This window comes from Corvus kubaryi, unplaced genomic scaffold (genome assembly GCF_017639235.1).
Source record: "Corvus kubaryi isolate FWS band 111438036 unplaced genomic scaffold, C.kubaryi_AGA036_p1.0 72, whole genome shotgun sequence".
Classification (NCBI taxonomy): Eukaryota; Metazoa; Chordata; class Aves; order Passeriformes; family Corvidae; genus Corvus; species Corvus kubaryi.
The window spans coordinates 6,069,197-6,127,120 of NW_024582060.1; the positions used below are offsets into that span (position 1 = coordinate 6,069,197).

Here is a 57,924-nt window from a genome sequence, read left to right on the forward strand (position 1 = left end):
TTTTCCCAGGTTTTTTCTCCACAGCGAGAGATTTTATTATTTAGCATTATTTTCCTTTTCCTGTGTGTTTGGTAAATAAATAGTTTTATCTCCTTCACTTTCCTTCGAGGAAAATTTATTTTTTCCCAAACCTGGTGGGGGAGGGGTGGTTGTGCCTTCTCTCAGAGGATATATTTCTAAATGTGGCCAAACCAGAACAGGGTGTTGTGGGTGTAGGCAACAAACTCCTCAGCGTGCAAGGGAATACCAACAAGGCAGGAAGACATTGGGTCCTTCACCCCGCCCATGTCCAAGCATATCCCTGTCTGGTTGAGGGCTTTGGCCAGCAATACCCACACGTTGTTTTGTGGCTGCGGTATGATCCATGCCTCGCCTCGTTGGTGGTGGCACAGGAGGAGCTGCAGCAGCAGGTGGGACAGCAGCAGGTAGGAGGTCATCACACAGTCAAGGGTGGTAACTTCAGGAAAAGTATAACACAAAATTAATACAAATACAATTAACTTAAATAACAATGACTCCCTTGGACTCTCCCTCTTTCAAAACAAAACTGAGGGGTCATTTTGGGAAGGGAGACACATTTTAAGGAGACTGGGAGGTGGAGGGTTTGTTTTTCAGGCTTGGAGGAGGAGTCTTTTTTCCAGGTGGCTTGGTTTTTCTTCTTTTCCAGGCTGTGGCAGCTTCTTTCCTTTGCTTGGCATCCGCAGGTGGTCTCAAAAAGGGTTTGATCTACTTCCCAGGGATCCATATTGGACCTTCTGGGGTGGAAACACACCCATAGCCTCTACCCCGGGTGACTAGGGGGTATGGGCCACATATTTGTAAAGTATCAGGGTCTTTTATTAGGACCTCAGGTCTCTCAGTCAGTTTATGTTTGGCAGAGTTTGTGAAGTGTCTCAGGATGGGAAGATCAGGTTCCTCATAGGAACAGTTTAAAAAGTTCAAAGTGAACAACGCTTTGGAAAGTCTTATGATGTGATCTTATTGCCACCTTTTTGTTGTTCTAGCAGTCTTTTTAGTGTTTGATGCTTTCTTTCTATGATGGCTTGGCCTGTGGGCGAGTCAGGGATGCCAGTGATGTAATCCACACCCCACTCACTCATTAATGTTTTTAACTCTGCAGAGGTGTATGCTGGGCCATTGTCAGTTTTTATTTTATTTCGTGTCCCCAACACAGCGAAGGCCTGGACTAGGTGGTTGATGACATCTTTGGCCCTCTCCCCACGGTGGGCTGAGGCAAAGGTTGTGCCAGAAAAGGTATCCACAGAAACATGAATATATTTCTGGCAGCCAAATTGGGGGAAGTGGGTGACATCTGTTTGCCATGCCTCACAACTGCCTAGACCTCAGGGATTAACCCCTTGACCTAATGATGGAAGCTGATGTTTTTGGCAGTTGGGGCATGTTGCCACAATGGCTTTCACTTGGTCTCTAGTGAGGTGGAACATTCAAATGAGAGCTGGAGCATTCTGACGTCACGTCTGGGGGTGGGGATAGGAAAGGGTTGGGGGCAGGAGGGCGAAAGGGACTGTGGGAAGAAGAAGAGGGGGGAGGGCTGAACTGTGCCATGTGGTCAGCGCCATTATTCAGACACGTGGAGTGGGGGGAGTACAATGGCAAACAGCGTTTAGAACAGTTTTCTGGGCTTACAACTGGGGAAGAGGGCGAGGGATACGGGGTTTGGGAAGGGGTCAAGGCAGCCTGGCCAGGGCTAACTTGACAGGGTGGCTGAAAAGACCAAGAGGGGTCAGAGAGAAGGTAGCAACTCTGTGCCTCTGGGCATAACACCCCCATTCGGTTTTTCCAATGAAGGGGAAGTGGAATGAGGAGCAGGAGGGGAGGAAGGAGGGATATGGAAAGAACTGCAAGGGGATTTGTGCTTTTCTTTTACTTTCTGATCCATTTTATGCAAGTCCCAAAGGACTAGAACTAGAGGAAAGAATTTTTCTCCAGAGGAGTCCTCTTTTTGCTTTAAATCAGCAATCTTATCCCCCACAGCCTGCCAGAAGGCAGGAGATTTTAAATTTGCAGGAGACACTTGAGGAAGGTAAAAGAAAAGCCAGCAAATAAACTGTTTTAACAGACCCTTTGAAAATTTAAATTAACTGAAAGGAATTTTGCAACTTGGAGAAAAACCTCTCATTGGGGCTGAGAGTTTTGATCCCATCTCTCTCTCAGCACTTCTTCCACCTGCAAAATGAAAAAAGAAACAAAATATCAGGGACTGGGGATACTCACACAAGTTTCAGAAATCAGTTAAAAGGCGTCCGGTCCCAAACTAAAAAGCACAGGTGGGGTTCTCTGAGGCACGGCTGCTCGCCAAAGTCAGTTCAGTGCACAATCAGTGGGACTTAGCAGTCTTCTCTCAGGACACTGCTCCTAAAACAGAGCAGACTGCACTGAGAGGCGTCAGCAAGTCCAAAGTCACTTCTTCACGCCGTCCACCGACAGCCACGACGTCGCAGGGATCCACTCATGTGAGCCCCATGCTTGGTGCGCCAGCCTAACACAGTACTTGTGTTCGAGGCACGAGCTCTGGCGTGCCCCGGGTCAGAGAGAGGCCAACTGCGTTACTTCTGTGCGTCGCTGAAGCAACTTCGGCATCAGGAAAAGGTGCTGCTGGCTGAGCTAGCTAGCTGGCTTCTTTGCAGAGGGAACAAGGCAAGAGCCGATGGGATTGGCCCACGTTAGCTCGGAGACAAAGGAAGAGAGAAGCTGTTCTGGTCTGACTCCTAACAGGTTTATTGTTAGAAGTTTCGCAACCCAAACAAACTCGGAAGGGATGGAATGCAATGGGATGCTCCCCCAAGGCTTGTCCTCAGTTTTATAGGCAATTTGAAAACCGTGGGGAAAGGGGAAAACAACCAATGAGTTACAAGCCAGGGGGAGGATACAATTTAACAAGAACCACTGGGGGAAACTGAGAGGCGGGAGCTATAACAGAGAACCAATGAACAACCGAGTAACCGAGAACTTTCCCGAGCCAGGGGAGGCAGCTTGTACCCGGGTGCCGCCCAGGGGGGGTGCGGCTTAGGCTTCTGAGCCACCCATCGACCCACCCTCTGAGCCTGTCTCTTCCAGAAGCTCGATCCAGGGAATGGGCTGGGATTGATTGGCATCACACTGCCCCAGGCCCGCAGTGGGCTGGGTCACCGCAACCGGCCTAGCCCACACCCTGTTGGCGCAGGGCTGCATAGCACCTTCTTCCTCTCCAGCTTTCTGATCCTGAACAGTTTAACAAAAATTCTTACCTAGACAGTAGGAATAGTGCCTCTTTCCTTCCTCCACCATCTGGTTGACATTTCTGCCCACTAGATTGCAAAATTCTATTTTTAACCTCTTCTGTGTAATGATTCTACAATGCCAGCCACTGATTGAGGCACATCTGCCTCCCACTGCTGTTCCTTCCCTTCACCTGGACCAGGCTGGGCCAGTCTCACACATGGCCACTCCTGGGAGCAGGGCAGCATGTACCAACAACCACCCCAAGCAGCCATGCACAGGGGCTTTCTAGAGGGAGTGTCCAGGTAGAAACCCTGAGGGCTAATTTGGGGGCTAGTGTCTGGGAGACCAGGTTATAATTTAATTAAAACCTCTCCTTTCTCACTGCTCCCTGCTGAAGCCTCTACCTGCCCTCATCTGCTTCAACTTACACCTCCAGCCCCTCTTACATGAGTATCTAAAGACCCCTCAGGAGATGCAGTGCCCTGGTCCTGCTGCTTATATGTCCCTGAGCCTCAAAAATACATGTCAGTGCTGTGGGGGCATTTAACTTCTCATCTATGTGTTACTTCTTTTTTTGTTTTGTTCTCTCTTCTGGAAAGTGTTGTGGGTTTTTTAAGAGCCAAGGCCTCCTCAAGTAGGAGCCAAGATGGTGGCACTACCATTCAACAGCTTTGACCCATTTTTGTTTTACTTGCTGAATCAACTTGCTGGTTACAGATTCCTGCAATGACGAACTCACTAGGAAACCAGGAAAGGAGAAACATCCAGCATTCCTAAGAGCTTCATTTCCCATCCCTGCAGTGCCCCTTCATGGCTGTAGACGGGATGTTGTATGGTCACCCTCTGCCTTACGACTGCCTTCTTTCAGTGCTTGAACAAGAAAGTATACAGTGTAAAAAGTTATTTAAAAATGCAAAACCTGTAAAAGACATTTCCAATACTACACGCCTTGTTTCTCAGGCAGGCATGCTGATCTCACAAATCATAGAATCACTTAGGTTGGAAAGACCTCTAAAATCATCAACCAAGTTTTAATCCAGCACCACTGTTGTTCTACACTACACCACAATCCTAAGTGCCACATCCAAATGTCTTTTGAAAACTTCTCTGGGCAGCTGGTATCAATGATTTACCAAAATTTCAGTGTAGAAATTTCTCCTAATGGCCAATCTAAAATTCCCCTGGTGCAATTTGAGGCCATTATGTCTCAATCTATGACATGTTACTTGGAAGAAGAGACTGATTTCCCCGTGCACCACCTTCTTTTTACAGCCTCCTTTCAGGGAGCTGTGGAGAGCCATAAGGGCCCCCTCTAAGGCTCCTTTTCTCCACAGTAAACACCCCCAGCACCCTCAAATTCTCCTCATGTTGGAGTTTTAGGAGTTCTCCTTTTGGTTTTTTTTTTTTTTTTCCTCTTAAGGACTTTCCCCCCATACATATTGCTAGGAGACAGTAACGACTGGATACTTCAGAGAGACAAAAGAAGTCGTCACAGGTCAGGGGAGGGGTCCAGCTGGCTACTCTCTTTTACCTGAGGGTCCTCGTGCAGGGCAGAGATGCTGCAAGATTTAGACTGGAAAAACGGGGTTGGGTGGAGCGCCTACCTCTCTGGTGCTCTAGGCATTTGGAGGGGAGAGAGGCTGCGGTTGCTGTGGGGAGAATTCGTCACCTCTGCAGGGTTCTGCCTTCTGCTACTTTTCTTCTACTGTGAGTGGAGCTTGCTCACTGGAGCAGCTATTGCACTGGGACCTTATTTACCGCCCTACTGCACTAAACAAGGGACTTTTCACCATCTGCTCGGGTGCCTCAGGGAAAAAAACCCAGGATCCCGAGCCCGCCTTTCTCTGCCTGCTGGCAGCCGGGCTGCCACTGCCCTGCCCCCGCCATTCCTTTGCCACTGCTCTGAGTCTTCACTACACTGCAGCTCCTCACTCCCTGCCTGCCGAGAAGTCCCGGAGCTCCCACCTACAGCTGTGGAGTTTGATACATCTCATCTATCACCCAGGATTTTGTGCTCATTCCTGCCATTAGACGCTCACGAGGGTCCTGCTGGGGCATGGGGATCAGCTGCCATGGGGGTTTATGAAGCTTTTCTTCCATCCCTTCCCGGCTCAGCCAAGCCACCATTACCGCGTGTTCCCCGAACTCACGCCACAGCGCCCCCTGCAGCCGCGGGGGAACCATTGCACCTGCCCTGCTCACCGGGAGCCGCCAGCGCCCCTGCCGGCTGCGAGTGGAACTGCACCCGAGGGGAAAGGGCCTGCGGCTGAGAGAGGGCTGGGACTGGGTTTGTGGTTCTGTTTGCTGTTACTGCCATAGTTATTGTTGTTTGTTTGCCTTGTTATACACACTAGTAAAGAACTGTTATTCCTATTCTCACATCTTTGCCTGAAAGCCCCTTAATTTTAAAATTATAATAATTTGGAGGGAAAGGGGTTACATTTTCCCTTCCAAGGGAGGCTCCTGCTTTCCTTAGCAGACAACTGTCTTTCAAACCAAGACACCTCATAAAACTTGTGCTCCAGATCTGTCCCCATCTCTATTGCCATTTTCTGGACACATTCCAGCACCTCAATGTCTTCCTTGCAGTGACGGACCCAAAACTAAAGACAGGATTTGAGGTGTGGATGCTCTGCTTTCCTCAGAACCCAGGGAGAGGTGTAAAAGGACAGACTTTAGGTACTGTGCTCTGACCTGTGCTGACTGCACTAAGCAAGGCTAAGTATTTCTTTACTAATGCAGTTGGTTCATGTGTTCTTGGGTTATCAATTAACTGTGTAGCCCCTAAAAGTGAACCATGTCACTTCTGAGCTGCTACATGCTACTGAAGCAACTCTAGTGATTTATTTGTGAAAATTTATTGACCTGCCCAAGCTGTAGGTGCTCATTCACTCTTATTGACACATCCCCTTAGTTCCTGTTTTGAGAACATTGGTTAACTGACTCAAATTAAAACAGGTGACCCTATAGAAACAAGCGATTTCTAAATTCCCTTTACCTGGTCACAGCTGTGCCACAAAGGTGTTTCCCTTTCTCTCCATACATTATTTCTGTGCATTCCTGATGGATATATTCCAGGGTTCTCCAGAAGGTCCTACTGCACAGAGCATGGGCAGCAGCTCTACTGCTGCTTGAGCATAATCATTTCCATCTCCCAGCCTGCTGCTACCACAGCGCAGGCATTCCATCAGTGGTTTTGCTTGGATTCCAGATGCATCGCTCTGGGCTGGTTCTTTTCCTGAGAAACTCTAGTATATAGGGACTGTTGGATATTTTTTGGCTCTTCCTTTCCCTATATGCCATCCAAACATTTTCACAGTGAGGTGTGATGTCCCTTTGAAGGTCTGCCAGGAAACAAACTTGGACAAAGGGGATGTTGAGGATGAACTCTCATTTTTTATGATATCTAATTGGTTGTGCTTTTTTTTTAAGTGACTTTTATTAGTAGAACTACAAACATCTTTGCTGCCAAAGACTGATCTCTACCCTAGCAGTGTAAGCAAAATTATTCTTAGCTCCCCTTTTTTTTGCTGATAATAGGACCCATGGGTAGCTTAAGAAATATTGAGATAATTAAAATTTTGGATGGCTAAATGAAAAACTCAAGTGAAAAAACCCAAGTGAAGTAAGAAGAATTAATAAGCCCATGAGGTCACTGCTCATGTTCAGCTCATGTCAGGAGGCAGGGAACTTGCAGTCATGCACATGGCAGCTATCACCCGCCATGGAGAAAGGAGGGTGGAGTCCACATCCCATCAGTGAGCTCATGTCCATTCTAATCCTACACTCTCCATATTTTTGGAGCACAACTCCTGTGGTTTTAGCAGGAACTGAGCTCAGCCCTGCCAGCCAAGAGGCGCAGAGTATCAGGAATTTCCAGAGTGCTCCTCAGTCCAGCCCACCCACCTCCAGCTGATGTTGTTTGTAAGTCCCTGGACCCTCTCTACTTAAAGAGAAATCTAGATCTGCCTACTCTCTGGACTTTCTGAGCTGTTGATCTATCACAGAGCTGAGCTTGGCCAGCCTGGGAATCTGTCCTACAAACACTGGTGCATGCGCTGGTAAAAACTGATTGTCATGGGTTAGGTGTCTGTGAGTGCCTAAACTGCAGGGCAAATAAAAAAATCAGTCACATTTCTCAGATCCCAAGTGTATTAACCTGAAATGGAGAAATACTTAGGCAGTATTCAGGGAGGCTCCCAGTTCTCTTCCCTACTGCCAGCCAGAGCATCAAAGTTTAATATGCATTGTACATTGCACTCAGTCTGGTTTGGACAGCAGAGATCAGAGGGAGCTGTTTTACCTGCCTGCATAAGGAGCTGGAAGAGCTTGTCCCCATGCATAGATGAGGAAGACCAGCTTTTTAATATAGGCAGCAGAGCTGGGTGTACAAAAGTGGGTTGGGGGTACAAAAGTGGGCACAAGGAACAACGCCCTCTTCCCATGTCATTTTTTGGGCTGGTTTTTGTGGGTTTGTTTGGTTTTGGGGGTTTTTTTGCTCCCTCCAGCAGTTTTCCAGCATACTTCAGAGCTTGTCAGGTTTGTAAAAATAACTGCCTGGATCTGAACAAAATTATTCTTGTGCTTTTTTAGAGCCCCTTGCTTATTGTGCTGCTGCAGCAATGGGTGAGAGAACATGGGCACACAAGTGGGCTTGTCTGCTGCAGGTTTCCTTCAGCTAATTGTTTTTAATAAATCTAATTCAGGTTTTGCAAGTCTCAATGTGAGTTTTTCTCCCTGAAAGAGTAAAATAGAAAGAGTCACTGATGATTTGTTCTTTGGCTCTCTTTTGGTGCCAATGCATCATTTAGCACTACAGCAGCCATCAATACCCATTCAGCCACTATCAGACAGCTTTTCCTGACATTCACTGTGTCATTTAGAAAGTGATAAAAATCCCAGCTTGGAGCGGTATATTCTTTTGTGGTTTCCTACTTCCAGCAACCTTTTAAGGCACTGGACAAAATTAGCAACAAATTACTTTATGAATACAAAGTCCTTTTGTTGCGGCGTTCTGAGAGTTTGTAATACTGTCAGATTTGAATTAAATTTAACAAAAATTAAGCTGCTCTGTGTGGCTGCTTGCTTAGACAATGAGGTAATTATATATAGTAAGGAGATCTGTTTAACAATCACTCCTAGTCATGGCAACCTCACAGCATTATTGTGCTTAACATGAAGACAGACTGTTATATTGTTTTGGAATGTGGGAAACCAGCAATAGCAGCAGCACACCATAAACTTAATACATAGAGTAGGATTTTTAACATTGCCGGCTGCAGTGAATTGTTACCAATCTTTTTTTTTCAGCGAGTATAGTTTTGCACATGGGTTAAAAAACTATAAGATGCTCAGTAACTTGTACACTGTGCAAAAATACCATTATATCTAAGTTTTTGTTGACCAAAATAAAAACAACTCTAGGGGTGCTGGTTTTTCTTGTTTTGAAAGGAGGCCACAGAGCAAAATAGTCGTTGTCATTGTCCTATCTGCACGTCCCAATGAGATGTGATGGCAGTAGTAACAACAAACATCCTGGAAGAGACATCTTCACCACTTGGGTCCTGCCCCAGCAGTTCCCCTCTGCCTTCCTTTGGGCCATTGTGCCATGGGCTAAGATAACTGGAGTATATGCTACTGTGAATTTACAGTGCTGGTGATTTTTTTATTTGGGCAGACTAATAGAAATGGAGAGTTCAGACACGGTACTTCACAAATGGCACAAGGACTTTTGCTCCCTCTGCCCGATCAGCCCTGAGAGCTGTTTACCTTGAAGGATGGAAAGGAGGATTTTATAAATAATGCATTTTTTTCCTGTGTTGGTAAAGTGTCTTGTCCAGGGCTAGAATAAGCAGCTCTATTTTGGGACTCTCCTTCACAAGCGTGTGGCATTTTAAACTCGGGGAAGCAGCTGGAAAAGAAAATGTCACATTCAGTTCTGTTCAAGACTGAGTTTTGAATCTTGGCTAAGCTTAACCAGCTGATCAAGGAATGTAAGTCAGCTTGCTGATTTGTGCCATTGAAAAGGAAACAGCTCCAGCCTAACCACATACGAAATAAACAGCCATGCTTTTCAAAGGGGACAATACACAAAGCTGTGAAAGTCTTCTCAGCAGAGCAGGAGGAGAGCTGGGAGGGAGGCAGCATCAGGGAGAACTTGTTTGGTACTGAGGGGCTTTATGAAACATTTGAGACACATTTCAAAATTGAGAGTGAAAACAGAGCAGAAATCTCTCATAGGGCAGCAGTAGCCAAGTCGAGATCCCAAACATCTCAAGTGCAGCTCCCACACTGGGACTGTGACACAAGCCAGCAGCACAACTGTTTGGCACAGGCAGCATCTCGGAAATCCAAAGGTCCATCTGTGGGAGAAAGTTATTGGGTGAGGAGGCGATAAGGTAGTCAGGAATAGCACATAAACACCAAGAAAAGCAAAGAACTGCACTCGGGCATGGAGTCACTAGTGTATCATTCAGTAAAGAGTTCGGCGTCACTGTGCATAATGCCATAGGAACATTGAGCCCATGCTTCAGGAAGGTTGAAAAGGGAAATAAGACACAGAGAACCATGGGGGAAGGAAGAATAGAGAAAATAGAAAGGAGAATCCCTGTGCTTGTGTCTGCTTCAAGGGCCTGTTGTTACTCTCAAAAATAACACAGCATATATAGAAATAATAGAGCAACAGCTGTGTCACGGGTCAGAGCAACATTTGTGTGGGGAACAGAGGTACCCTGGGACTCTCCAGCCTGGGTAAGAGGGAACTTGATCTTCCATGTGCTGGTGGCTGCAGCGAAGGACGGGATGGGGAGATTTTGGCTCCTTCTCAATATCTAAGACCTAAGGACATGAAATTAATTATCTTGCAACAGAACTGGAATGAGCAGAGGAAGCACTTTTCCATGTGGCACATAATTAAGCTCAAACACAAATAACTCTGGAAGCCGAAAGTATAATATGGTTGAAAATGTAATTTGACAAATTCACAGAGGAAAATCTATCATGGGCTGTGGAACACAAAGCCACAAGTCTCCAGCTCAGAAAGTCCCTGAGTAAACAGGGCAGGGAGTTTCATGATACATTAGACCCCTTCCTGCACTCCTTTTTTAATTTCCATAGGAGGCAGAAAATGCACACTGCTGCTATCCCAGTGTTCCCAAATTAGCTGCCCAGCCTGCTGTCACTGGAGTGTCCTAAGACTCAGCTGTATGGCTGCCTGTACCCTGCAGGATCTATTGGGAAAACGTCTATCTCCTATTTGCAACTACTCTTCCCATATTTAGGGTATGTCCTGTGCCTTTTATATCTCAGTTATACAAAGATTTTTCTATTCCATGAGGAGGGTTGCTCACACTGTTACAGGGAAGAGCAAACAAGAAATTTTGGTGGGAGAAAGAGGTGCCTTGCAATAAAACAAAATTAAAATCCCTGTTAAAAAGCCTTACTCATGTTCTGAAGCAACACAAGGGAAAACACAGGAAAAATCAAGTGTATCAAGCCCATGGAAGTAAAGTGACTGTTAGAGCAAAGGAATTTGAGAGATTGATAGAATAACACTGAGTTGCACTTGGTCACAGGAAAGTATCCATTGTGTTGTCAGAGATGTGGTCCTTTAGGAGCCTTGCTCATAGGACAGGAGAGAAATGTCTCAATAAAGCAATGTTCTAAAAGAGAAATGTATTTTAGTATTCTATTGCAAGGTGAAAAATTAAATGTTCTTTGTAATGTTATGCATTATTTCCACATGAATCAAATCAGCTAAAACCATACTTTGATTTTTTCAATCTCTTTTGCAATATGAATATATTTTGAATATTTTAAGGTAGTATTTTGCATCAACAAATGGCTTTTTCAGAAAATTTGCAATGCATTTTAATAACCAGAATTAGGTAGTTAATTTTGAATTTGACATCTTGAATAAATAGATTTTTGCCATATATGTCTAGAGGACTTTAGAGGTGCTACACATTTGATGCCTGTGTTGTGAGCAAATCTACCATCAGTGTTGTGACACTGAAACTCACAGAGGAAATGGACTTACCAAAAAGAGCCTATGTGACAACAGCATTTAGTCAACACTTTGCACAAGCTTCTACGGAGAGACAGCAGAGCCCTATATTTCTGGTTGTGCTGCAATGCAAAGGAATAATTCGGAAGGGACCTTGCTATGGACCTTGCTGTACATACATAAACTCTGCCTGCCCTGGAGACTTCCAGATATGTGGATGATAGGTAAGAAATGTGAACAACTCCTATGAGCAAGTGAATACAGTGGGCTATTAGCCCAGTACAGCCCTCCTTCCTGCTATTCAAGCCCCTGCAGGATGTAAACAATTATTAGATTATGTAGATTATATTATAGAGTGGAATAAAATATTAGTTTGAAAAGCTTGATCAGAGTCACATCCTAAATTAAGTAGAAAAGGAAGATTCCAGTCTAAATTTTGCAGACGTTTGGGGGTGGAAGCCAGTCTGCCTCAGGTGTTAGTCCTATTTTCTCCTACAGCACACTGAACTCGTCATCTCATTGAACAAGCTTTAGCAGTGAGCAACTGTGAATAAGCTAAATCCAGAGAAGTCTGCATGGAAAGGAGGAAAAATGCAGTGTTCTTCTCCAGAGAGCAGAGCTATCCATGAAAAAAATGTAACAGTACTCTAGTCTTTCTCAAAAACAAACAAGCAGGCATAAAACCCTCCTCTTGTCTTTGATCATACCGATCTTTATATAATCACCTTTGGATGCAGAGCTGGCATGGAAAATTCCAGTCCAAATGGTGAAAGTTTGAGAAAGTTATAGACATGAAACAAGGAAGCTATAGATGAAAACAGGTTTTCAACTCTACCTCAGGCAGATGCAATCAGTCTTCTCATTGAAGGGTGTGAAATCCATTTACTGAGAAGACAGCACAGTGTGCCCAAGCTGAAAAACCCCTGCTCTTGTGCACAGCGCCCAGGGTATGCAAGTGCACCCTGTCTCACACAAAATGCTGTGCCCACCCAGTTCTCCATACATACTCACATTTCACAATTACAGTGTCTTATATACAGGTGTAATCAACACTTCAGATGGATTGAACTGAAAATGTCCTCTGAGCAACTTTTCACAAGGGCTGATAGTGACAGGACATGGGGAATACTTTAAAACAAAAAGAGGAGAGATTTAGATTAGATGTTAGGAAGAAATTCTTTACTCAGAGTGTAGGGAGGTACTGAAAGGTGTTGCCCAGAGACATTGTGGATGCCCCATCCCTGGAGGTATTCAAGGACAGGCTGGATGGTGCTCTGAGCAACCTAGTCTAGTGGAAGATGTCCCTGCCCATGGCAGGGAGTTGGAATGAGATGACCTTAAAGGTCTCTTTCAATCCAAACCATTCTGTGATGCTGTGGTTCTATGATTTGTAACTCCTCTCTTCTGTGTCAATCTGAAAATATCTGTTCTGGTCTTACACTGCCCAGAGACCTTAGGGAGCATCTGGCAGACTTTCTATTTTGAATTAATTCTATATTACTGTTTCGCACATTTTTTGCTCTCTTTGAACAGATTCAACAGGCTTAAAGGCAGCAGAAGCATTTTTTCTAAAAATACAACTGATAGATAACTATGGTCTCCATGGGCTGCCTGTTGGGTCTTCTCTGATTTAGTAATGAACTGAATGATGTTGTGGTCACCTGTAAAAGCCTTGCTATGGAATAGCATTCTCCTGATAAGCTTCTCCTGAATAAAAGAAGAAAATTGCAAATACCTGGTCACGTTACAGTGAGGATAAAGCACAAACTGAGTAATACAAGAGTTTCATACATTTAATGCTTCCAGATGTTGACATGGTCTTCCTGCTTGCACTTCTCTTTTTATATTTCTTCAGTATCTCTTGTTACATGAATGGCTTGTTTTGTTTAGGTTGAACGTTTTCCTAATTCTCTTTCACTCTTTGCTTTCTTTAAATTTGTTAGGTATTGCTCCGGGACACAAAGTAAGCAGGAAATCGTGTGAGGCATCTTTTTATCTGTTTTTGTAAAATGTAATTTTAAAAGCAGAGCTTGTGTCCTCTTTAGATAGAAGAGCCAGAGAAATGGTACTATGCATTTATAAACTGCACAGTTTGTCACTAAGCTCATGTATTCTGCTACCAGCACTGAATATGCTATCTTAAACACAGAGGATCAAGAATTTAGGCCCCTATCTCAAAATCTGTAGGCACCTGAATCAAAATCTAATCAATTTTCTTGTTCTATCAGTGTTCTTTACTGTTTGACTGCTGTAATCAAAGCATCTTCTTCGTGCACCACTGGCATTAAAGGTTCTTCAAGAAAAAATTAGGTTCTCCATTAAAAACATGAATTATTGAATTTGCATGGGGGATATAAATAAAGTTTAGTAAAATTCTCTTCCTGAAACAAAAGAGCATCTAGGTCAGTCATTGCTACTGTTGCTCTGCAGTGTTAATGAGAGAAAGCTCAATAAATTTTTGTCACTTGGAATATGACTCAGAATAAGAGACAGATGATCTACTGATTAGGAAAGGGGGGAGTTGCTAATTTAATTAAGAAGTCAATTAATGAATTAAAATAGTACTTTAGATCTAAGTATCTAAGTCTTCAAAAAGTTTAGGAACACTGTAAGCATTTTTATTTCAAAAGCAGCCTAGATTAAGATTATTTCTCCTTAAGAGGTGACATCTCAGCTTTGCAGATGGAGAGAGGACTTTGAGTTCTAGAGAGATTAGTCACTGCTGGTAACATCAGCACTATACAGTAAAGAAAGTGTATTTTTGGGTATAATGTTACTGCCACACAGGGAAAGCAGTTCCACAGCTGAGGTAAAAGTTTGTTACTTTTTATGAAAAATGTTGACTGGGAAGGCAATCTTGTTCCAAATTTTTTTTGATAAATATTGTTTTGTCCAAAATTTCAAACCATAAAGGTTTGGACATGTACAAGCTGAAACACTGAAGCTGAAATAGCATGTGCAATTTTTTAGCCAAGTATTTCACCAGGCTGGATACTTAGTGGCTATTATTAAAAAGTTGTAAAGTTTAACTGTCCTTTGGAAATAAAATGTTTCTTTTTATAGAAAAAACAAACCAAACACTTGCTTAAGAAAATATTTTTTGTTGAGAAAACCAAAACAGTAACAGATTTAAGTATTGGTGCATGATACAGAACTGAAAATAGACATTTCCCCTAGGAATGTCCATTTCATCAAATTTTCCACTTTGACCAAGCTGTTGTTTTTCTACACACAAAAGTGGGGGAGGAGTTCCATGAGCATTTTTCTATTACTTCTATTATAATTTCTTACTCTTCGTATTATGCCCACCTTTGAGTTGGGTTACAGAGCTGCTAGTTGCCCCCACCCCATCAGGTTTAGGCACCTGCCTGTTGCTGGGAATCACACAGTATTTTGTGTTGGAAAGGATCTTAAAGGTCGTCTTGTTCCAACCACTCTGCCATGGGCAGGGACACCTTCCACTAGACCAGGTTGCTCAGAGCTCCATCCAACCTGACCTTGAACATTTTCAGGGATGGGCAGCCACAACTTCTCTGGGCAACCTGTGCCAGGGCCTCACTTCCTCTTCACAGGGAAGAATTTCTTCCTAATATCCAAAGTAAACTACTGTCAGTTTGAAGCCATTTCCCCTTGTCCTGTCACTCCAGGCCCTTGTAAATAGTCTCTCTTCATCTTTCTTGTGGACTCTCTTCAGGCACTGGAAGGCCGCCATGAGGTCACCCGAAAGCCTTCCCTTCTCCAGACTGAACAATCCCAGTTCTCTCAGCTTTTCCTCACAGCTGAGCTGCTCCATCCCTCTGATCACCTTGGTGTCCCTCCTCTGGACTCACTCCAACAGCTCTAGTCCTTCCTGTGCTGGGCCCCCCGGGCCGGAGGCAGCTCTGCAGGTGGGCTCTCAGCAGACTGGGGCAGAGGGGCAGACCCCCCCTCCCCTGCTGCCCACACTGGGGGTTCAGCCCAGCACATGGGGGATTCTGGGTCCCAGCGCACATGGCCAGGGCATGGCCACCTCCTGACCTTCAGCACCCTCCGGTCCTTCTCTCAGGGCTGCTCCATCTGCTCATTCCCCAGTCTGGAATAACGAAAAGGCTTCATTTGGAGCTTATTTATGACTTACTAGTTTTAAAGTAGGCTCTCTTCCACCACAGCAATTTTTTCCTTCACACATTTATTAGCAAGCAGATGCCTCCAGCTAACGCAGTTCTGTGCTCGAGGCACGAGCTCTGGCATGCCCTCGATCAGAGGGAGTCCAGCTGCGTTACTTCTGTGCATCGCAGAAGCGACTTTAGCATCAGGATAAGCGCTAGCTGTACGCACTCGCTGGCTTCTTTGCAGAGGAAACACGGCAGGAGCCAATGATATAAGATCACGTTAGCTCGGAGATAAAGGAAGAGAGAGGCCGTTCTGGTCTGGCTTCCAACAGGTTTGTTGTCAGAAGTTTCACAACCAGAACATGGCAATGATCTTAATCTAGGATCCCGCCGAGGGGCTTTTCCCTCAGTTTTATAGGGGGTTTGAAAACCGCGGTGAAAGGGGAAAACAACGAATGAGTTACAAGCCAGGGGGAGGATACAATTCAACAAGAACCAATGGGGGAAACCGGGAGGCGGGAGCTATAACAGAGAACCAATGAACAACCGAGTAACCGAGAATTTTCCCGAACCGGGGGAAGCAGCTTGTACCCGGGAGTAGCCCCGGAGGGGGTGTGGCTTAGGCTTCTGAGCCGCCCCTCGACCCACCCTCCGAGTCTGCCTCTTCGGGAAACTTGATCCACGGGACGGTCCGGGGTTGACTGGCATCTCGCTGCCCCAGCGCCGCAGTGGGCTGGGTCATAACATCATCCAGCTCCGCTGCAAGACTAAAATCTTCAGTCAACTCTTAACTCCATTTGGTCATTTAAAATGCCACTTACTCCCAAGAGGCAGGTTTTAGATTGCCTCTCCTCCCCTCATTGTGCTTTTCCACAGCAACAGGGTCTTATGTGGAAAGAAAGCTATTCCATGAGGGGCTTAAACTGATTTTTTCCTGCCATCCCTTGCAGTGTTGTGGAGCAGTAGAAGAAGTGACTTGGGATCCTTAGGCACCAATTATGCCTGGTTCAGATCGGGATGTCTCAGTCCTATGAGAACTCAACAATGGGATTATTCCTTTGTCATGGGCGGAAGCTCAGTCAGGCTGCAGTGGACACAGGAGGAGGGGAGTGAAAGAGAAAAGTCAGGGGAACACAGAAGTTGAAATTAAGAACCTATGTGATAGTCAGAAACTGCAGAAAAAGGCCGGATTGTGCCTGGCAACCTGTTTTTAAATTGGCTGACAAGAATCCAATGTGTTGTTTGGGTAAGGATACTGTGCCGGCTTATAAGCAGAGCCAGTCATGGGAGGGGAGAACAGTGCAAATCGCCAGTTTTTTCTTCCACTCATCTCTTCGGCTCAGACTCCCAAGCAGCAACAGTGCTCTCCAGCTGCTGCACTGGGACTGAAGTGTCAGGTACTGGAGCTTCAGCTGGTCTGAACCTGCCAGTGTCCAGGGAATTTGGAGGCTGAACACAAGCTGAAGACATGGCCCTTCATTATAAAAATTATTGTGCTCTGTTAGCAATAAAGGGAGGGAAGACATCCAAAGAAGAGGGAGGGCTGAGAGGGGATGTGAAGGTGAGCCAGGCTGCCTAACACCATCTGGAGCTTTAACACAGGCTCCCCATTGTGCTGGAATGTCTTTTAATTTGTAATCCTCCGTGGAATGGGCTTTGGCAAATCACCATCCTTTTGTGCCTCTCTTTACCCACATATGAACTGCAAAGTGATAAACACTATTTAACTTCCAGGTCAAGGGAAGTCTTCAGCTTTTAGCATCCCTCTTGATTTGAAAATCTTCCACTTGTTTCTTTGTCATGCACACAGAGATTAAGAGAGCTGAGGTACTTTGAGGTGTCAATGGCACTTCAGCATTTCTGTGTGCTGCATGTGATAGGTGTGCAGTGGAGCAGCCACAGCTACACCTGGGAATATGGACTCAGAGAAAGAATCAGCCTGGTTCTGGCTTTTGCTGTTTACTGAGGCCAGCAGAGGCTGTTCTAGGAATATTTCGATATTTTACAAAATAAGCCTCAGTAATTCCCAAGAATATTGTCATCTTCAATAAATGAGTATCTCCACTCCTTCCCATGAGACTTTCACTGAAAATGAGATCACTCTTCCTGACCTGAGCAACTGAGGTGAATCTCAGCAGGAATTTCTGCCAGGGATGCCTTTTGCTCATAATGTCACTACCCATGTCCTACTCAGAAATCACCATCTATTGTTGAAGCCTGTAAAAATGAAAGATGTTCAACCTCTTTGGAATATTTCTACCAGTTTTATTCAGATCAGGTCCGTTTTGTTACACCCAAAGTGGAGATACACCATGGAAGAGCTGACAGATGGACAGAAGGGGAACATGACACACAACTTTATCATGGTCCTTGTCACACAGGAACCTTCCCAGAAGCGCAAGGCTGTACCGATGCTCACATAAACATACCCGATAATCAGGTACACTGCAGATTTCTCCTTTGGGGATAAGTCTCAAATTAATTATTTACTTGCAAAGGAAAATTCTGGAACTTTATCTTTTGCTTCATGTATAACTTTTTTTCCATCTAATTTTCTTGGTTCTTCCATCTTTCATTTCTTTACTGTTATATCTTCCATTTACAAGCCTATTTTAAACTCCGTTCCTCAACCATTCAATTTATTATCTCTTTTTTCTTTTCCTCTTCCACTCCAGCCATGGACAACTTGGAAAAATCATTCTTGGACAAGTCATTCTCTTATTGTCAATGTACCCATCAGAGGATACCTGACTTTGCCACACTGCAGTGTTTCATATTTTGGTGGCCAGGAAGCGGCACAGCAGCCACCACCAACACTTACAGCCCAACCCAGCCAGAGACTGCTGCCCAAAAGCCTTGGTCTCATTTTGGATCCCAGCCTCCTGCCATGGCCTTCCAGCTTGTTGGGTCCCATGGTCACATCATAAGCTGGGTCAAGAAATGCCCTAGCTGAAAATGAAGTGCTCTCAAAAGTTGACTTTTGGGGGTCAGGCTGCTCCTGCCTAGGACTGCATCAAGACTGGGAGTCTCCAAACAACCTTTGGCTGGTAGGCTCCCATTGATGGGAAGTGGTGAGTGGCAGAGCTCAAGCCTTTGCTACACATTGTTCATGTGTTTGCCAGGAAATTTGGCAGAGAACTCCACAGTTTTACTGCTGTGTTTCATTGGAATGGCCCTAATTTTGCAACACCTGGTGTGTAGTAGCCTGTGGAGTGTCTGTACTGTGTGAGACTACAGCTTCAACCTCTTAAACCATGACCCTTCAAGATAAAGAACTGTGAGAACACAACTTGAATTGCTAAAACTTAAAAAAAACCCCCCAAACTTTAAAATATATATTATTCCAATTATAAAGTGACAAAATGAGCTCACTTTAGTAGGTGGAGCAATGTTATTACTGTAACTAAACCACTGTTACTGCTTATCATTTAAAGAGTGGGTGTTACATAGATAAAGATTGCAAACTTACCTTGTGGAAAATTCAGGGCTGTGGAGAGGAGCTGAAAAGGTTTCCAAATCAGAGAAAAATTTTGTGACTTCAAAAATCAGTAATGGATTAAAATTTGCTTTCAATTTAATTTAGAACAATGAATGTATTTCCAATAATTCATTTGGATAATGTTTTTTCCATCTCATTTGAGCTTCTCTTATGTTATATATGATGTGTTAGCTGGTATATTTAATATGGAACATGTTAGATACTTTAATATAGAAAGAAAATGAAATGAAAACATGATAAAGTCAAAACAATTTTATCCTATATCAAAACAAAATGTTTTGATATTATTGAAATAAATCAAGAAAGTAAAAATAAGATGTTTTGACTTTTTCTTGTTAAAAATATTTGTTGAAATTGACACATTCTTGCAAAACATTTGGATTTTGACAAACAGAAATCTTTTTTACGGAAGAATTGTTTTGCTGAGCTCTAATTAAAAACTGGCTAACTTACAGTTAGTTGTCAGTGGCGAATTATTACTGTGAGTCAACTATATGATGAAAGGGATTAGTTCATGGGTCAGTGCTATTGAATATTCTGATCTGTGATCCTTAAATAAACATAAAACCAGTTCTGAAAAATTTCTAGGCACTAAGGAGTTTGGCAGAGTGACCAGGGCCATCACACTGTAATGGGGATCAGTTTGGGAGACCTGTGACTCAAATATCAGCTGTTTCAAGTCAGAAAAATCCAGACATTTCCCCCACAAACAACTCTGCCTTGTCGGGACAGGATCAAGGGGTTTTAATGGATAAATAACTGAGCAGTAAATGAAAGCAGGGGAGAAACAAGCAGGATACTGAGAGGAGACCAATGGAGGAAGGTAGTGTCCTCCTCTGATATCAACAAGATAAAACTGTGAGAGTGGAAAAATACACTGAGGAAAGAATAAGTCAAGTTAGTACCCTTTGTTATTTTGCCCATCAAAGACTGAAAAGTGATGAGGGAAAGTGAGGAAAAAAGGTTACTGGGGTTTTTGTAAGGACAGAGTTTTAAAAAGGAGTTTAAAGCAGACAACTTTAAAGGGAAAATGAAGCAACTTCTTTTACTGGTGAGTCTGAGTGATCATAGAAACATGGTACTTATCAACATGGTGAACTCATCATTTCAGGATGTCTTTAAATCAAAATTTTACTGAAGGCACAAGTTATTTTGGTTCAGCCCAGGAGAAGAAGGGGAAAAAATATCTGACTTGAGTTACAGAAAAGAACAGAATAAGTGTTTTTTTAAATATCCACTACATTTATAATCTGTGGGAGTCTACACATCAATTATTTGCACATGGTGAGTAATCTGAAGATAGCCAAGATTTTTTTAACGGAATCAAATTATGCCAAAAATCAGGAATTTATCATCAACACTTCAACAGTTGTTGAAGGTAGATGTTTAGATTAAAAACACTGTCCTGGACATGGTTTCACAAAATTATTTCTAACTCAAAATTTTGGAACTACATTTAATGAGACTGAGCTTTTAATGAGCCTTCATTTTAGGAGCAGAATGAGAGAAATGATCTAGAATCACTGCCCTGGTGGCAAGGAGGCTTACACAGATGCAAGAGGGATACCTGCTTTCCTTCCTGATTCAAAGCTTCCTTGGTGCCTCATACATTGCCCAAGACTTTGGGATATTTTCAGCAAACAGAATATTTCTGTAGAAACATTTTACTCTCAGCAAGCACCATTTCATCAGGAAAGAAATTAAAAGCTTGATCAATATAATATCAGTGTTTAATTACTGCTCATGCTACAAAACTCATTGTGCAGAACTAGGTTTGCAATTTATATTTCTGTTGTGTTCTTCTCCACATGTAAAATGGGAATCTGATCTTCTTCTACCTTTATATCCATTGTAAGGTCCTTGGGTGGAAGACTTTCTCTCTCCCTGTGTGTGTGTACTTACACAGAGTAAGAAGCCTATCAGCTTGTTTGTAACACAGATAACGCTTGTCCTTCTATTGCTCTATTTAAAAAAAAATACAGCCAACAGTTAGGAAGTGCAAGTCAGAGCTTTTATCTGCCACCCATGACTTGAATATTATATATTTAAATAAAATACTGAATTATTTGAAGGAATGAATTTCTTGTATGTCATGTGTTTCTTTGCAGAACAATGTGACAGTGAGATAACATTTTGCAATTTCAGATCATTTCCCATGGCAAGGAAATTGTATTTGACAGCCAGCTGGTTTCTTTTACTTAATTTAATGTACACATGATGGATACTGGTTAGGACTGATGTTTTCACTAGAACATTATCAACAACTAAGTCTAATAACTGATACAATGACCGAAAATTTTGTATCATCTTCAGGTATTTTCAGCCTATATTTATAGATAAGTTAACATTGTATTTATTTTTTGTGTTATAGTTGTTATGCAGAATTGTATCTCCCATTTTTTTCTCAAAGGCAAATGGATTATTTGCAGCAAACCTCTGATTTAATCTTGCCACTCTATTCAATATCTCCTCCCCCTAATCTTGGGTGCTCCCTTTTATTTCATATCCATGTTTTTAAGCCCTGCACTGTCTCCCATGGCAGTGCACCTTTTCATTAATCCCTTTTCTCCATTACCTGTCCCATAATTCATTCCTTGTCTTTCTCCTCCGTGGTGCTAGCTCCTCTTCCCATTAGGGAGACATATTCTTTTTTCTGATCCCTTCAAATAAAGATCCCATATTTCAATAAATGAATACCCCTTGATACTGTTATTATTATCTGTGATATATTAAAAAATGACTGGATGTGGCACCAAGCACTCTGGTTTAGTTGACAAGGTGGTGTTTGGTTAAAGTTTGGGCTCAATGATCTTTGATTTCTTTTCTAAACTTAATGATTCTGTGATTCCATGATTTTACTCTTCCCCCTATAAAACACTACCTCAGACAACTCCTCTGTTTTAACCACAAACATTAGTATTCACATAGGTCAAGATCAGAGTAAAACATTTTCTTTGTCTGGTGCATAAGATACAGAAAATAGTTTTTTCCTTGTGCAGAGTTATTAGACACAATTTGATTTGTTTTCTTTGGTTTAATCTGTTTCTGAAATCCTGCTTCGTCAGCAACTGCAGTGAGAGACTGCACCTTTTGGGTCAGACTTAGAATCACAGAACCATTAAGGTGGGAAAAGACCTCCAAGATCATGGAGTCCCACTTTTGACTCAGCATCACCTTCTCAGCTAAACCACAAGTGGCACGCAGAGTCATTTCTTGAGCATTTCCAGGGATGATGACTCCACCACTTCCCTTGGCAGCGCATGCCAGTGCTTGACAACCATTTTGGTGAAGAAATTCTTCCTGATGTCCAACCTGAACCTGTCCTGGTGCACCTTGAGGCCATTTGTTCTTGTCCTGTCACTGGCTGCCTGGGAGGAGTTGCGAGTCATTGTGCATCCCCAGGACATACAGCAAGGAAAAGCTTTTGTTTCCTGTACAGCTCTACCAGGCCGGCACCTGCATGACATCTTAACTTGCAGAGGTGGGTGAATTAAGTTAGCTCTGCTTTATGTAGAAGAAGCATGAAGGAGCTGCAAGACAGTTTGATGCACATAAAACACTGCCACTTGCTTGTTATCGGAATTGCTAAATCTAGATAAGTGTGCTGGGACAGTCAGGAACCCACTGTTCCTTCTGTAGCTTTTAAACACAACCTGTTGCACAATCCAAATGAGTAAAGACCAGCCAGTAGACCTCTAGACATCATTTTTCCAAACTTGAGAATAAGTTTTACCTTCAAAGCTCCACTGAATTTTGTAACAAGAGCCAAGGGAGTCCAGTGAATCCATGTGCAGAGGCTAGATCAACATTGCAGTTTAGAGCAACTTGGGAGTTCTCACATTGTCACCACAGCCCAGAGAAAAGTAGAGCACCAGCTGCTCATAAGCTGAAGCTTCAGTCCAACTTTCAGAGAGCATCTTAAGTAATTAAAAGGTCAAATAAAATTTTTTTGTGTCTTCCTCTCTCCACAGTCTTTTCTTGTTATTTCACTGATAAAATCTGGGGAGGACATGCTGCTGTTTTTATAGTGCAACAGGATTGGCAAAGCCCCACTTTAGAGAAATGTAGGTTGTAGCATGCATGACTAATGATTAATGATGCTCATTAAAAAATGAAGTTCTGATGAAATTCATTAATGCTTGGCTTGAGTCTTGCTAACAGTTATGCAACATTAAGAGCAAGGCAATTACAGATCTTGGCTGCAACTCATTGAGAGATAAAAGAATACCCTTTTTCCTTTTTAACTCAACAAATGACATGCTGCACTACAGAAAGGAGCTGTCTTGAAAAAGCTTCTCCAACAATGAGACAGAGCCTGCAGCTCCATTGCCACCTGCGGGTGTGTGCTGGAGCCTGTCATGCTGTTTTATTTCCCAGAGCACAGGGAAAGAAAAAGTATCCACAGAAAAGAAGGATGAAAAGTAAAAGCCATACTTCTGACTTGCCCTGGTGATGTGCTGAGGCCTGAGCAGCAGGCCTCACCCAGAGTTGATTCACAAGATGAATCCTGGGTGCTGTGTGACTAACGCCATCAGTATTACTTAGCTAAAAATAGATGACAAAGATGCTTATGCTAGCTCTATATAACCTGGTGTAGTTATCTGCAAGAAATTTATCATTTTAAGAAACTTTCCCAACTGACATGAATAGAGGCTTATTTGTAGGGTATTTTAGGGGAAAACCTTACCAGCTGAGGCCTGGGCTCTGGCCAAGCCCTGGCCCTGGCTGGTTAGGAAGTATGCCCTCAGATCCAGGAGTTTCTGTGCTAAAAATATAATCAAGTCACTTCGACTTACTGATTTGGGCCTATAAAAGCTGGGCCCACTTTCGGGGTGAATTTGGAGACTTCACCTATGGGTGGACACACTGTGTAGGATTTTCCCAATTGCTGAGAAGGGTTCTGCAGGTCCTTGCTGTGAAACTGCCTCCAGCAGCGACTGCTGACTCTGGATGATGGTAAAGTATTTAGGCAAATGGTGATATATCTTTCTCAATCACTATCCTTTCTCTTGTATAGTAATGATTAGATGCATTACCTTGCTTAGTTTTGCTTGTTGCTAAAGCCAAGTGCATAGATTTACTGGATGTATCATTTTACTTTTGTGTTGTCTTTATATTCATAGAAAAATAAGACCATTCTTTCTATTGGTGTCTGTGTCCTTTAAATTGCTCAATTGGCAGAACAGATGGTCAGCCAGAAAGTAGTTTCAGGTAGACACCACCTTTGGCTTCTCAGGCACATACTATTGCTCCAACAATTTTAATTATTGATCCTTTCACACTCCTAAAAATCTAAAAACTAGATGAGCAACTTTATTCTAAACAGCACAGCAAGAGACCAGGATGAGGGTAAACTGCAGATTGCTTGTAGGGAATATTAACAAGGAATGGGAAGGAAACATATATAGATATAATTATTGTATCTATTAACAATGTATACATGTTAAATATATTAACCTATAATCCTATATACATCCTAAATAACACAAATCAGCTTTCTATTGTTATTAAGGTTAAATGTGCTATTTTGAATTCACTCAGGAAGACTCCTGGGAGTGCACACTTTACATAGCTGATATTTAAAAATGATAGGTAGTGTAGTCCACTACACATGCCATTGTTTTCCCTCCTATTTTATGTCTGTACTTTGCTCTTTATCTAAAGAAGAATTAATAACTTATTCAGGATCATCTTTTCTGTGGTGGCCTCAAAAAACCTCTTCATTACTTCCCATGGTCAACTTCTATCTCAGAGCTTACTCTGAATTTTCTGGCCAAGCTGTGAAGGAAGGATTTTTACTTAGGGAAGAAAAGAAAGATTCCAGGTTACCTTGGATTAATTCATCAACACAGATCTCCTTTCCACTGCAACTACAACAGTGAACAATAACTAGCCACAGCATAGCCATCCCTGTGGAACTTTGAGGATGTGAGCAGTGGATGCCAGACTCTCTTGGCTCTAGGCAGCAATTCAGTAGGGATAGTAACCCCAGAAATCCAGTCATAGTCTGAGTATTTTCTATTAAATTGAAATCATAGAATGGTTTGGGTTGGAAGGAACCTTAAAAGATCATCCAGTTCCAACTCCCTGCCATGGGCACGGTCACCTTCTACTATCCCAGGTTGCTCAGAGCCCAATCCAATCTGGCCTTGAACACATTCCAGCTGATCCACAAGCAAGTGTCCAACCCTGTGCCACTGGCACTGGATTCAGAGCCTATTTTCAGCATCATGGATCAGCCTACAAAATGGTCCCCAGAGTTAAAACAGCCCTTATGGGGCATAAATTAAACTTCAGAGCAGCCCTGACTTGCCATGCTTTCCTCCTTTTCCTCAATGGCAGTGAGCTCTCCTGACAGCCATGTTCAATCTAATTCCTGTCTCCCATGTTAAATTTCAGCAGACAATGACTTAAGCCCATTTAATACGCAAAGCTGTTAACAGTTAACTTTGTGCAAGCCATATTCTGGCTCAAAATATTTATTTTTAGCTGCATTGTCAATCACATAGAGAGGCATGTATTTGGACACAAGTCAAAACCCTTTAAGAGCTCCTAACTATTCTGTATCAAGAGTTTTCAAACCTGGGGAAAACTAAATCATCACAATATAGCTAACAGCGCCGTTAGAAACCAACTTTATTGTTGCAGTTTGAAATTATTTACACAATATAAATCTCTTTGAAAGGTACATTACTTCATTTAATCAGAAGTAGAAGGCCTTAGAATAGTTTCAATCACATTTAGCTCAAAAGAAGTACAATTCACTCCAATGAATAAATGATGCACCTAAACACCACAACATACAAGGGGCACAGGGACTCTTTTGGGGGATTACAGTGCTAGAATATGACAAAGGCTCTTCTATAAATTGAGCTTAGTTTACTCACAGGACGCAAGTGAACTCATGTTTAAAAGAACACTGAAAAATCTGCTGTAACAAAGAAAATGACACAAATTGGAATATATTCCTAATATGCTGTGGCCCTGTCTCTGCAAGTGTTCAAAGGGTTTTGGATGAAGAGGCTTAGAACCAATAGCTCTAAGTGGAAGTCACACCTTAGAAAGATTGGATACATTCTCTGTGCTGAGACTATTCAAAGCACTTGTGTACAAAGCAGCAGCATTAACTACCACACTGTGATACAAAATGGTAAATGGAAACTTGCTAGAAAAGAAATCTTTCACACACTGAAGACTGGACACTTATTTTCTGATAACACTTAAGGATTACTACTACCAAAAACTTAGAAACATACACTTTTTCTCCAGTTCACACTTTATTTTATGGCATTTTATACTATATTTTTCATGTTTCTCTTCGAAGGTATCTTTCATCTTGCATTTTGAACGGGTGTCTACATGGGGAAAAAAACCCAAAACCAGTTAACAGAGGAAAAACACAGTTGCAATGCCAAAAAAATAGGCTGGTGCAGGACCTGAAGTTATTTCAGCATTTAGTCTCAAAGTTTGCTTGCTAGATTTCAAGTAACTTGTTTTTCTTTCCTTTTCATTTCCACTAAGTTTCCCTCTGTGTTATCTCTCTATAAACATCAAATCAAAGATATTTGGGAAGTCCATGAATTAAATTCCACACCACAGGGAAACTGTGATAACAGCTTGACAAATTTAGAAGGCTGCAGAAACAGAGTGTGAAACCTTGAACCAAAAATTTGGTCATCTGGTGAAGTCTGGCCATCTAAGATCCCAGTGGTCTTCAGGGCCATCCCAGTCAGTTTTCTGACATTTCCCAATAGTAATAAAACCCTTTATTAAAGAATTTGGTGCAGAGCACCATCCACACTATTAATACACAGAAAAGCTCAAAACACAATGTATTGCAAACTAATCAGCTACAAAGGTGCTTTCTTTTTTATAAATTATTTTTTGAAGAGTCTCTTCCCTCTCTCTCCAGGTTGAGTGGTTTCCTAATTATCTCTATATAATAATCTCTACAGATCAGACCACCTGTAAAAGTCACTTAAAAAAAAAAATCAAACAATGCCTTTTCAGCACTTCACTTGGATGGAGCACCTCCTTATAACCAGCCTGTGCAAACATTTCACATATTTTCCTTCCCACTGAAGGTCTCTAAGTCACAAAGTCTGGTTTAATCCAACACATTCCATCCAGAATGGTGTGGTGTCTCACTGTTGAGAGCCCCATTCCTAAAAATCCTGTGTTTGGCTAAGAGAACATCTATCTTGCACAAGATCAAAGGTCTTGGATTTTCCTATCTTTCACAACTATTGAAAACAATCAGTTTGCCACTCACAGTCAAAGAGGGAGGAAAAATTGTCTGCAAGACAGTTCCACACCAGCCTTGAATTTCCCTTAAGGTTTGAAAGTTGCTTTCTGATCCACTACCATAATTACAGCCTGCTTGGTATGGAAGATGACAGCAGATAGTTGCCAAATCCAGCAGTTTAGCAATCTTAAAACACAACAAATAACACAAAACATGAGAAAAAGGAACACACGGCCACCTAAAACACATACTGGTAAGACATGGTCAACCTCCTCTGCTAACTACAGGAAGAACTGCCCCAAACAAGAGATTATAGTGCCACTGGGGTTTAGAACAAAGTTTTATTTAATCAAAAAGTTACCCAATTTTAAGATTTCTTTTGGTATGAGTAACAAGAGTATTTGTAAGCTCTTGTTACGTACCAAAGGCTTTTAAAAAATCTGAACTTTATTCTGAAACAAACTTTACTCTCTATAATTTTCTCTTGTCCTTAAACCATGAGAGGAAACAAGCAAATACAGTTCATTGCTACAGCAAAAACTTGAGTTTCCAAGTGAATTATTTCCTTTTACTTACGTTTACCAAGCCCATCCCTCCTCTTGACTAGTACTTCTTGGATAAACTCATTTCCCAAGGCCTTTGTAACTTAAAAGTGTCACCACAGGTAAGACATACTACGTCAAGATCATTTTGTCAGATGGAGAACAAGATTTGCAAACCAGAATTTTCCAGCAATTATTAAACACACCAGTGAGAAGAATAAACTAGAATAAACTAACAGCTTGAAGGACACTATGGAGTTCATAACAGACCATGAAAGGCAACAGTGATGAAATCTAGGCAGGGAAAAAACGATCCTTCATTATGTCTGTGTTTCCAAGGTTAAAGGCCTCTTCAGAAAGGGACTTTTTACACAAAAAAAAATTCTGATGAGAAATCATGTATGACAAAGCAGAACATAATTTTAGTCCAAAAGGACCTAGTGATAGCCAAGTATGAAAAGGAAGATTTTATATTCATGTTTACGCTAAAATAAGTAGGGTTTTGGGCACAAGGAGGAGGGGGAGGGAATCGCACACAGGGAAAATACCCCCACTATAAGTTTTAAATACTCTAAAGGGGTACCAATAATTCTCATGTTGAGGTAAATTAATTGACAGAACTATTTGAGTGATTTGGACATTCAGTATAAGCATTTACAAATTAGCAACTAATCCTATTAGAAGGCTATATCCACCAAAAGCATTTAAGTTGAGGGACTCCTATCATAGCTACCTCAACCAGTGTCCCCATGGGAGCACACACTTCAGGAGTGCTTCAATCCAACACCCTTAGTTTAAAAGTGAACAGCATTCAAGAATGCCTAGGAAATTTAAATAAACAATTTTAACAGCTTTCCCTATCCCACCAGTACTGCATATACCTCTGACACATGGTTTGCCCTATTATTAGAACTGATTTTCTGTTAATCTAAGTACCGTATAAATCTCTTTATTCCCAGAATCATTCCCAAGAACAAGATTTCAAAAAGCTAATGAGGGAAAAAAGACACTGGGTGTCCAAGGCTATAAATGGATATCTTAACATGGAAGTATTATGCTCCGTTATAAGTCAATTTAACAAAAGAAGTCCGCACACAGAGTTAGATTTCTTCTTTACATCAAAATTTCTACAAAATAGGAGAGAATACAATGCAATACACAAGTCCATAAATGCAAGATACAGTACAATTCACACTAATTTACAAATGGTTATTTACACTGTTGTATATACATATACAGTCAGACCTGGTTAATGCAAATTTGGTACGTCCTTTTAAAAAGCAAAACAACAAGTGTCAATGAAGGTATTTAAAATTATGTGACAGGAGACTACTGACCATTCAGAAATCTTTAGTGCTTGGGTAACCTAAGAAATTAGGCCTGGATTAGCCAGATCTGACTGCAGAAATGAGAAGGAAAAAAAAATCACGCTATTCTGCTTTACAAAAGCAACCAGGCCGCTACGGTCTATTGACTTGATGCTATTCCTGCAAGAATACCCAGATTAATAATCCTCTTTATATTTACAATATAGCTTTAACTACAGCAAGAATTATTAATTTTGGCATTCATGCCCTTAGTTTAACAAAGGCAACAGAGTATCTTCTTGGCAAGTCACAGTCAAAACTACTACAGGATGTTTCTAGAGCTCAGTCATTTTGTCCTCCTTCAAATATCTTCATGTTGCTTTTAAAGAGACTGAGATAAATTAAGTGAAACAAGTATATGTTCTCTAGTACCTAACTTACATTCAGAATGTCCTGTATTCACAGTTTCAAGCTACCTTATCATCTGCAATGCAAACTACTACTTCCAACTTAATGTATATGTAGATATTCCTCAGGAAATGAGGATACCCTAGCACTACTGGCTCAAACAGATGTGGAACAAGGCTCAAGGTAACTGGGATTTCATTTTGGGAGATGTTTTACAGTATTTCCTCAGAGCTGATCACGAATGGATTTAACCTGCACTTCTCTTGAGAGAAGGCTGATGCGGAGCAGTGTTGAAGTGTCTGAAGTGAATTCCAACGTGCAAACTTAAAGCCTTGACCAGTACTGCAAAGTCAACCACTGTAACCTGTGACAGTCCTTGTGCTCCTTCAAAGTGGCTCAGGAAAAGCTTGGAGTATTTGCTACCTGCTTCAAAGTGCTTTTATGTGATTCACTCCACAAGGATGAGATTGAGCTGCACTCAGGAAAAGCTTTGGTTCTGCGGAAGCAAACTTCCACTCCTACAGTTATTGCTACTTGAGCTATACAAACAAAAATACTACTGACAAAAATTACAGTAACTCCAAACCTAAGTAGTACTAGTACCTGAAAAGGGAATGTGTTTTGCCAGCCATTGGGAAACTTAGGATCTGTCAAGTGTTGGATTTCCCAAGACCAAATGAACTTCACAGCCTTCTTTCAAAATGTTTCACAAATACAAAGCAACACTGTCAGAAATAAAGCCACTGCTTGGAAGAAAATAGTAACAAAGAGTTCAAAAATCTTTAGCAGTCTTAGTTCCAAGCACATTTTCCTGAACTTAAAGAAACTACAAGACAGCAGGGTATTACTCATCAAATGTCAATAAAGTCCATAGAGAGAAAGTACAGAAGATTAAGGTCTTCAGTGCCTTCATGAGCTCTAGCAACATCCTTGATAACTGCTACAAAGTAAATTATAAATGTCTATTTTAACTATTTGTTTCAAATCAAAGAGAGTTTCTCCAGTATAGTAGCCTCCAGCTAATGAAAATAGTTACTTCAAGTTACAAAAAAATCCCAGTTCTACCCTTTGTATAAAGATTTTTAACATTTTGACTGAATAAAAATAAAACGGAAACATTCAGAGATTATTACAAACAAGAGGAAAAACAAATCCTAAACCGTGCTTTTACAAAATAACAGAATGCCATTAGAAATGGTCTTTAATAGTGAAGATCTTTCATTCACATGAATTTTCTTTGTCCTGAATCACTCCAAGCTTTTGTAAAGCACATATGTATGTATGCGTGTACATACTATACACACATACACACGCTGCCATGTGCCATAAAGCAATTTTGAATAAATATCTTTGCTGGAGTCTGCACAAAAGACTCCCCACAATATTTAGTCCTCAGGTAAGTTTGTGTTTGCATGTGTTCATGCACACGCACAGACTTTGTACATGTGGGCACTTATGTGACCAAAGTGCAAAGTTTTTCAGAATATCATCAGAGTTGAGTTCATGCCTGCCTAGCCTCAAACTGTATTGTTGGGCTTTAGTTTTCTGCTGTGGGTTCCTTCTCATCTCCTGCCTCCCAAACCCACCCTCCCCTTTCAGAGTTAAAGCCTCTTTTCCACACAAACTTATGCATTTTTCCATTAAGTAAACATTTTCTTTTCAGTTCACATTTTGTAATCCAGACCATTCTTGGTATAATAGCTTTAAGAAATAAAGTGTGTGTGATGATCAAAGCCCCGCTGCTTAAGTCATACACTCTTCCATTCTGTCCTTCAAACTGGAGGCTTTGAAAAGCAATTTGCTGACAGAAAAAAAAAAAAAAAAGAACCACCAGACATACCAGAATCTGCACAACTACAGGACCAGGCATTTAAGACTTAAGAATCTAAAGTTAGAAGATGACAAAGCAGAAAGTTGTCATCAATACAGGAACTGTAAACCTGTGTCTTGCTCCCCCATGCAACAGGATCTCTGCTCTCCTATCTCCAGTCCAACAGTCCATTCTGCCACTGAAGCACAACAGATACAGACACCAAAATAGTGTTCAAATATAGAATCAAGTTTCAAAAAGAAAGAAATTTGGAATAGTGGTCTTTTGACTTTAAGAGGACACTTAATAAACAAGCAGCTTTCCCACAGAAGTCAGGGATGTCCAGCTAACAACAGTGATTGGTACAATATCCTCAAAGAATCTTGTGGTCACAGAACTTGAACATTTCTACAGCTCAATCAAGAAGAAAAAAAAAAATCAAAATGTTATTTTATCATTTCAGCAAGCTGCTTGATTCTTGTGCAAAAGAAAAGTACCATCATATGGAAAGCTACCTTTAAAAACAGAAAAAGGGAAAAATAAAGACCATCCTAACCATTCTCCCTAGTTATACCACACTAGAGATCACACAGATCTATTGTCACTCCTTTTACTCGTAGGCCTCTAAAATAATAATTGTCTCTGACATGTCTTCTTTAGCATAAGTTAATGCAACTTCAATAAAACAAGTTGTTAAACGAATCCTTTGGAACAACTTCACTATCTGCACCCAACTTTAACAAAAACTGATGAAAGCAGCAATGGAATCATGTTAAACTTATAATAAATAATTCACATACAACATATGTTAAATTACAAAGAAGGATTAAATTGCCATTTCTACAACTTTTTATAGATTTAGCAAGTTTCTAATCCGTTTTATATCAACAGCAGTACGTATGTTCTTCATAATAAATTTAACATTGAAGGACTGTCTAGAGGCATTATTTATAAAGCAGGAACCACCAAGTGAGCATTACAGCACTTCAACAAATGTTTAGCTTTTTTTCCAGTATCTGTTCTCAGAAAAGATTCAGGGGTTGTCTATCCACTTGGTAAGAGTCCTCCTCTTCATTACTCAGGAAGAGTTAACGTCATGACCTCCAGTTTCATTTTGAAATACTGGTTAAACCGAACAATTGCATACCTGGTCAAAAGGAGAGAGACATTCCAAGTTAGGAACAGCTAACTCTCCACATGACAACAGTCATGTAGGACTAGTCAAAATTCCACTGACCCCAGCACTCTGTTTCCAAAATTGACTCTTAGCAGAAATTAGGAACAGAACAATGATGATATAGTACTACTTCTCCACCACCCCCCACTCTCAGCTTGCAAAACAGATGCTGCTCCAGGATTATCAAAGTAGTGGTTTTGTGTTTAAATGTTCTTGATGGACTGTTGGACAACTACAATGCCACAGAAATTTGATCATGATGATTAAAACAAACGTGTCAAAGCAGGTAAGTTTTTGGGGTTTATCACTGGTGTTTTTACGTCATCTAGTGGTGACTGCGAGGTACTGCAGCCTGAAAGAATTAGGAATCCACATCGGTCTTATTTACAGCAATGACATAATTAAGCCCAGTAAACTGGCTTAGTCAGTGCAAAAAATTCTGAAGTGGGACCTTTTACCAGGTAAAATGATGAATTTTATCACCTCACTCAGCCCCTAATGGAGAAATTAATTCCTCTGCTTGTTGCCATGAAAGACCATTTTAAGAAGGCCAAAGACACAGGTATCTACCTGAAACAGAACTTAACATTCATTGGTTGTATAAAGACTCTTTAAAACAAAAATAGCAACTTCCAGGATCAACACTCCATGCAATAGGTCATCAAGCTTTTTTGTACTTTATCTTTGATTCTCACTGTTGGAAATGTAGGTCTTGCATCTGAAAGACAGCACACCTCACTGACCAACTTGGCTTTTATGTCTTTGTCTCCCCAACAAAAAAACACTTAATGCCCAAAAAAACATTTTATTCTTTGCCTTTTAAACCATGTGTTTTAGCCCAGGGACACATAATTTAGAGAACTTTCAGCAACAAAAAACCACTGACAGACAGCTTTTACTGCCTTGTTTTCCCTTAAAAATGAAGAGTTTTATTCTATGATCACATAGGTCAGGTGTGTTGCTCAGATTTCAGTTTCTGATAGCTGGGGTGTTGGACTAAATGGCCCCACAAGTCCCTTCCACCCTCTAATATTCCATGATTGTACATAGCAAGCACACTTACCCTAGAAAATCAAAGTCAATGGTGGAATATTTGGCTTGGATTAGAGCCCACAATCCCCAAAAGAAGTGGGAAGCCTGAAAGAAAAAAAAAATTAGCACAAAAAAATTTACCTTATCTTAAATCTAACATGTAAACATATCCTCACATAAAGACAAAACATTATCTATAAGAGAACACTCAAAATCCTATCTTTTTGTAAAGTTATTTGATCTCTCTTTACCAAAGAGATTTATAAGCAGTATTTTAGAATAAATTACCGGCAAGCAGAGGAGGAAACCCATTGGACTCTAACTCCCCATGTGTCATTTTCAAGAGAAACAATGTTGCATTTATAAACTATGTCACCTATTAAGTAGATTGTTGTACGACCATATACACTATGCTAAAAAAATGCACAGAAATGTAACTACCACCTCTACTGCTGCTAACTAAATTTGTATTATTCCACGTGTATTGAACTCCACTGCAAACAGGAAATTCTTTTTGAATCTTCAATTACACCCTTAGACCTCTATAATTACACTCGCTTTTACTGCTCGCTTGGACAAAGAAATATGTAATGCTTTAAGAAAACCTCTAACTCATCAGCATTTACACAAATTTGTCATCTGTTTCAAACTTACTTCTATTAGGAGTCCAGAGAAGTAGTCTGGAGGCCTCTGTTTACTTTTAGATTGAAAGTATGGGTTATATTAATGATATGACTGTTAATATACTTCAAAATGAACATGCAATGGCCATAAGCTTGACAGTATCCTTGTGGAAGACGTTTCTGGACACCCAGGTTACAAGTGACAGACTTTGAACTTCAGTAAATGACTGCTCATATTAATTATCTAAATGGCTTCCTGAAGCTTGCATGTAACACTTGATCAGGAATTTAGAAGATATCCATGGACACACCTGAAAATGCCTCAAAATAGCAACTAATCTATGTCCATGTGAATCTTGTACACCTAGTTCAGCTAACTGTGCCAGAGAATTGCAGTTCATCATCATTTTACATCAACAACCATTAACTTTATGTCAAGTTTTCCCTTAACAAAGCTTCCCACATGAACTGACACAAGTATCACACGGTGTTCGTGCATCATGGGTGGTTTATAGGCAAGTCCTGACCTGTTCTCTAAACACAGCCCTATGCTCTTAAACATTACTATGACCATTGTTTAAAACTGACAAAACAGTGCTATATATTTTCAAACAGACCACCAGAGTGCTTAATTACGGCTCTAACTTTCCTAAATGAATAGGACAGCAGAATTTAACAGTAACAATATTTGAAAAGAATAGCAGCACACAAGCTACTGTTTTTAAAGCTTGCTTAATAACCATCTTCCTTGTTAACTATACTTCCTCACCGCAACCAGTAGCTTTTGCCAGAAAATGGAGGGTATTACAGTAACAGAAGTGTGCTCAAATTAGTAGGAAAGAGGACTAAAATAAGGCCAAAGTGGCTACTTTAGCCTTATTCCTCCTACAAATAGCTGGGAATGTTATTCTTCAGGAGAAAAAAAATACAAGCACTTTTGCTGTAACATTTCCTGTCACATCACCTAGACAAAACAAGATCAGCAAGAGACTCTAGAGTGACCTATTTATCTGTAAATGAAAAAAAAAATAAAATCAAAATAGTCTAGTTTAACAGAATTGTTACCACCTTATTTTAAAAACAGCTTTTAAAGTTTGTAAGTCTTCATGAAGCACTACTTTGCTCTTCTGTCTTCTCACCATTACAAGCAAAAGTTCAACAAAGACCCACCATAAGCTGTGGCCAACTTAAACTTGCCAGACCAATAAACAGCCAACAGAAATCCTCACTCAAAGCTCATCTTCTTGTTTTCTGAATGCCCAGTGCCTCCTTCACTAGGAATATTCTACACAGAATTTTTAATATACATCAGAGAAGCAAGTTTCCATAGAACAGCGAAGTTTTATTTCTTATGGAAGTTTTCTCTACATGCCACAACACTCAAATTCAAGAAAATAGCAACTACATTTTTTCAAAGAGTATCAGGTTTCTCTTCATCATTCAACATATTCTAATCCAGTGTTTGTTACTTACCAGTGCAAACTGATTGACTTGGACATACAGAACTTCAACTTCTTTTTCACTGACTTCTGTGCCAAATCCTTTATATTCTTTGTAGGCCTCAAGGTAAGATCTCAGCCATTGCTCCTGTAATTTTCTGTTAGGATAAAGGCTGTAGTCTACCTCATTTACTCCTAGGAAAAGGACAGAATACTATTAGAACCTTACGTTGCATTAAAAGGCCATTAGAAACCCTTTAGTACTACTATTAGTAGTCCATTACTGTACCCCTTCCCACACAGGAACAGATTGATATTGTCAAATATCCACATTTTTACTTTGACCTGGCCTTATAAATTACATCTTGACAAGAATTTCCCACATACAAATCAGTGTTCTGCATTAAAAATTTATGTTCTCAGCCAGATAGAGTCTGCTTGTGTGTTGGGATTCAACACCTTGGCCTTTGAGAAAAAGTATTTGCATTATGAAACAAAAACCCTCATAAATAGATCAAATATTACCTATTTTGTGGGAAAAGAGACTGGTATGCCACAATATACCAAGCTGAATCCAGATGCATATCCAATTATCACTAAGCTCACGTTTGAAGAAAACTTATTACAAGTCTGTCTCTCTCCTCCACCGGTGATTGATAGAATGAGGAGCCCATGACGCATTTTTATCCTATTTTTCTTCCTATACTGGCGGTGCTTAGTCACAGGCTATAGAGAGTCTTGCCAGGAGTCCCAAACCTGGGTCACAGTTCACTCCCATTACCACTCTCAGGGAATTTGGGAATTCTCATTAATTCTTATATTATGAACATTGCAATCCCCTGGCACCTAAACTCTTTCATGTGTTAGATCCACCTAAATTTAGCTAAAAAAAAAAATTCAGATTTTTACTGGATAGAGAATAAAAGTGAAGCACAACTGTTCTTCATAGGAAAAAAATGTATTTGTTCATTTATTCTTCTTACTGATGTCAGATTTCAGAAGTATAAGGTGAAAAATCAAAAGCTTTCAAATATAATTTTGTAAAAGAATTTAACTTGCTTTCCAAATGTTTAAATTACCAATTTTGCAACTTAAATTACCAAGTACACACTCCGTGTTTTTTTCAGTTATCTAAACTTAACACTGTTTGTGAAGCAACTGGTAAATTAAGGCTCCTCATTTCACCACAGTGTACTTTCTGTCTGCACTAATCATTATGTAGGTTTTCCCTGCTGGCCCATGCTCTGAAATAATACAGCATACACTTGAGGTCATTTCTCCCTTATGGAGTAAGAGGAATGGGCATGCACTGTAAAAAATTTCAACTAGTTAATAAATTAATCTAAAAACATCTTTTTCCTAAAATCCCACCTTTTTCCTATGACATAGTCTTAGTCTTTACTTCTCATTTTAGGACAGGCCAAGTACTTAGCGCACACCTTCAAAACCACCAAAAAACATATAATACCTGCCTTTTGCCACTGTGGAATCACACAGAATATTGTCACTATATACACCTCTAGTGTGACATCCACAGTATTTCACTACAGTGGGCTGCCTCTGCTGTGTCACTTCACAGAAGGATAGGGTGAAAGCTGTGTGTTCTCTACTTATCTAATTCTACCAGAACTTAGGACATGATGTTTCTTTTTCTGGGTTAGAAGACCTGCAGAGGAAGGCCATAACTGGCCTGCAAAATGAGACATCAACACATTCTGATACCATGAGCTGACAGCTGTAAACATGTAACTAGATATACAAAGAATGAGTTTGTTGGGGTTTTTAATAAAACCAGTCAACTTTTACCTCTGAAACCCAATTCCTACCTGCAAATTCATTGAAGTGATTTCCAATGTCATAAGCCAGATAGTTGTACCCAGAGTACTCATAGTCTATGAACTGCACATCACCTATGTAAGAGACAACAGCAGCAACATCAGAGTCCAGATCAAGTCACAGCCCTAATCCTTTGGTGTCCTTTGAAGTTTTTTGGGGAAAAAAAACCACATTCATCTTATACCCAGTTGCGTGCACTCAGATGTTTCAGGGTAAGACTGTGATTTCTACGATATGAGATATTTAAGGGTAAATATTTGTTGCAGCGGGGATTACTGCAACAAGCATATTTCAAACCAGGAGTCCCGTGGAAACGAAGTATATATGGACAGATTCATGGTAGATGTTTCAGAGATGTTTATTTCTCCACCCGCATGGCCGGGGCTCAGCTCAGGAACTCCGCAGTCACGGGACCCCAGGGTCCTTGGCCACACCGGGGAACACAAACCAACCAATGGGAAACAAAGGTGACCAGGGGCAGGGAAACCCCATGTCTCCCCTCAGGGCCCCTCTCCCAGGGCTCCATGGCAGGGGAGGGACCCCAACATCTCACCCGTTTTATTTTAATAAAAGGAGAATGAAAACAACTGGATAAACATAACAAGAACAGTTTCAAGACAAAACAAGCCACCCTCCTGAGTCTTTAAATGTCCAAACAGATTCTCTGGAACATCTTAGGGCTGACACAAGGGAGACAGAACTCTCCGGGCATGCTCTGTGGGGAAACTGAGGCAGGAGAGGGTTTAATTTCTTCCCTCCCGCTTTTCATCCCCCCCTCGGTAGTGGAGAGGAATTGTAGGGAAATGGAATTGTATAGGGAAGCCATGGGGTGAAAAACAGATTAGGAATAAACTGGGGATAGGGTAAACTTAGGAAGGGGTTCATATTGGGTATAGGATAAAAGGGGAAAATAGGCTGTGGGTAGGGAAATTGCAGGGATGGATATTGTTTATAATTTTGTGCATAACGGCTGCCTTTGACTGGAATACCTCCAGGCCCAGTAACATTCGCTGCTTGTAAACCCTTCTTTCCTTGCACTATATCAAACTGTACAACTTCCCCATCTCCTACACTTTGCAGGTAATTTTTAGGGTTATTCCTTTTAATGGCAGTTCTATGGATGAATAGATCTTCCCCTGTATCATCTCGTGTTATAAATCCATAGTTGTTTTTTACATTGTACCATTTCACAGTTCCTGTGACTTTCGTGGCTACAACTCCTCCTATCACGTGCTTGCGTGTTCGTCGTGGCTGCTGGTCCCGTGTGGCTGCTGCCTCGCCGACTCTGACGTCTCGGACGGGCCCCCTCGTTGCGGCTGCTCCTCGCTCTCCGAGCGGCGCTGCTCCGGTGCGTGTCCGGGCTCTGCGCGGCCCCGCGTTGCCATCGCCGCTGGCTCCGTGCCCTGTGAGTGGTTCCGCTCCGCCAACTCCACGCTGCTTTGGTTGCGGCCCCGTTTCGGCTCGGTGCTGCGCTGCGCGGCTTCTCATGTTGCTGTGGAAACCGCCGCTTCTCCCTCCGCAGGGCTCTCCGAGCCGTGTGCTCAGAGCGGGCTGCCACGCCAATGCCCGGTTCCTGGCTGCTCATGGCCCACGGCACCCGCGGCACCTGCGGCATCGCTCCCTCACTCGCGGTCGCATGGCCGGGGACCCCGAGACAGGGATGGGGTCTGCAATAGGGTGCGCGCTCCCGAGGGGGCCGGGCGCATCCAGCGCAGGCACGTCCACCGGCACGGCTGCAGTCATGTGCTCCCAGGATGGCGGCCACGCGGCCTCGGCCACGGGATAAGTAGGATCCTCTGCTTTAGGGGTAATGGGACCGTACAAATGCTCCTCAAGAGCTTCCCTGATTATAAGGTATGCACGGAAAGCTTCTCTTTGATCCCATACTTTATCCCAGATCTCGTCCCAGAAACACCACAAGACACAGGAGGTTCGATATTAAAAAGTAAGTCTCGAGAAATACAGGAGAACCTTTTGAAAAGCCAGATGAAAAAGTGTTCTAGATCTCCCGGTTGCATTACTTTTTTGTTTTGTTGTTCAAGGATTCCTTTTACTTCTAGATACGTTTTTCTCTGTGGCTCAGAGAGCCCCATTTCCCACGATTCCTCCATAGTCCAGAGAGAATATCCAAACCAAGATGAGAAGAGAGAGGTCTAGAGTGATTATGTTACTCACGAATCTTCCTCAGGGATCGGTATCTTGCTCGCAAATATTCATTCGAGAAAGCTCTTAAATTTAGAGCTTACAATTCTCCCTGCTTGAAGTCGGAGTAGGAAAATTTCAATTTTAACTTCTACCACATGAGGGCCTCCCTTACCCTCAAAATGAGAAGTACAGTAGCATATTCTTTATTTTAAATTTATGTAGAAATAGTAGATCAATTTTTCCCCTGACTTAAAAAATAACAGTCCTGTTTATTCCCACACAAATGTGCAGCCACAGTGGACTAACACATTGCAACATGCTGATACTTCCTGCTTCCTCAACCACTCTTACAAAGCAAGACTATTCTTAATTGTTGCTTTTTTAAGCTGGATTCAATTAGTTTCAAGAATCCATCAGATAGTCGTAAGGTCCCCAAAGCTATCAAACTATGTGCCATTGTAAAAACAAGGGCTGATAAAGCAGCAAAACACAGCCCCAAAAGTCTCCAAATTACGTTTACCTGCAGTAAAGCTAGGGAAAATGCATTGAAGCTGCTCAAGAATGTCTAAAGCACATAAAACAGTCAAAATGAAAGCAAGATGGATTAGGTAAAACTAGAGCTCTTGTATTTTAAGGGAAACCAGCAAAATTACTAAAAAGTCAGAAAAGGAAGCAATGGGTTAACAAAAGATCTGTTTGCACTAGAACATTAAAAAATAAAACCTTACATTTCTCACTGCTATACTGAAATGAGTAATTTTCACCATTGCACGCTTCTCCCTCTCTATACTCTTTTATTATCACTAGCTGCATATTTAATTAACAAAAACATTTGTTCTATTATAATGAACAATCTTTTAACATGACTCAAAACTCTAGGCTAAAAAGAAAATCAAGAACAATGTTAAAATTAAGTACATTATATATGTATTTCCTAGACTAAGGATTTTAAGTGCCTACTACACTGCCTCCTTAAGATTTAGGAATATTGTGCATCTCAAATAAAATAGTTTCACCAATGTCCTGACCAAGTTAGCTCAGAAGAAGTTTGTTAAAGTGCTCTTTTCTATGCAGTTCATCTTCCCCATACTTGAACTACTAACACAATTATGTTTTCCAGATGGACAAATCTTTCTGTCTAAGCACTTAAAATGGAAATAAAACTCTAAGACAAATATAATCACATAGTCACAAATCCTCCAAGTCTGAGTTCACCCTTACTTCCACTGAAAGAGAGGCTTTCTTACCAAGGTTAAGATGTTAAATCTTATAGGTTCTAACGAACCAACAGCCCTGCAAAGCAGCAAGCTCCTTCCAGGAAATTCTGTTGGCAGTGGAAAAATTGAAGTTCTCTAGAGCTTTGAAGTGGCAAATCTTACAGCAGTTGCAGGCAAGATCTTATTGGCACAGATGAACTTCTGCCACTGCCTGACTGGCAGATTCACAGGCTGGCCCTTCCCACTGGTTCTCCAGTGCTGCTTTTCAAAACAGGCACCTCTAAAATTACAAGCCAGTTAAAACCCCAACCCTGGCTAACATTCTGCTACACAACTGATTGCCTAAACCCCTTCTGCCCCCCAAACAGTTAACATTGCTTGTATTAAGAGGAGGTTTTTTTCTTCCTTCCTCACATAAAATCCAAACACAGCAGGTAAAAGTCTGCTAGTAAAATATGGACATATATACTTTAAATTTTTCATGTGCAGATTTCACCTAGAACATCCCTATGTGCCATCATGAATTTTTAATTACAGCTAACATTTAAAAAACTTACTTCCAGATATAAAGAATGTTACAAACAAGCAGAAATTGAAGCTAACAAGATATGGGTGGGGCTGTTACTAGGCCCTGTCCTCCCAATGCAGGAACAAGGGCATATCCAGCCTGTAGCAGATTGCCAAGTTTTCTCTATCTCCCATTTGATAAGATAAAAGTTTAAAGTGAAAAAGCCTTGCATTTATACTGATCCATTTCAGGCTCATACTATTGTGAAACTCAACCGTTAAGTTCATTTTTGCATGAAGGCTCAAAATAAAGATGCACAGTTCTTTCTGTGGAACTGAAAAAGCAAAAACAAAAAGTTTGCTGATTCAAAAACACGGAACATATATGTACTTATACGTACACATACATACCTCTACGTAGCTTTAGAAAAAGCAGAAGAAAGTTTGCAGTAATTGTTTAAATAATCATTGTATTAGAAGCTACTTTTAAGATTTACTGCAGTTCATATGAGAAAGCCACTTCTAAAAGCTTACATTACTGGTTTAGCAGGTAGCTATTGTTTTAAGGTTTCTAAAAGGTATCCACAATTTGTACATCCCATCAATATCCCTGGGAGCAGGCAGACCAACAAGAGATCCTGGTCTAAGTATATTTGTGCTTTATTGAAATGAGAAACAATTTAAAAACAAGCTATGCCATCTCTCTGGAGAAGCTACTGCTATTGACAGGAATAGACATGTCAAGAGTGTGGAATATTTTAAGTTGAAACACATTTCTTTTTTCCAGGAATTTCCTAGTGCAGACAACATGCAACACACTCCACAAAAACCACAGAAGGATACAGAATGGAATTCATGTTGTGCTCCATATACCAGAAATCCAGTTTTAAACAGATCAAGTAGTAACCAACAAAGGATCTGCTAGATCTCCTCAGGGCTCTGACAGGTAGGAGGGTGAGGATATGCCTCTTTCTACCTGCTTTTCCTTTTTAATGGTTTAACAGGGAAAGCAACTTCCCCTGTCCAAGTCCTGGTTGTAGTTACCACAGCTGAATGATGCATCCTGAGTTCTGTCCCATCCTGCTCATCAGGTGATGAGCCCCACTGAGCCCCTAGAAAACAGCTTCAAAGACAAGGATCTGTGCTAGGAACATACTTGAAAATTCACAAAAGAGTCACCCACCCAAAGGATAATTTTAGCTCTAAATACCCAAAAGAGCTCTGCAAAACAAAACAGGTTTTTAGGTCAAAACCAGAAGCCTTAAACATACCTCAGTCTTCAGAAGCACTGAGCACCCACAGACTCCTACCAAAGATCATAGAAAACATTGGGTAGGCAGAGGGAATAAACAGAACAAAACTATCCATCTACCTACACACAACTTCCTGCCAACTGATTTTCATATCTTCAAAAAGAGCACACATAGGAAAAACAATTCTGATACTTGATCTCTTGATCTTGTTGAATATCAAGTAGCTGAATACTCTTAAAACATCAGGTATTTTTGGAAATTCCCAGGTCATACTGGGAAAAAAAAAAAAAAAAAAAAACAACCAAAAAAAACCAACTAAACAAATTAGGAGCATCAGAACACAAGGTCTATAAATAAGCAGCACCAAGCTTCAAGCATGTTTTGAGTATTCTTGAAGTTGAAACTGCAATAAAAAGCAATGTGAAGTGCCGAGCTATACCCTTCAAAGAGTAGATGACAGTGATAATTATAAGTTATGTAAAGTAACACTTGCAGATATTCATATCCTGAGTGACTGAGAATGGACATTAACAAAACAGCAAGAGGCAGAGTTCTCTCAGCCACAGCAGGAACAAATTCAAATCAGATGAGTGAAACTCCATTAAATAAAGTTAACACTCAACATGCTCTTCCAGTCTCACAAATAAAAGTTAAGAACAGGAGACTGATTTTTCTTAAAAGCAGTATGTGGCATGACTATGATTTTTCTTTCAAGTCTGAAAATTTAATGTGAATTTAATGCAGAGGACAAGTCTAAGGCAAAGCTCAGGAACAAGCCACAATTATTCGTACTGCACTGGGCACAAGTCCTAATATGTCCTGGTAGTCTGCAGCTTACACACACACCCACACATGCCCCCCCGACTAGTAAATGTGCAAATTAAGCATTCAAAAGCAAAATTATAAATACAGTATTACTAAAACAAACAAATTAAGTTTTCTTTGTGCCAGCTTCTGAAAAGCCAGATAATACTACTAGCTTTGCACAAATTTTACTGAGGAGTAAATCAAAAATAAGGTAGTTAAACTAGAAAATCAATTCTCTCTTGTTTTCAGTTTAGGCTTACCAAGGTCTTCTGATACACAGAAGCCTTTCTAGATGGAAAAGTGAATTTAGTCAAAGTATTGCATTCACCAAAGCTGTTAACTACCTTCAGACAATCTGATGCCATTCCTAGTGAAGCTCCTCTTTAAAAAAGATTCAATTTTGTGCTCTTGTGAAATTATTTGTATACCAATAAAAGCTTTTGCTCTGCTAAACACTATTCCAGTTATACATGTTTCTTTACAGTTAAAGCTGAGCTTCCTGTTTATGCTCTGTAAAAGTGTGCTATAAAAAACGGCTTTCAAATGACAATCATCCTTTCTACAGATGGCATTGAGGTTTGGTTACCATGAAAATGGTCCCTGCTGTACCCAGATTGCACAAGTTTTATAACACAGTACATGTACAACATTCAAACATATGTTTAATAATATAAATCATAATTTCAAGTGTTTCCCCCAGCTGTGTACAGCTTGCTTGAAGCCTAAGTACTTTACACACCTCCCTCCTCCCCACCCTGTCTCCAAACTCAAATCATTCACACACTTGTTTTGTAGGATTGCTCACAAATGATGCACTACTGGCATTGTTTTTTCTTCCATTCTGTTTACAAAAAGAAAAGCATACAGCATTTGTTTTTCAATTAGGAGCTTCAAGTCTATTGACCACGATAGAGAACCTCTTAAAGGAATTCCTCAGATTTTTGTCTTTGTGTTGCATGGTTCTACTATGAAAAGTGTGTATAAAAGTTACTTTTACCTCAGTGGGTCTGCTCTGGAATGCTAAAACTCAAGGTAATTTCAGCACTAAAAAAACCCACATGGTAAAAAGAGATGGTACTAGAGTATCACAACTCCAAGAATGTAAGACGACAAGTCTGGTCTTATGCACACCTTCCATGCTTTCCCCCCTTTCTCTATTTGAGCAGAACTATAGTCCATCACTGAAACTCAGTAAAACCACTCAAGCTTGGTACTAAAGTCATAGAATTTAAAATTCATGTTAATAGCATTGTTAGGGTGCACATACACATATGGGTATACATAACTAAAAGTAGCAATTCCCTTCAAAGGTGCTATTACTCAGAGGGAAACTTATATACAAGTCAACAAAAGAGTTTATTTCCTCAATACACATGGTGATGCAGAATTCACATATGATGCAGAAATGTGTTATCACATACAGCCAATTTTCATACTAGAACAAGCTCCAGCTTGGTTTTGTTACTTTTTTTCTTTAATAGTTAAGATACATAATTCTAATAGGTCAAAGACCAATAATAACTGACAGCTTCAGTTCCATTCAGTTATTTACTTCACTCATTTTGGGCTTACATACCAACAATCTCACCCAACTGGCACAAAAATAAGCAGCTACTAGAAGGAATGCATCATCCTTATTTCAAAAGAAAACCTTGTAAACTGGTTTGTCACATTTAGCTGAGCTCGCGTATCTGAAATGGGAGGAAAACGGTGTATTTTTACTGCACAGCAGCCATTTTAGTGTCAAAAGTTTGCCTCGGTTGTTTTAATACCTGATTGATTCCCTTAATAACCAAACCCCAAACCACTAAAATCAATAAGCTGTGGGTTTATATGGAAGCTTTAACAGATCTTAATAACATGAACTATGTGTTAAATGTATTGGAATAGAAACAAAAAAGTAATTCATCTTTGCCAAGATGTCTGCTGCCTACAACAGTTTAAACAAAGCATGTATTTACAAAAGAAATCTTTTAAGATGTCTGTGTACCTCATGCAAAAACAAATTGAGCTACTGAATGTAGTAGTTAATATCACTAAGACGGTTCATTATGAAAGGGCATTCCCCCTGATCACAAACCAGAACAAAACACATTGCAGGAGACAATTTTCATATTATTTTCTATACTTGCATGATTTTTTTTTTTTCTTCCTAAAAGCTTTATATAACCAGAATAGAATTAACATCCAGTCACATACTTTCAAGCCCAGGCATACAGGCAAACTGGAGATTAACAAATTCATGAGTTCATTAAAGAAAAGCAAGGAACACTGATTTTTTTTCTTCTATACAGTAACATACAGATGAAAATTAGCTAATTAAGCAACTTAGTATTTGCACAGGAATCACTACCATTACACTGGATCTTAAAAGCTCAAACTGAGTTCACCTCAACAAGTGAGTAAAACAACACCACTGATACAGCACAGATAAAGCCACTCACTACTCATTGTTTAGTTCAACACCTACCTCGTTTCTTGTTGTAAATAATATTCTTACACAACAGGTCATTGTGACAGAGCACCACTGGTGATCCTAAATTTGACAGTCTTTCCTTCATCCAGGCCATCTCTTCCTGAAGAACTTGAGGACTCGGAATATCACTTAAAAACCTTTTCAGGTATAAGGAAACAGAGTTAACATTTAATACTCTGTGTTCCATATCAAGCATTTGTAATGAAGTATTTTTCTCTACATTCTTCTGGCAAATAGTTCAACAGACCCTTTCCCAAATCAGGGCATTCTTTCCCAAGACACAATAGCAGTCAAATTATGAAAATCATTTTTCTCTGTCCTTCCCAAAAAACAATTTTCTGAAGATTATCTGTGCTGTAAACACAACAGTAGTCCAAAAATCCAGAGCAGAATATGAATACACTCCTGCGCATTTTAAAGGTGCAAAGATTAAAAGAATTATTGCATGAATTTAATTCACTTTTTTTTCACATTACATTACTTCCTCCAAGAAGAATACACAACAGTATTAGGTACTATATGTATCTATACTAAGGAAATTAACATTAATTTTTAGTCTAGTCACAGTATACACTTAAATAGCCATTTTATCCTCTTCATTTTCAGTTATCTATTAATGTTTTCTCACTTGTCTTAATAATTTTGTTGTAAAAGAAAAACCACTTTGCCAGAGCATTCTCTAATTACAATGCAGCAAGAAGGGCATCCATGATTTTAAACTCACATGAAGAATATTTTTAAGCTGGAGTCTGCTTCCTGAGCAATATGAAGTCTGATGATATTGTACAAACACAAATTCCAGCAGAAGGAATTTGAAGACTGGAAAGAACATGATGACATACCCACCTTTTATTTACTCCCTCATCTGCAAATTCTGTGGGTATGAGAGAGAAGTATTTTCCCATTTTCAGCCACAAATTGGATTTAGGGATCCATCCATTGTGTGCATGAATAGTATGGATTTTAGCAAGCTGTCTAGCAATGAGTCTAAAAAAAATTAAAATTAAATTAATGTTATATTTAACTGAAAAATTCTAAAAAATGCAACACAGGAATTCAAAGAGGGTTTAAAGAAGAGTAGCACAGCCATTGGGTAGCATCTTTCAAGACTCAAAAGGTCATTAGGATCATTACCTGTGGGAAGGGAAGGGAGAAGGATTGGAGTTCAGTTACAGCACACAAACTTCACCTGCATTTACAGTCTACTCTTGCTTATGTTTTGAAGTATTGATTTAAATTAGCTGCTATTTTTAGACAAATACATTTCAGCACACACATGAAAAACTAAAATCTTTAGACATCAGCACTTTATGTTCACTGCTAATAGTTTAAAAAATAATTTCTCAATGGAATTTTCTGGGATCTATTCACAAAAGGAAAGTATTGGAAACAGTTAAAAGTACTTTAACCAAGTCCAACTCCCTACAACTCCACCATATTCAATGGCCTCTGTAATGGTGATGTGCAAGTGTTAATTACTCATGATAAACAGACCTTTAATGAGTACAGTCTTCTGTGGAGGCAGCAAGGATCATTTTTTCAGCACTGAAATACCATAACTAAGACGGTGTGAATATCAGCTTAGCGCATGCTTATAGAAATACTGATTTTCTGCCTGCGCAAACTCTGCTCGAAGTCCTTCAGGCCGGGCAGAACTTCATTAATGCACAACGAAAATAAGAAATTTTTAAAAAAAGCTTACCTGAAAATATCTGGATTGCACACATGCTCTGGATCCAAGGCTTCTCCCTGCATGAACTCGTAGCACAGGCCATTGTTAAAGGTACAGTAGAGCTGAGGTGCACAGCCATGGGCCTGCAACACACGGAAACTCTTCACCTCCTCATCCCGATCTACCAGGAGCTCAGTCTTGTTCCCATAGATCCGAACTAGAACAACATCATCTGTTATGTCACCCACGTAGCAGCCAATTAATTTATTGGTGATTCCATCGGTGAATAGCTGAAAAGCAAAAATAATGCATAAGCAACTCAACTCTGCATCTTCAACAAGCAGGAAAAGAATGCTGGGTTATCCTTTAGTTCCCAAAACACAAAAGTGTACTAGATTGAGCATTAAGAAATCTTTAAGACAGAGGAATATCATGAAGAAAATACTTGAATATAAACTTTTTTTAGTATTTACAGTCATGTCTCTTCTTCCACTCTGTTGCCCTCAAAACCTTAATTCTTAATTCAAAAAGAATAAACCCTCCCACAGAACACCCTCACAGTAAAACAAGCAAGCAGCAAAAAATAGCTTCAAGTTGGATAACACAAAAATTTTTTAATTCATAATAGCAATGAGGCCAGAAAGTCAGCTCAAAAAGAAAAGAAACCTATTTATCATGATCAGAATACTAAGTGTTCGATGACAACAGTTTGAATTCCTTATTTACTCATGTCCAGTCATGCACCCTCTGATATGACTTCTCCCACAAGCCCTAAGTCAGGCCCAGAACAAAAATACTGACAAATTCAATGATCTGTTGTGTGTCAGACCTAATTCTGAGCCATAATATTTAATGAAAAAGTACTTTTGCTGAAAACACATGCCAACAACAGGCAACGTATCTACAGTAATCATAATTCTTTAGAACCTTGGACAGTGTGGGTAGGGTTTTATTATGGATGGCGGGGGGAGGGGGGTGTTTAGGGGGTTTTTTGTTTGTTTTTTTTAAAGCAGTAAAACACAATTCAGAAAGTTTGACTTCTATTCCCCCACCCCCTTCAAGATATAGCCTTTATTTTCAAAAGTAGTATCTCTCAAACACAAGTGACAGATTATTTCCAAATCTCAGGGGTTTAGACAAGTTGAGAATCATGAGCAAATTTTTTAATTACTAAAGAAAAAAAAAAATCTGAAGTTGGGTCAAGTCTCCCCCTTTAGGAAAAGACAAGACTTTTACAGTAGATGTGTTTTAGCTCATATGCCTTGCTTTTCCCAACACCCCTCATTTGATGAGGTCAACAGATTCATCAATAAATGCAGAAAACAAGTGGGGAAGTTTTAGTTGTCATCACAAATTGGAAGAAATAGCTCAAGCTCCTGAGAAAAGATGCAGAAGATACAAAGGTACTCTATTTTCTTGAACAGTTACAAACAGTCTTGCAGAAGTAGATATAGCAAATTATATAACTTTCATCTAGACAGGGTAACTTTAAATTCAAATAAAGCTGCTTCCAAAGCCTCTTTGACTCAAAACTCAGACTTTACAATTTATGGGGACATCTTATTAATAGCTATTATTTTAATAACTCAGCATGAATAATGAAGACTCTTAAACAGTCTTCATAGTAACTATTACAACGTTAAGCACTGCAACTAAGAAAACTGTTCCATTTAGCACCATAGATACTGGGCTTGAGCAGTGTTTCACTGAGTACTTAAATGCATTTCAAAATGCTTGTAAGTCACAAATTACACCTTTATACTATAAATATCCATTCATACTCTTCCCAGTCATAAGCGTATGGTCACAGGACTATTCGGATGAGGAAGGGACCTCCTATGGTCATCTAGTTAAACCTCCCTGCTCAAGTAGGGCCAACTAGAGCCAGCTGCCCAGGACTGTGCCCAGGGAAATCTCCAGGAATTCTGGAGACTTTGTAACCTGTCTGGCAGCATGTTCCAGTGTTCGACCACTCTCATGATAAAAAAGTGGTTTTGTTGTTGAGATGAAACTTCACACATTTTATTTTGTGCCCATTGCCTTGTCTGTCACTGGGCACTGAGAGGAGTCTGGATGCCTCCTCAATTCCCCCCCACCAGGTATTTATATATCTAAGACCACAGCAAGCCTCCTTTTTTACAGGCCAAATAAGACCAGCCTCTCTTCATATGAAAGATTCTCCAGGTCCCTCTGTCATCTTCATGACCCTTTGCTCGACTTTCTCCAATGAGCATGTGTCTTCCTTCTACCGGGGAGCCAAGAACAGAACACAAGCACTTAAAGATGGCAAATCAACATAAAAGTACTAACTCTTATAACTTTTAACATAAACCCAGAATTAATTCGTTTAAAAAGTATGAAGAGCACTTTGCAGAAGTGATTCATGTTGAGCTGTTCGAGTTAAAAAGCATCTTATCTGCCATACTTAGATAAAAACTTCCAAAATGTAGTTTAAAAGGAAAAAATGTACTATTAAAAAGATACAGCTCTAAGGTCATCAGAAATAGTGATACTACAAAAAACACCACCAACCAAAAAAAAAACCCCACCCAGATGTTAATAGTGCTGATGCAAAGCACTGAATCTCAGTTGTTATGCTGTTGAACAGAAACTGCTGGGCACAGTTCTATCACCTTCTGTCACAGGTCTATTATTCCCTTCAAACAAGTCTCATTAGCACTAATAAAGAGAAATCTGCAACAAGGAAATTGGACTCCCTCAACTGTTAATTTAGGAACTCTACTTATTAGCATCTATTTGTAACATGCTGCTACAAATAATTATTTACACCCAGGAGCATTTTAGCTATTGCTTCTTAAAAAGGCAAAAGGGTTCACTTACTTTTCTAATAACATTATTCAAAGTAGACAATTTCCATATTCCATCATAAGAAAACATCTACTGTTTACTACCACCAGTAAAAGAAAATAATAGTCATTTTATTTTTTTATTCAGAATGCCTTTACATTAGCACTTAAAGAATCAGCTTAGAAGGCCTTGCCCAAAACATAACCTGAAATGAAGCAGAACAAAACAGTTCTCTAGCAAAAGCATCACTTGAGCATCATATGCAGAGAACAGATTCTGATGTGGATAAGATAATCAGTAAACTATCATAGCCACATGGAAGAAGATGGAAGAATCTACAGAATGCAATGAAAGTAGAAAATTCTGGGAATAAATTAAAAAAAAATACAGAGACAACAGAGGTTAAGAACACAGTGCAACACAGAAAAAAAATTCCAGCAGCAAGATTCTGACACTCCTGTAAGCCACAAAAAATTAATTAATCTGATATGCGCTTACCACAGTTTAACACATACTTTCAGATGAGGTGATACAAAGGTAAAATTAAATTCTGAAACATTTCTGGAAATTCTATTCATACTGCCCACAATCAGATCTAGCTTGAATCCAAAGCTTTCTAGAAAAAAAGAAACTGTTTACTGAAATGCAGACTAAAGCTGAGAAAGCTACAAATAAGCTTAAGTTACTCAAGTCTCAGAGAGCAATACATGGTACAAACAAGACAGGCCAAGAGAGCCCAAGAAGTGCAAATTCAACCAAGACATGAAGCATCTTTGAGACAGTTTACCCTAAAAGCACTGTTACTAGGTTATTAGATTCCTGGAAAGGGCATGTGATGCCTATGTCCCCATCTAATAAGCAAGTGTTTCATGAAAAGCTTCTATCTAATCCCATCGTTCCAGGTGTTCAAAAGAACGAGAAGAATGAGAACAAAATTGCAATCACATGTAACAAGAATGAATAGACAGAAATAAAAGTGTCATGGGGCAAAGTAGAAAGTACTTATGACTCAGAAGAACTGTAAAACCAAGCAGATTTTTCCCTTCAGACTGAGTTATTACATCCATAAGCAGAGAACACAGGAAACAGTACTGTAGTGCGATAAAAAGCAGAACAGTGATGTAAAGCTGCAGCATAAATAAGTAGGGATTCCCCAGATTCTGCTGCTGAACCCCAGACTGACTTTGAGATCTCCAGAAAGGAAGAGACATTAGTAACATGCTTCTTTAATGCTCACAAAACTTCAAGTTTGTATTGTAAATCTAAGTTGATCTTTTTTCTGGAAAAGTATAGTCTACGCAGACACATCCACAGGTATACAGATCAAGAACTTAATTTCTTGAAACAAGGCTAGTTATTTTACTCTCTCTAGCTATTGTAACTCTTTCTGTAGCTGTTCATAAAAGAAAGACAAAGTACAACTATTGGAAAATGCCTTGGGTAAATTCTCATATGTTCAGCAGGGCTTACAAGAAACCTCACTCAAAGGTCTCCAGGCTCTGGCACCATATCCTCTAGTTCATTACACTCAGCAGGAGAAAGCCACTGTCTGCATGATTTAGGTGGTCAGATGATCAGGAGCAAGATCATTTGGTGTTAAAAACACCAAGAGAAGCAGGAAGCAAGGAAGTTTACAGCACTATTGTCTGCTAAGTTTGGCCAGAGACTGAACTAGCAGTTTCTGCTCAACTCTTGGGGTACTCTGCATGACAGCAGCACGGAGAAAGCAATGCTTGGAGTGCTGGTATCACTTTCACATGTTTTTTTTTGGGCTACTAAACCATCAACAGTTCAGCTTCAAGGTGTGTGTGGGTTTCGTTTTGGGTGTTTTTTGGTTGAGGACTGGTTCTGATTGAAATGTGTATCAAGATGTGAAAGCTTTTTATAATTTTTTTTAAATGCCAAGAAAAAAAAAAAAAGAACAAGTAAGTTACTTATTTTTCACCTTGTTTCTGAAGAATATTCTTCTACTTGAAAACAGTCAACATCAGGTAACTGGTTAACACTTTTTAAATTATGAATTTGCTTTACAAATTTTGTGATACTGATTAAAACAGATACAGATTTAAAAAAAAAAAAAAAAAAAAAAAAGCAGCTAATAGGAAAGGACCCTAAGCCCCCTGGAATATTTTGACGTAAAATATTGGGGGGGAGGGAGAGGGACAGGAACTAAACCTAAACTGTCTTGGATTCTTCCTTTCCAAAGTTACAAACCTGTAGCATAAGGTATATGCCTTTACATAGACTCATCCAAGCTGTCCCTAAACAAATATTGATTCTCTGTAATTAGAGCCCCAGTCATCAATAAACACACCTCTATCATGCACAGCTGAATTACATCAGGTACATATGGCGTATCACTTACATAAAATGCCACTACAGTTTCTGCCTCACATAGACACCACAAAAACCTTTAAAAACAGGGGATTGAGATAATCAAGCTTCATCAGAAGCTTAAAAGACTGGAGAAACCAACCCAGCCTCTAAGGACATCCAATTCTGCTGGCATTTCCCACTTACTGTGACATTGCATTCAAGGCACACTTCAAATTACAGTTTTTCCACAACACGAGTAATGCAGCCCATTCTGCAGCTCTAACTTTTCTTACTCTTTCCCTCACTCATCACTTCTCGATTTGGAGGTATCAGCACTTCTCTGTGAATTCAGTCCTTCCTCTTCACGTGGCAACTGCTTTCCCAACTGCTGAAGTGGGTGATATCCCCGAATCAGCTGAGCAATAAACATCTCACTTGAAAAATGTAACAGCACTGAGATACAAAATAAAGTTAGTTTACTTTGTTTCCCAGAGACTAGCATTTTCAATTTCAACACTTTTAAGCCCACGCTCAATCTGTTTAAATAAACTACAAAATACTCCAACAAGTTCAGAACTCTGAATCAAATAATAGTTTGTTATAAAAAGAATATCAACGCAAGCAAATAAATTAGATCAGCAGCCAGAAAATACTGCCTGAAGAAAAGCTATTGAGTGCAAGTCAGGATGAAAAAGCAAAGAAACAAGGACAAAAGCTAATCTGGTAAACATAAAAATAGGTGGGTGGTTGTTTCACTGGCAAAAGTACAATTTTTTTATAAGCATGGGTCCATCCCATGTTCACATTTCATAGCTGTAGGAACAAATCTCTGGGAATTATGAAGTGCTGGAGTTGTAAAATCATGCAAAGAGCTGGCAAGAGCAAAGACAAGTAAATCTCAGGGAAAAAAAAAATTAAAAACCAAAAACCACAGTACCAGAAAACAAGCAAGGCCAAATTATTTCAGAGAATTAAAAAAGAAAACCAATCCAACTTATTTGGAGATGATAGCTGCTTGCAGGATTTGGGGGGGGGGGGGGGGGGCTGTTATGGGGTGTCTTCAAGAAAAATTTGATTCCCTTTCCAAAACAGATTCTTTCCACCTCTCCTCAGGTTTCATCCAGGACAGGAGCACTGTTTGCCAGCCTAATATTTTAATGATTTTAGAACTTTGAATGATTCTTCAGCAAATTTTTTTCCATATATATCATTCTGTTCCACCCAAATAATGGTATAAATTAACACTTTTAGTATTAAGTCTTTTCACCAATAAAAACAGGCAGCGTTTATTCTCAATATTAAATATTACTTCAGAATGGTAAGAAATACTGATGGTTTTTCCTGCAGTATAATATTACACTGCAGAGAAGAAATTGTGTATTATCCCACTGAATCCTTCTTTGCCACCAGACTTACAAGAGGTAGACAGTAATGGGATAAAAGAACCCCAAATGCGCACTACTGAAGTGGTAACTAATTTTCCCATACTGTAAGCAAACACTGGCCTTCCTTGAATCTCCTTAAAAGAGAAAAAATAAGGAATTCATAAAGTGGGCAACAAACTACAATCTGTGAGTGTATTTTTACAGTAGGAAGGGTAATACAACCTCTTTAAAAGAGTAAAGAATTTTAAAAACTAAGTTTTTATATTTCATTAAGAATCGTGCAGAATATAAAAATTGGAATGCCCACTGTCAAAATTCAAGCTGCCTACAAAACTCAGAGGCCCTGGTTTGAGTTAGAAGAGCATTTTTTAATGAAATTTTAAAAACCTATTTCTCATGTTCACTACAGCTAACTTCTGAATTTAGCAATCAGTGAGTTTTTCAGCAAGGTTGGGAGAGAGGCTTCCACAGATTCCTTCCAACCTGAACTACTCAACATTTCTACTACTAAAAAACAGCCATTCCAGAATCAAAAGTGACTACCGCAAAAAGCAGAGAAAGCAAACCTCAAAAATTCAGGAGTTAGAAAATCAAGCACCGAATTCCATACAGTTCCTAGGACATTTTCAGTTGACAACTGCACAATGTACCTACATGAAGATGAGTGTTTAGACAGAAAAATTCTGTTTCTCCCTAGCAATGTAGAATAACTTGAATATTTGTACTGCCCTGTAGGGATAAAATTCACATATAACTTGATATAAAGGAGATACATTACAGTATAGGTGCTTCCATTTCAAAAAAAAATGGGTAATGCTTCTGATGTTACAGACTTTCTGATAAATAATGCAATAAAAGAATAATTTAAGCACTGAAGATTTTAATTATTTTCATCTTCCGTCCCTAAATTTGTGGTTTATGCTATGGTGTAAAAAAAAAAAAAATTAAATGTTAAAATATATTCCTGATTTTAGGTACTTATAAATCTTAGGAAAAGTGAGGATTAAGCTTTAACATATACTAACTATAATTTCAAAATTGTTCAGCTGACTAAACAAGTTAACACACAACAGTAAATTTTTGCAAGAGAAGTTAACTAACTTCTTCAAATCAAACTCTGGACTCTTCAATGTCTTACTAATTGTTCTGACCCAAGAATTACTAAGAGCAAAGGTAGCTAATGGCAGAGTTCACCAGAGGAAGCAGTAGTTCATTAAACCTATCACTGTTCTTTGTCCACTTTGCTGTTTCAGATTAGTCAGGCAAATTTTCCATGCAATACAGGAGTCCCATCCTCATCTCCCACCTAAACACTTGCCCCTCTAAAGGGCGGACTCCAGGGCATCCTCCTGTTCACTCCATCACCTTCACAAAAAAGAGTCACTTTTCATTTCAACACCTTTTTGTATTTGATGCATGTGCAACACGCATCTGTAACTGGTTGTATTGCCATCACGGCTGCTGGAACCTGTTTGAAACCACAGGCATTCCTGCTTGTTACACACTCACAGCAGCTTAAACACAGGCTAAAGAGTTAAAAATAAGAGGCCATTAAAGGGCTTTGTGAATAGATTGTTCTCCCACTGTTCAAAAGGAAAACACCAAGCTGAAAAGTGTTCTTAAAGTAACTTGGTTAAAATTAAACTCAAGACATTTTTTAGACAGAAACCTCTAACCACAGACAGTAATCTCCTACTTCACATCTGCATGATCAGTAAAAGAATCCCGGTTCTGCACCAATGGTACTGGTGTTTTTTATCCTGTTAATTGCTTCTGTCAAAGGGAGTGGTGGAAGGAAGCAACTTTTTTTTTTTTTCTTAAACCTACTAGAACTTTATCCAAAGGATAGTTATCCCTCCTTAACAGGAAAATGTTTTGGTTTCCTTTTTCAACATCCCTGAATGAAAGAAAGAAAAATATTCTGCTAAGAACTGCACTCATCAGAGAACCAAAAAAATAAAACCATGTATAACTTCATGTAGCCCTACAAGGAGCAAGGAGTTGGATTATGCTCATGCATCCCTTCCAACTCAAGATATTCTATGAACTCTAACAACCTCGTTTTTACATGCTGTAGAACTATTTTCATTGCACCTCGAGATCTTGGGACAGTGCATAACTTATGGCCACTGCCTCAAACAGGTTATTTAGAAAAAGCTCATTAGCTTTATTTTCATGCTAACTGGACTGACGTGTCAAGTTTCATTTTCCTTTCAAGACACTTCAGAAAATTTCTGTCAAATTATGTGCCATTACCTCAATGTGCTCAGCTTTCTGATACAAATTAGTTCAGGCAGCTCTCTGAAGAGGAACTTCATTGAAATAAGACACCTCCACGTAATAGCAACTGCTGAATAACACAGTTGAGCATATCATAAAATGCTCAACTAACCACAGACTGAACTGTTATTTTAGCCAGCCAAATTGGCTAAAGACTTTTTAAGTCCAAGGGACCATGTTAAGTATATTCTAGAAGCACAAAAGCAGCCAATCCTCCAGCAGATGACTCGTCATAAATACGAATGACTGTTCACCTAGAGAACACCAGAGAGAACAGCGGTACTTCTGCCAAGAGCAGAGAGCAAGGGCGTTAGCGGGTCGGGTGTGTGCCGATACCGCCAGCCTAAACCCCAGCCCGGCTGCGAATACATGACAGATATTTATTACATTTTTGATTACAGGAAGCACCCAACAAAGGCTCCACGGCCCGTGGGAGCGCCCCAGACCGGCAGCAGCGACCTCGGCGGCGGTATCCCCTCCTCCGGCGGCCTGTCCCCGGTTTACAAACACGCCCCACCCAGGAGAGACACGGCGAGGGCGACTCTCAGGAACACCTCCTCTTCCTTCCCTCGCCCCCGGCACTAGAGCTCTCCCTGCCGCTAACGCGGGCAGCCGAGTTCCAGCGGGGAGGGCATGGGAGGAGGAAGAGGGAAGCGGGCGATGGGAGGGAGGAGCGCCGGGAAGGAAGGAGGGAAGGCGGGAGCCGGGGATGCTGCCGCGCCGCGCCGCCCCGCCCCGCCGCCGAGCCGCCTAGCAAATGGGGCTCCGCGCAGGGGGCTGCGGCGGAGAGCGGGGGAAGGAGGGAGGGGGAGGAAGCGAGGCACCAGTTCCCCCGCACAATGGCCGCTCGCCCTCCCCCCTTCCTTGCCTGCTTTTCCCCTCCCTCCCCGAGCCCGAGCTGCCGCACCCCCCGCGGGAACCGGGGCGCGGACTCCGCCGTACCTGCAGCGTCACCTCCTTGGGTCTCCAGTGCGGGCGCAGCCGGCGCAGGAGCTGCAGGGCGCCTTGGCGATACCCGGGCCCCTCCCGTTCGCTGACGGTGATGTCCAGTTTGGGAACCTCCGGCGAGCCGGGCGGGACGTGGATGTAGTTGGACATGACAGCAGGCAGAACGCGGCGCGACACGGGGCGACGAGAACGGGCAGCCCACGCTGATGCTTCCTCCGCGGCGGAACCGGCAACTGAGGGAAATTTCCACTTCAGCTCCCGTTAAAGCGACTCCACCTCCCCCGGCTGCAACGCGGAGCAGCCTGGGAGAGCGGGCGGAGCCGGGCAGAGCCCTGCCCTCTGCCCGTTCCCCTCACCTGCCTGACCCCTCCAGCATCCGCCTTTCCCCCTCCAATGCCCCCCTGTCCCACTCAGCATCACCCTGCCCGCCGCTGGACCCCGCGGCCGTGGCGCAGCCAGGGAGGGGATTAACCAAATGTGTTCGGGGCTGCTGCGGGAGAGCAGGCGTAAAGGAATGTGGGGCTGGCAGCTGCCGCGGCGCCGCCCGGGCAGTTACCGGGCGAGCGGTTGATCTTAATCGGGCTTGGAGTTATCTGCTGCGGTTGATTTTTTTGTCTTTAATTTGCGTCTCGGCTTTCGGAACCCCTCACCGCCTCTCCCCTTTTGTTTGCCATGCCCCTGCAGGGCGCGTACCTGCTCAGCACCTTGATCCGTTCCTTCTACAGAACAGTTACATTCTTTCATTTTTTTTCCCCCTGACTTATTTTATTCTGGAAATGTTGTTGCCTTGAAGTTATTTTCGGCGGGGGAAAAAAAAAAAAAAAAAGCCCAGACTATACCGCAGCTTGTACCAACCAGGAGAAAAACAATCCCA

At 40.7% G+C, this 57,924-nt stretch overlaps 1 protein-coding gene across 1 annotated transcript; it reads right to left on the reverse strand.

Moving 5' to 3' along the window:
• Window positions 1-25,436: 25,436 nt before the first annotated feature.
• Window positions 25,437-57,349, reverse strand: ETNK1 (ethanolamine kinase 1). Its single transcript, XM_042050149.1, has 8 exons — window positions 57,045-57,349; window positions 47,344-47,603; window positions 46,488-46,628; window positions 45,636-45,778; window positions 37,227-37,310; window positions 35,435-35,595; window positions 33,370-33,443; window positions 25,437-32,276 (listed from the first exon to the last, which is right to left on the reverse strand). The coding sequence occupies exons 1-8, from the start codon at window positions 57,198-57,200 to the stop codon at window positions 32,204-32,206; spliced, it is 1,092 nt and encodes a 363-aa protein (XP_041906083.1). The 5' UTR covers window positions 57,201-57,349; the 3' UTR covers window positions 25,437-32,203.
• Between the last annotated feature and the right edge of the window lie 575 nt (window positions 57,350-57,924).

Coding starts and splice junctions, on each gene's coding strand:
- ETNK1 (XM_042050149.1), bottom strand. CDS start 57,200: ATGTCCAACTACATCCACGTCCCGCCCGGCTCGCCGGAGGTTCCCAAA. Junction 45,779..46,487: donor GATGAGGGAGTAAATAAAAG/GTGGGTATGTCA, acceptor ATACCTGAAAAG/GTTTTTAAGTGATATTCCGA. Junction 32,277..33,369: donor ATTGACTTTGATTTTCTAGG/GTAAGTGTGCTT, acceptor CCTTTTGACCAG/GTATGCAATTGTTCGGTTTA.